The sequence below is a fragment of the Empidonax traillii genome, unplaced genomic scaffold, assembly GCF_003031625.1.
Source record: "Empidonax traillii isolate 1590-97213 ecotype Southwest subspecies unplaced genomic scaffold, ASM303162v1 scaffold637:size711352, whole genome shotgun sequence".
In the NCBI taxonomy this organism is placed as follows: Eukaryota; Metazoa; Chordata; class Aves; order Passeriformes; family Tyrannidae; genus Empidonax; species Empidonax traillii.
In genome coordinates, this window is record NW_020955830.1 from 5801 (window position 1) to 77889 (window position 72089).

Genomic DNA, 72089 nt, shown 5'->3' on the forward strand with positions numbered 1-72089 from the left:
GTGTCCAAATCAGTCCCCAGACATATTACAAGATGGAAGTAAAAAGACTTATTTTAACTGACATTTCACATAAGGTTGATCATTCTGTTTCATCACAGGGAAAAAGCTGTTAAAACATTTACAGATGTTTGCTGAATATTGAGCAACTCTGGAGTCTTAAGGTGTCTGCAGAGATTTGCAATTCGTCATAATCAAGAATTACTAGATATCTTAATTGTGAATACTACTATATCATAATTGCAATGGCACAGTTTTGAGTTGACACAAGTTCATTATGAACTACACATAACTTGACAAAGTATGCTTAATTCTGATTTACTGACATTGGGCAGCTCTATTGCTGGGTTTATTGGTTTGGGGAAGGAAGGTTTGTTTGGATTTTTTCTTCCAGTAGACATCAAGTGGAAAAATTAAGACCCATTGCAAAAAGATTAAATGCTTCATAAGTCTCTGTATGGTGAGCAGTTGAAATCTCTAGTTTCTTTTGCTTTTATGAAGGCAAAAAAAATATATCTGAGAAACAAGTTGAACTCGCCAATTTGTTCCAACAAAATGTTATCAGAGTCTGACACATTTCAATTACCTGTGTAATCAAATCATAAATGAAAATCACACAGCATTCAAAATATCTCTAATGTTCCAAGTCAAAATATATTCTTTATAGAGAGAGGTAACTCACATCGTTATGCTTCAAATTGATTACCACAAACTGTACCTATAATTAGATATAACTAATGCAATTTAAGGAAGAGAAAACTAATATTTGAAGCTAAACACTGAAAGTAATCTTGTTGCCTTCCATTCAGTTACCAAGCAGAAAATGTACTGTCTCACTAATTTATTATTATTAGAAACAGCAGACTTTTAATCTATTCTAAGGACATAACTATGTATTTAAGGTAGTATTTCCCAGCTGTATTTCAAAACAACAAGCTTGATGGATTTTTGCTGAAATAAAAAGCACGTAACTCCTCCACTATTACTATAAACGAATGAACCAGAAAAGGTAGTGTAGGAGCCAGCTGAAGAATGCTGCAGCATATTAACCAACATTATCTTACTTTTAGCTGTTTAAATGCTTAATTCATGATGGAAACATAAAAATAATAATAATAAAAAAAGTTAAAATCTTCCTGAAGGTTCAAGTGACAGGTGCTATAGAACCAAAGCAACATTTGGCATCATTTCAGCTAATAGTCAAATGCTCATTCTCAGGAAGCCCAAATAATTTTTGCACTATGCAGATGACAGAACACAAAAAGGGTCAGGCAATATTCCATGACAATTCCCTCCACCAAGCCTTTGGGGTTCGTCTCTAGCATTCTCAGATGACCATTTATACAATTAGGCCTTTACCCTCACACAGCTTTTCCTTTCACAGCAAGCAGTATGTGTTCCACTAACTTCATGCTGACCTCAAGTTATGGTCTTATTCACTATAAGAATTGACAACAGTACCACATGTTGACTGTTGAGACTCATACCACAGCCTCCCTTGATCCAAATAGCTCCTGGGTGAGCACGTCTCTTCCAGTCTCCCTGTCTGAAATATCAGGCACAGATATTTCCCTGCTCAAGTAGGATGGTGGGCAGAGGTTCCTCACCATTAAGACAACAGTAGCAGCATCATGGTCCTCTCCAATACTAAGTGTGAAGGTTTCCTCCTCATCTTTGTCACCTTGCAAACCCTACAGAATTCTCTCCGTGCATACTTGCCCTTTCTCAGCCATACCGGGAATAATAGCTGAACAAGGAATCTCTGTTCTCTGAGCAGCAGCTCAGCTTACCCCCTGCTGCCTCCCAAGGGCTGCTGTCTGGTGACAAAACACAGCACCTAACCCAAGGAGACGAGGCAAATAGAGCTACCTTAAACTGCAGTTCTCTGAAGCAGCAGTACATGACATTATTTCAGCACAACCTCAAGAAGTGATATGATTCACATACCCAGCACTGCTCAAGCCTATGCCCCAACGCACGATTTAGTTTCAGTCATATAGAAGAGCCTTACTGATGCTTTGTACACGTTAGCAACATGTTTTTTATCTCGCTTACTGCTAGATGATAAGAACATTATGCCCCTTCCCACAGACGAGGAATCATCATCGTCTCTGTCTGGTTGCCCAGAGACAGAGAAAAGTGACATAAATATCTTGTACCACTTGTTACCACGACAAAAACCAGCCTAACAGGGAGGCAGAAGTAGGTTGGTCCTGTACTTCAGACCTGTCCTTGGAAACCTTAAGAAGGATCAGAACTTGATCAGACTAGATTCAGAAGACTCAAAAAACAAGAGTACTCTGTTATCATTGCACAACTAAAGAGTTTTATCATGCTGGCACCATAAGAAGTCTGTTCCCTAGAGCTAAGCTTCTCTAGCTCAGGAACATGGGAAGCCTCCACTACAATCTTCCAGACAACTTGCTGTTATGCTCACTGCTGGCCACGCTCACTGGTGGGCCTGAGGTACTGTGGTTTCCAAGGTGATTTGCGGGCTGAAGGCCCCTCATGTACAAGGAGGCATACCAGTCATTTAAACTTACCTTATTTATCTCTATTTCCAAGGCCTGAAATACAAGCCCACTACGCAACAGCACTTCATATTGAGCATGAGCCACCCACCTATAAGGATATGGTCCAAGATTACTTACTTCTACAAAGGCCACTGAACAGCATCTTCTGGCAAGTAACTCACCATTATGACTAACTGAAACTCTTGACATCATACCTGATGCCTAGTTTCATCACTGCTTATAATAGCAGCAGCACTCTGAGTAGTATCTTCACATTCTTCATTTAATGATCAGTATCACACGCAGAACCCCCTTCTCACACAGTGAGAAGTGGAAGAGGAAATCTTGTTATGAAGATGACTGTCATATGAACAGTACTGAACTCCTGTAAAGACACACAGCTCACTTTAAAAAGCAGTTCTAAGTCACCAAGAGAAAAAGCTATGTTTCTTCCACCCAGATGCCCACATTCTGTAAAATTTAACAGGAAAGAATACTATTGAGTTGATTTTTAAGTTTTTCCTTAAGGCCAAAAGCCCAGAGGAAGACTATTTTAAAGAAGCGATCTGGATTTACAGCAGGACAAACCATTCCTTTACAGTCCTACTGCACCTTTGTGCTCTGATCCAGCATTCAGGAGAAGGTGTTTTCTGAAGGTGGCTAATGTTCCATTTTTACTTCGCAAGAGCAAAAACTTGATTATTCAAAAAGGAAAACAACTGCGGTGCAGCAGCAACTCTGCAACCTTTACTGTGAGTTGGGCTTCAGCCATTTTCCTCAACTGACTCAAAATTTCACAGTGCCATCAGAAGCTCTGAGTAAACACTATTGTCTGCTGTCAGGCCCAAAACTAAAACCTACCAATTCAGGGAATCACAGAATCACACAGTTTGGAGAAGATGTCTAAGATCATTGAGTCAAACCTTTGACTGATCACTGCCTTGTCAGCTAGACCACGGCACTAGGTGCCACATGCAGTTGCTGCTTGAACACCTCCAGGGATGGTGACTCTACCACCTCCCTGGTAGTCTGTTCCAATGCTTGGCAACCTTTCCATGAAGAAATTCTCCCTGAATTTAAGTGTGAGCCTGTGTTATGCAGAGCTTTAAGACCGGAGAATCTGACAAACAAGAGCGTGTGCATTTGTGTTCACATGTGCATTCGTGCACACATTTGAAAAACACAGGTGAGACATACAGATAGCATTGGGCAAAGTGCATGTGAATGTCACACGTGAAAATCAATTAGAAAGACCAAAAATATATCTTTAGCCCTCACCTGCTTCAAGGCATCTAAAGGTTGCACATTTAGTGTAAGTTCTTGTTTTTGCAAATATAATAAGAATCTTCAAAAGAGGAGAATACAAGAACATCTGTAAAACGTCTGACTAAAACTGAGCATGCGCCAGGACCATTAACCATCTCAAAACAACAGGCAATTCCACTGATTCTCTGTGTCCCTGTGGCAGGAAGTCACACTCATTGCTGACAGGTCTAAGAAGCTACTGAGGAAGTACTCAGCATCCGTCAAAAGTTTTTCTGCTGAACTGGATTCAATCCCATGGGCAGCAAGGTAAGAAATACAAAAACATGTAGGTACAGACACAGACTATGAAAAGAACCCAGAAAATCTCATTTGTCTTCTACCAGAGAAGCAACAAAACAGCACAAAAACACAAAGCAGCACTATGCATGTACATATATCATTGAAGAGATGACCCCAGAGATATGCAAAAGAGTTCATACTAAGAAAAAGCTTCTGCTTCTTAGCATCTGAACCCACTGTGAAAAGACGCTTGCTTACATTGGTGAATATATATGAACCAAGGTCTTTCAAAAATTTTTTGCCCCAGTTTAACTTCCATGTTTTGGGCAAGTGGTGTGTCCTCCCAATATCTCTTCTATTTTACCACCAGAATAATTAGGCCTCACACACTGATATGAGGAATATAATCAGAACACTGTGCAATAGAAAATATATAATTTTCTTACATAGAGGGGTTGCAGAGGAAGAGCCATGGAAGTGTCCTCTGGAGAGAAAAAAAAATAAACCAGCATCAAAGACAGAAAAACTACAGAGGATTGTTGTTGCTCCAGTATTTCATTCTGTGATGTTTATCATTGAAATTCTCAGGAACTGCAACTTGTCAAACTTTAATACACTTTGTCAATCGTGTGAACAGATCGACCTCAATATAACTGAAGGTCACCACACAAAAAAACCCACCCAAAACCGGAGATTTCAATTAGGGATTATATGCAAGAAGAAAAGGCAGATGTAGAGAAATTAGCATTATGCTTCTATAGTTCCCATGTTGATACTCAACAGCTGATGTTGAGTTTTAGAGGACACATCATTGGTTTGTTAATAGCAGCAGTCATAAAAGCCCTAATGAAGCCCCCTGAGCACTCTGACCACACCAAACTAAAATCTTGTATTCTTGTTTCAGCACCTTGGAAAAATCACATTTTTCCTCTGTGCTCAGCTTTTTAATTGTTATTTTGCTGTGGGGGTTGGTTTCCTATTCTGTTTGCTTCTTCCTGTCACTACCTTTCACTTGCAGTATTCTGACATCTTGAACTGTCAAGAGTCAATGTGTAAAAGCTCTCAAACTTGATTGCCAAAATACTGAAACAATTTTCTTGTGTTTATCTTCTTTGCTCTCTGAGTATTTGCAATAAGCCTGCTTCCAGATTCAATGTTTGTGTTTAAGAGGCTGTAGTATTAGCTAGAAAGGCTCAGAGTGCAGTCCCAGTGATATTACAAACTATGAAGCAAGCACAAAAGAAATACAAAGCTTTTTATAGCCAAGTTTTCACCATGTAACTTAGGAACAAACATATTTTTTTTCTCACTCTCTGAGACAGTTCATTGAAAAAGCATCAAAAATTGCATGCTTTTTTTGTGATGGATTTTGTGCGCATGAGAAGAGACAGATAATGCTGGTAGTTGCTGTTTAGTCTCTGGGATATTAGTCTGCCCAAGAAGCCATTCCAATTCCCAGTTCACCAGTCAGGTTTATAAACTGGGCAATGGCAAGACATGTTAAATGGAAACAATCTCAACACGGGACAGACTAGTTCACAGTCATGATAGCTGGGTGACTTTCATACACTGTATGATTTATGTTAATTGCAGCAGAGCTTCAGTGGTATCATGCCCTAAACAGCAGCATGGGGTTGCAAAATGCACTTAAGATGTTGCTGCTTCCTGAAGAAATCTAATAATTGAATCAGGTAATGCTTATATATTAGTGTGGAGGGAGAATAGTGTTTGCATGGACCTTCTCTCCTGGCTCATCAAATCCAGTCTTCTACCACTATAAATACAGAGGTATTAAGTGATTTAGCTCCATTGAAAAGTGGTTTAGCAAACCCATTGTCCCCATTGCATGCACACATACTGACTGGGAATCTGTTCCAGAAGCTCACTCCTCTGCCTCTGCTATACCAAAATTTCCATCAGTTTCCAGTCCAAGCTAAATTTGTTGGCAGTAGTGGCCTTTTCCCCTGCTACCAGGTGCTATCATAGGACTCGAGTAGTTAATTTCTTTCCCCAACATTTAACTTTATCCATTTAGATCTATTTTATCTCCATATCACAATATTGTTGGTTAGAAGGTCACCCCTTTCTACTTCCCTAGAATGAGACTGATTTTCTTTGCAGCCTCTGCCATGATTCTGGAATACACCTTCCTTGATCAAGAGACCAGAATAGTGCAGGTGCACATACTCCCCACACCACCCCTTACTCTCATGGTTCTTCTAGTAATCATATCATTTATTGAAGGACAAAATTGTATACTGTGGAAAAAAAAATAGTCTTCAATTGTGGAGCACACTGTACAATTCCTAATGATCACTGATAATCTTTTTCCCCATCAATCCCTCCAATACATGCTTTTATTAGGGTAAAGTACCTCAGGCTTATCATTTTGAGACAAAATGTGATTTTGATGACTTGGGTAAGGCTTTTGGATTCAAAGAGAGGAAAGGGCTGGGAGTGACTTCCTGAAAGAGAACAAAATTTCCTGTAGAAGCATTTTGAAAAGTCTCCTCTGAAATCACCTGCATGTGGAAGCTTCCAGTGAATCTTGTTCTAGAGCTGTCCCTGCACAAACAGGGCAGTGTACACGTGGGCTCAGATCCACTCAAGAGTACAACTGCAGTGCCTTTTCTTTGCATAGCAAAACTGAAGTCAAGTAATGAGTAAGCACATTCAGCTTGGGTTAGAACCAGAAAGACAAATCAGAGCGTGGATAAGTGCAAGTTACCTAACCTGTGTAATTTATGATCTCTCTATTAGAAAACTATAATATCTGCTGCTGACTTCTCAGGAAGCTAGGCCCCCAGCACAGGGTACAAATGTTAGCTGCTCCAACCCATATCTGAGAAAACCATGTAAGAAGGTCTGACTTTTTTTTTTTTCACCTATCAAAATTAGAGAGGAAATGTGAAATGTCCTTTCTTCTCCCTGAGAGCACTTTAACAATCAAATGCAAGAATACTCATTTATCCATTGACACCACAGAAAAATTCTGAGCTGGTGTCTCACAGAGACTAGAAACTGCATCCTACTTACACTGTACAGACACGTGTTCATGAGCCCTGCACTTTGTCTTTCAAGTAAGCACTCCATTTATCCAGAACTATGGAGTGTGCAGCTTCACACATCTATCAGCCAGTCTATAGTCTGAAGTGTAATGCTGTGTTTTCTGAGATAGGATCATTTTGATGAACACAGTACGAGTGACTAGCAGGATCGCCTAGGTGTCCAAACAGGATGTATAACGCTCCAACTCACATCTCATCCAACTCATACCTCATCCATAAGGGGAATCACAGAGCTGGAAGGGAACCCAGCAATTCACTGCTCCCACCTCCTACAAGGCAAACAGTACAAGTGCTTAATATGATAAAGACTTTATGTCTTTTTTCAGTACTATGTGCTGTGTCTAATGTGCCATTTTAGAAAAGAAGGGACTGTTCCTTCCATGAGGGTGACTGAGAATGCTCTGCAGAGAGAGGGTGATGAGTGACCAAAAGATCAAATGGAGAGAAAGCTTGACTGTGGTATGCAGTACAATTTAATTCAAGTCCTGGAAATGATGAAAGGCAAAATGATTTTATAAGAGATACAGAGGGGACTGTTTGGATTGTGTGCACCCTGGACCAACTGAAATCTGCTAAATTAAAGCAGGATGGAAAGAAACTCACTGCATGGTGTGGGAGTTTGCTTTGCTAGAAGGACAGAGCAGCACACTGAGATAAGGTAAACTGCTAAAGAAGGAATGCTTAGCTCTGCTGAGTGAGCACCCTTTAAATTGGAATATTAAAACAAAGTCATACTGACCAGAAGTCTTAACTTATACCACCCTTGCTAAAAAAACAGTCAAGCAGAGAAGTGCAGGGTCTGACCAACCCAGAGACATGATAAAATAAAGTAGGCTCTGTCCCTGTTTTTTTGTAGGGTACTCAACTCTTCTACCAGCATTCCACTACTTTGTAGACAACATAGTTTCAGAGTTTAAGGCTAAGTTTTTCCTAGTATCAAGCTAAGATTTCTATTGTTTTCAATGATATTAATTACTTCTTGGCTTAATCTCAAAGACAGGTTCTTTGTTTGTTGTTCATTGCCCTTCTCTTGTGAGTACTTTATACACTGGAAGAGGTCTCTTTTTTAGAGTGAACAAGTAGTTTATTTTTTCAAAGGTAACATTCAGTAACATTTACAGCTTATAACTCTTGGTAAAAATGGTAAGAAGTTACCATATGACTCTAAAGATAAATGTACACCTTCCTGCAGTGCCCTCAGGAGGGTCTAAACTAGTAATCTAACCAGGTTCACACTTTTGTCAAATAGAGTAGAATAACTACCTCTCCCACCTAATAGAATTCACTCCTATAAACACATCCCAGACTATTAGCAACTGCATTTCCTGCAGTGGCATCACCTTGTTGCCTTTGGTACATATTCAAATACACCAAAGAGATTGTTCTCACTCTGTATCCCAAACAGTTTTGAAGCTGCCTGAGATTTCAGGGGATCACATGAGTCTGAACAGAAACCAAATGGCTAAATGCCTTTAGGTTCTGTCCCTCTCTGTGGCTTCAGGCAACTGTTTTGTACCACTCACTAGTTTTCAAAGGCAAAAAAAAAAAAAAAAAAAACAAACAACCAAGGGCAGAGAGAACTAGAAAAATTCATGGCAAAAACTGATGGTGTGGTTGGAGGCAACTTTTAGCAAGGAGTCCTGTAATAATTACTGCAATGTCGCTCATAGCTGACCACTCCTTACTACTTGTCAGCTCCAGTCTCAGTCAGACAGGATCCAGAGCTACCAGACAAGTTCACTTGACCATTTCTTACATCTACCATATTTCTACAGACTGCATGTAAGCAGATGTCAGGAAGTGTGTTCACTAATAAGTAAATTGGTTCTCTAAACACAGTTCACTTACCTTTCTGAGATGAAAATAGGGCTTCACAACCGCTATGTTTACAAATAAGTTAGCTGCCTGCACCTTCAGTCCCTTCTCCCATCTTGCAGTGATTCTCTGTGGGCTCAGTTTAGAGAGCAGTGGAGGTAGCTGTGTGAAACAGCCAGCAGTCAAGCTAGAGACAGGCTAGTTCCATTTATTCTGCTGTGAACAGGTAAATTGGCTGGGAAAGTGTCTGAAGTTGAAAAACCATTCACAACAGTTTGTCCTTATTTTGAAGAATGCATTACTCATTTGATCTAGGTTTTTTCAACCAATGAGATTTTTAAAAATATTAGCAATATGCACATTATTTAGACATAAGACATATAAACCAAGTATTTGAGTAAAACATTACCAGCTCTCAGTGACAAACTAGATTTAGTAATCTGGAAGTCTCTGCCCTGTCACCCTTTAGAGCTAGGTGAAATGCTGGAAAACAGCCCTACCCCAGTTCCAGTCCAACCTTGCATTACCACACTCAAAATTTAGCAACTGGAGCCTTCTCAGAGCAGAGACCACAGTACTCTCAGTTTCACTGCAGTTCAAAAGGCAGGATGTTCTGGAAGCAGGGGTTGTTACAGACAAAGAGATGACCTTTTTCCAGTCATAACCTTTAAAGGTTCCCCACCTTAACAGCAGAAACACTACAGAAAGCTCAAATCCAACTCTACAGCAAACCTTGGCCAGGATTCTGAGAGGCTGAGCAACATCCCCTGCCCAAACTCTCTTATTTGCTATACCAGGGAAGATATATACTCCCACTTGACCCCCACAGGCAATAGCTTTTTGAGCGTCTATCCTTGTGACACTCCTGTGAAAAACTGAGAACTACCAGCCCTTGTTAATATGGGGGTAATGAGAGAAAAAAACCCAAACAACAAAGGACTTGTCCATATGGTAAGACCATGCAGGTATGGAAACTTAATAGCATGACCAATACCTTTAAAAGCCTTTGTGGAAAGGCAGGTGACATAAAAAGCAAATGTTTTCATATGCTGTATCTTTTCTGCAAGATAATTAACACTGTTCTTCATTTGGCTAGTCATGCATCACTCACTGGCAATTTCCCACACAAAGTTCAATCAATGCACCTGCAAGCCATAAGAAATCTGTGACAAAGCAAGGACAAATGCCAATATCCCAAAGAAAGGCCATAACTGCTATGTCATCTTTCAGTGCAGCTCAAGTGTATGCCAACAGTATGAGGAACGTTTGCAGTCTGGAAGTCTATCTGTAAATCAATTCCAAGAGCAATGTTGCCTCTTGACCAGGATATTCTCTGTGCTGCTCCAAGTAGGTGAGTATAGCTCAAGTGACAGCAGTTTCGTGTCCCAAAGCCTCTTATTTCCACTGCAAATAAAATTCACAGATAAAAGGCTTGTAGTTATAGCTTGATTTACGAGGCTTGATTTATACTGATGACACTAGAAAAATCAGACTGCAGGTGTTGTGCAAACTCCTCAAAAGGGAAAGGTAAATCGAGGATTAAATTTGAAGAGCTAGCTGTAGAGCAGATTTGGACACATTTTCCCTCTTTAACTGAAAAATGTTCATGTCAAAAGTTAAGCAGTGCATCATTAAAATCAGAATTTCAATCTGGCCTCCTAACCACCACTGATAAAATAAAAAAGGCAAGAAACACTATAATGAACTTTGACTCCTCCTTATTATAATGCAGAACATTTAAAGGCTTAATTGTCTGAAAGTACCACAAAGGTAAGACCCCATCATAAACACAGCAGGGGTCACTGAGGTGTGAAGCATCTATCTGATCTGTCCCAAGGAGCAGAACAGGGAACACACGGACAGTATCCAAAAGACTATACTTAAAGAAATTTTATGGTGGACTTCAGCCTGCTCATAGTACACCAAGTAGATGGAGGACTATTTCTCTGTGGATTAGACACATGAGATGAGCCAATGATGATCAAGTTCAGTGTGTGGGCTCCAAAGTCTATAACTTGCCAATGACTAGCACTGCTAGCAAGGCTTGAAGAACTGGATCTGAAGGACCAGACACACGAGTCCTTCATGGGTCTGTTTCTGTTACTAATCCATTTATGTGCTCATGCTTTATGTCAGGCAGTGCCTAAACATGAGACAGACTGCCAGCAGATCCATCTCCATATGGAGCAGATCTCATTTCCACTGTGGGATCTAAAATGAGGCAAGTTAGTATTTTAAATGATGACTCAGATCAGCAGACATGGGAACAGGAGTCTAGTTCATTTTACAGCCTTTACACCACTGAACAGCATCTAGCTAAGAATGATTTTTTTTAGATCACTTCAGCCCTGGTTTGGTTTCACCTAAATTAAGACAGAATGGAAAGTATTTCAGATACAGAAATTCACTGCCCAATGCCACTGCCAAGCAGAAGAGAAACTTATCCAGCAAAAGGATAATTATCATCACAAGACATCCTACAGAAGATTTCGCAAGGCATTACCACAGGATAACAAGGTTATAATCACCAACAGTAATAATTACAGCTAATGCAGAACTCCAAAATAAAAGCATGCCTTCCTCTATCCAGCACCATCAGTCGCAGGTCATTATTGCTGACAGGACATGATTAAATGGAAGAGTTAAGATATTTCAATACTGCTTCATCATAACATGCTCGAATTATTTAGTTCAAAACAGTTGCAGAATGTCTATCATTACTTTTACCGTAAGTCTTCTTATTTTTACCAAAAACCTTCCCAAACAGAAGAGATTTGATTGTTGCTTGTTAATACATGAAACAGTTTCCCAGGTAGGAGTGTAGGACACACTGGGTTGAGTCTGTATCCAAGGTATTTCAGCCCATGCTCTCTTATTAGCATGAGCCAATTCTTAGAAAGCATTAACATACTTTCTTCAAGCTCTTAGTTCCCAGAAGTGCGATAACAGAAAGAACCAGCATTTTCTAGTTCTTAGAGAAGGGATGCTGTGGCATGTGTAGGTGAGAGACACAGGGGAGGAGGGGAACATCTTACCAGTGGGAATGCAATCTTGAACATCAACAACTCCTCAAGCAGAGTCATTTATAACCCATCATTCCCAATCACACATTGCCCCTAAGTTACATGGCATACAGCGCACTTGATAACAAATTATCCCCTTCATTTCCTTGCCAGAAGAAAGATGTCTCTAAGTCAGTGTACACTACATTTACTCTAGAAAATACATTTGGTCCCTTAAAAATGAAGCCTCCTTGCCCAAGTTTTGACAAGCTCTGAAAAAATTCTGGCATTCACCTAGCTCAGCTTAAAAAGCAGACAATAAAAAGCACACACTGCAATAACAAAACATTAAAATTTTATGGTGAAAAACTTACATGGTCATTGAAAATATATTGCTAGATTCTAATGGCTCTGTGCCTGATGGAGTAGTATGAATTCCCAAAAGGTACATGCATATCATGCGGGAAGAAAAAAAAAAAAAAAGAAGAGATGAGAGTGAAAAAAAAAACCAAGCCTGTCATTCCCACACTTGATATTAGAACGTCCAGCATTTGGTCTCAAGAACTGGACAAGGGCATAAGAAACACATGCCTTTCTTTCCATTTCCACTGCCTTTGAAATCCTTCTTCTGTTCCTCAGAACAGGTCATTTTCTGGGTGATGCAAGAGACTGCCACTGTACATTGGGAAATAAAAATTTTAATCCTATTGCAGGCTGGACTGGAGGACATCTCCAGCCAGTGGGGATGTCCCACTTTAGGACTCCCTTTAAGACAGGCAGTGGGGGCAAAGGGTCTACCAGCTCTGTGTTTCCAAATCAACAAGTCCAAAGTACTAAATGGACAAGTACAGTCTGGCTGCTCACACTCAGAGAATCCAGAGAGCCCAGAAGCAGTTATCAACTTCTAGAAACTATTATGCTGGCTCATAACCTTAATGGAGGGGGGAAGTACATATTGAATAGCTTTTTACTGCAGAATAAAAGAGAATGGCATCAAGGAAAGCAAAAGCAGAAGCAGAGGTTTCCGGGTCTGAAAGGCCTCCCAAACCTTGGGCCTGAATCAACGTGCTCTTTGTAGGCAGTAAGGGTCAGTTAGAGGATGTTAACATTACGATGCTGGAGAATTCTGATGAGTGAAGGAGACCAGGGGAAAATATCAGTGCACACTCAGCAGACCCTCTGCTTCCAGTAAACCAAGGAACAAAGATATAAATTTTTTAATAAATAGCAGAGCCACACCTTCAGTAATAACTTACTGTAAGGGTCTGCTAATTAAAGTCAAATATTGATTATTGGGACAATGGGAAAAAGAACTTTTCAGCCATTCTGACAACCTATGGAATGTAAAATTGAAGATATTAAACTGACTCATGAATATACTTGTCCCCTTCCATGTGCAAGATGCAAGTTAAATGCTCAAAAAAGCTTCTTTGAAAACCTTTCTACTAGCTATACAGCCCACAGGAAACAGCACATGGAAGGCTCAGATCTGTTTACTAATGGATCAGACCTTGGGAGAACCTGAGAATGACATCCCAGATCCAGTATTGAATATGGTAATCCCTCTGGTATGGGCTTCAGAGAAACCAGGCAAAGCAAAGAATGTGAACTCCACTTAAAGTAGAACTCAAGTCAGGAGCACAACCAGTGAGGGTAAATCAATACCCTATTAGACTGCAAGCATGTAAAGGATTGGAGCCCTTGATAAATACTGTCATGCAGTATGGACTGCTTAGAGAATACCAGTCTGAATTTAATACTCCTATTTTACCTTGTTCTCATGAATACAGACTGGTACAGAATTTAAGAGCAATAAACCAAATAATCATGAATATATATATATGTGCACACCACACCAATTCCTTACACCTTGACAGTCCCAGTTCCAGAAACAAATGCTTATTTTATTTGTGTTTTTATTTAAAAATACCTTTTTTTTATTTTATTTTTAATCCCAGTAGACCAAGACAAGCAATTTTTTTCCCTCAAATCAGAGAATCCCCCAATAGGAAGAAATGTGCAGCTATGCTCAACTGTGCTCCCTCACGGATTTAAAAACAGCTCTACTTTGTCTGGTAATATATAGGCAAAAACATATTCCCATTGGATAATTGCAAGGTAACAATAACAATGTAATTCCGCTGGAATACGCTGGTGAGCAAAGATCAACTGGCAGAAACACCAAAATGGTTAAAAAAAAAAATAAAAAAAGAAGAATTGTGCATAACTCCAAATCAACACATTCTCAGAACTGTTCAAATGAGGAGTCCTTCTCAAGAAGTTACATGAAGAAACTCACACGGGAACAGATGCCAACATAAGCAGTGTTAGGAGATGTGGTATGGGACGAAAAATGCAATTGAATGCAGATGCAATAGTAAAAAGATGCCCAATATGTTATGTAAATAATCCTTAAATACAAAGAAATACCTGCAGGTGATATGTAAAGAGGCCTAACTCCCAGAGAACACTAGCAGATAGGTTTACTCAAGTTGCCATTTATGTAAGCAATATAAATATCTACTTGTTATAGAGGATATCTTTTCAGGATGGCCAGAAGCCTTCCCTTGACATAACAATTAGGCTAGGGAAGTCTTCAAAGTATTGTTAAAAGAAATAATCCTTAGGTTTGGAATCCCTGAGGGATTGTATTCAGACACTGGGCCCTATTTTGTTTCAGAAGTAGTCCAAAAAGCATCAAAGTTTCTCCAGCTTAAATGGGATTAACATACTCTCAAGACACCAAGTCTACCAAAAAGGTGTAAAGCATGATTGAAAGCAAATACAAAAAAAACAACAACAAATTTTTCAAAGTTGTGCCCAGAAACTCTGCGCAAGTTGGTAGATATTTTACCTATGGCCTCTATGAGAGTTAGAATCACTCCATGAGTTGGCGAAAGAGTAAGTCCTTTTGAAATATTGTAGGGGAAGCCACATCCAGCTAAAAGGGTGGGTATTGCAGCAATCAAATGTATGTTGAAGGGGAAGGAATGACAAAAGATTATCTGCTGTCTCTTTTGCACATTTTATCATCTTTACATAGGTACCACAATTAGCAAGCCCCTTTGCCCCTGGACATGTCAGTACACAACCTTCAACATGGAAATGTTATATTCACACTTGTAGAGATGAGCTACTGAAAGAAAAGTGGAAAGAACCTTACATTGTTCTGTTGGCTACATATACAACCATAAAGGAGGAAGGAATCAGTTCCTGCATTCATTATACACCAGTTCCTCCAGAAGAAGCTAAGGTTGAGTGGCCAGCCGAGTCAACAAGGCCCTTAAAGACTATAGTGGCACATCATTGTATCACAAAATCAAAAATTATATATTTATTGTGTTCTTTCAATTTATAGAATTAACTATGTGGAGTTTTGTTGAACTCAGGGTGCAACGTCTGAGAAATCTACTGTAGATGTGTCCATAAATCTCAACAGGGAGAATCTGATGTCAGATGAGATTAAAAATGCACAAAGTTCATAGTGACTATGGGTTGGTCTTGAAACCATGACAACAGCATACTAAAGCAAAGGAAGAGTGAACAGTCCCCAGAAACAGAATATTATAAATCCTTATTTCACTGACAATTAATTGTTCAAATATACTCAAGCAGAAACTGTAATAGAGTATATGATTAAATAATAACTTAGTGTTAGCTGATAGGATGAAAATATAACCTCAAGTTACCCTAGATTATTATAATGCTAAAAATACACATCCAAGAAAATTTGTATATGCAAATGATAGCATAATGAACTGGATCAAGACCACCACATGCATTAAGTATTTTGTTATATAAGCACGAGTGACCAATCACTTGTTTCTGTATCATTCATTCTTTATTTACTTTTTTTATAAAAGATTATGTTTGTTTCCCAGAAAGTGTGCTGGGATTTGTGTTTGATGTGTGATGCCTGGCACTCTATTCTGCTGAATGGTAATAAAATTACATATCTCAATTCAATATGTAGATTGGCTCTTTCACACCTGGTGAAAGAACCCTGCTTTAGGGGACAACAGTATTAACTCGTTACCTGCTGCTCTATTCAGTAGCTCCATCAAACAAACATCACACTTAGACACTAGTTTCAAACCAAAGAAATGCACTGAGAAAAACACTAGTGGCCAGATCAGATTGGTCATATTAAGATGGGAGGTCAGAAATAGATACATTTATTTTTTCAGAAAGCATTATGTGATTTTCTCATTCAACAGGAGCCAGGTTGCTACCTGGAACACTGCATGGTTGTTCCCATTTCAAGAAAAATTTGAAGGATGCACATTTCCTGAGTTGGAGCCTACATTTCTGGGTACCCTACCAGCAACAACTGTTGCAAGAGCTCAGCATATGAAGGACTGGAAGAGAAAGACATCAGATTTAGCCCTAGTCCTCCTCTGGTCACTTCACAGTTAAAAATACAAACCAAATACCAAGTTTTTGTTCAGGCTTTTTCAGGTTTGTTTTGCTTCTGAAAAAAAAATCTGCTAAAATCAAGAAATTACCCCAGATTCTGTTTTTATAGTGAGCTGTTACATATGCTAAATAGTTACAATGAAGCTTTTGCTTTTCCTGGAAAAGTACAGATGCATTCTCATATAATTTCCAAATGGCTTGTAATTCCTGAATTCCTTTCCTCCCACCTATTTCAGAGTTTATTATGTTATAGGCTTTATGCCAAGGTCATCAGTTTGCACACAATGTAGATGTTAGGATATTTTATTGGAGTTTATGAATGGAAATGTCTCTTGACTATTGATTTGTAAACTCTTGAAAAATCTACATTTTCTATCACATTTGAAAAACTAAGGCAATATGGTTGACACATAAACACTTTATGGCGTCAGGTACACACAACTATTATTATTGAGAACTGTGCAAAAGTAGCATTCAATCTAGACGTCATTCAGTACAAATCATCTTGTCTCTACATCCTTCTTATGTTTGACATAACCTGAAACCATTTATTTACGTGCTCGCAGAAAGGGTAACAAAGCCATGAAACACCTCAACAATTACTGTGCCTGACCTCTGGAAAACGGCTCTCCTAAATTAATATCGATTTGAATGAGGACACCTTGTAGAAAAACATCCAGTAGGGATTAAAAATTGCCCAGGATCAGAGACTCAACAAAAGTCTTTGGTAAGTCATGATGTGTTCCATTACCCTGTAGTAGGGTTCTCATTCTGCTTCTCTATTTGAATGTCCTCACACAATCCTTTAAACAGCACCAGTGCTTGGCTTTTCCATTCCAGTTTGCCAAGAGTCACACAGCTTAAGATATGGCTGTGCTGACCATACTTCAGCAAAGCACTGAACAGTCAGACTTCAGATACATGGAGTCACTGCTACACTGACCAATGAAGACAAGAGGTCTCCTCAGGACTCCTATGAAAAACATGAAAGTCATCTTTTAGCTAGAATCATATCCACAATCAAGCAGGGGAGACCTGCCATTCCCTCTTATCATCAGGTTACATGGGCACTTGAACAGTTTCAGAAGCAATGGTTCTTGGTTGGCTGGACAAGGGTAATTATGCATTATCTGAAACATACTGATTTATTGAACTTAGGAAGAGCCTCTTGATTTTCACATATCAAAGAATATCTTTGAGCACATTCACTTCTCTTTCCCAGAGATCTCCAACAGAGGAGCTATACTTCACACACAAGCACAGGAACATGCAGCAGTTGTTGCTTAAGGGCTACTAATTATTATGAATGATGGTCTTGCAGTCACACTACTCCGAGAGACCAATAGTTATAATCTCTACTTAGCCAAACAAACCTTGAGATCTATTTCATGTAGGTGGAGGAGTGCTCCTCACAGGGATGTTTGAAATGAGGTTATGAGTTAAATGTACTATGTATATGTATTAAATGTACCATGTGAATCTCAGAGCAATTGAATGTCCAGCTCTTGAACCTAGTGAAGACCAAAGAATACCAGGACACTCCCAAAAAAATGCATGTTCACCAAGACTCTTAAGTGAAACCTACTGCTTCTCAAAGGCAGCTGGCAATTCTAGAAGATGAGAGATGGTTATGGACTGCTGATCCAGGAGAATAGCCTCATTTACTACCTTCCTTTTCTGAGGAAACTCCTCTTTCATCTCCTTCTTACAGTCCAGCCCTCTTTTCCCCCTTTATATCCTCCTCCTCAAAAAAATTAACCCACCCATTCCAAATCTTACTTTCTATGCTAAAAATCTGTGCTTCAAAACTTATTTTCCTCTGGGGAATATGCTACAAAATAGCTAAGCCTTGGGAGAAGGACAACAAATAAAAGCTCTGGGGGAAAAATATCTCAGTGAAAGAAGTGTAGACAACAACTTCCATTCTAGTCCAGAAGTCTCATCCTCTACAGAGCTGAAAAAAATAAACAAACAAAAAAACAACCAAATAAACAAAAAAACCAAACAGAAAAAACTCACAACAACAACCAAACTACAATTTGTATTGCATTATGCTATGCATTGGAATGAATGAAAACACAGGTGAATGCAATGCCATCATTAACAATAATACCAAGCTAAATGTTTAAAAAGCAGTCGTCCTGAGAAATCGAGAAAACGCAAGGATCTTTGTGAATAAGTGATCCTCTATGACATCCGCAAAAATAAGTAGAACAAATCTCCAGATGTAGCTTCAGGGCACATTGTAGCTGAACAACTTTTCCAAACAGAAAGGGATTCAGTTACCACTCGGATTCAGCTGTGAAACGCCTGTCTGTATCTACAAATTGTCAGAGGCAGCAAATTTCAGTCTCAGGCAACATCCTGATATTTTGGTTGATGCCAGCAGTTAAATAACATGCTCTAAACATAGCATGTGAGCCTAAGGCCTGTAAGTCATCAAACTACGCAGCACCTACGCTGAAGCCTCAACACACTGAATGTTCTTATAATTATGGATGGACTACTATAGCTCCGTGGAAGAGGACTGGATTTAAGCACATGCATTAAACATTTTGTTCAACTTCAGCCTGACCTGCTGAGATGTATAAACAGACAGCTTTTGCTCTGTTTAATCCATTTAAAACATGTCTGACACCTTCAATGCTGTTAACTCTGATCTTCAGTTACATCACTTAGCTCCAGTGGCTGAGCCAATGTTCAGGGTCCACATATATAACCATCTCTGCTAAAAAAGAGGAAGCACAGGAAAGACCTGTTGACCTAGGGATTGGAGCTGAGGGGAGATCTGGGGTCCTAGAAACCAGCTTTTGTCCTAGTGCTATGTGCACACAATTCCACCAGCACCCGGCCCATTACCACACAAAAGCCTTCTATAATGGATTTACTTTATATCCTTCTCTTTTCCTAAGTTTTCTTGTTAAGGAATCTCAGTGCCCTTGTAAAACCAGAGCACAATCTAGTTTCTGTCACAGAAGTCACAGTCCAGAGACGGATTTGTTTTCTGTTGTGTCTATGTTACCTCTTAGACCATAGTTTGTATTCCTTTAAATACTTTAATTGGGCTTATAATAAGACTCTGTCTCCCTACCTTTATATACCTTTTCTCAGCTTCCTTTTCAAAGTGCTAGATCCTAACAATATTAACATTCTCCTCTGGAACCTCTTGAGATCTTAGCAGTAATTTCATGCACCAATAATGTTTTACTGAAAATAAACAGACCTAAAACATTGGTAACCTGGGAATAACCAAGAAGTCACATGTGACCTCTGTAATTACGTCACTCATTAACATATCCCTGGCCAGCTAGCTTTCCTCTGGGTGATAGAAAGCATACTTGCCCGGCTAAGCAGACTGAAAAGGTGTGACCGACAAATCAGTGAAACCTAATGGGATAGAACTCAGGTGCCATAAAGATATAGGCTCACTGGAGTGGTTTTGTAGTAAGGGCAGATGATCAAATTCCAGGTCTGCAGCAGGAAACTGGTATTTCTTCTGGCACAGCTCTAACATTATACATTTTAAAGGATTCAAGGCACCTCTTGCATTCCTACTAATCTCAGGTTAACTTCTGCCAAACCATTCTGGACAGAGGCACGTGAGACTCCACTACGGCCTAATATAAGCAACTATTCCCCTCAAAAGTACTGATGCTCCCATATCCAAACGTTTCTTTCTCCACGGGCAGCAAAGAAACCTTGGTCATGTGCCAAGGAGTGGGCAAATGTCAAAATAATATGTTTAAAACAAAACCAAAACTAAACACCACACACATATGCATGACAACATAGAACACACCATAACTTTAATCCTCCAAACACTGAGATCTATGCAGAAGAATGAGACAGTCTTCTTTATCGGTACGTACACTAAATCTCTTTGCGCCGCAAAACACTTCCAGTAACCTCTCACAGCAGAGATGCCCGGTGGTTCTTCTGGAGATTATAAAACTTGGCACATGTGCGCACAAAAAAAAGAACAACTTGGCTTTTTAGTTTCAAGACCATCTTCCTAATTGTAACTGGAACTTTAAGGAGTCAGAGACCACTGAAACAGGCAAATGGATTACTTCACGGTATATGGAATCTTGGCTATCAGTGGGTTTTTAAGAACTTGCCAAACAAATGTGTTCCAAAAAAATACACAAACATATCCTTTATCAGAAAAGAGGAAAGGAGTACCTGGCCATTGAGATTCATCCTTGAACAATTTTTCTGTGATTTCATGTTATTTCTAGGGGAAAAAAAAAAAACCACCAAGAAACAAACAAACAACAAAAAAAAACCACCCTAGATGTACATTAAGTATTTTCCCCAAAATTATTCTTTGCTTTCCTAAAACTCAAACATGATACATTTCAGTCTTAGGGTTTCACATCCTGGGGATCAACTCTACTCTTCTGTAGTCTAATAGAAAAAGAAATGCAATTCCAAAGTTGGGTTCATTCATGGCCTCCTAAAACATGGAGGTTGAATTAGCCCCTGGCACCGATCTCTGCCCAAAGACTACTGGCAGAGTCTGGTTCACTGGTTTAGACCAAAATCTAACTGTAAGCACAAAGAATCTTTCTGTTGGTCTGACTGAGTCAACAGGCAAATGGAAACAATTTGTAATGTTAAAAGGTAGAGAACAATACAATATGTCTTCAAGCAAATTACCTTATTTATAAAATATTTTAACTCCGTTCTATTTCTTTGGTCTTAAACACAATGAAGTCACTCATCTCCATTTCAGTGAACAGTTACATTTCTGAATTTACTGTAAACTAAAACAGAGTGAGTTTTTTGTTGTCATCAAGGTTTTCTTTTTCCTTTGTCTTTAATGGCATGTTGAAATCCACAGAAGAACAATCATTTGCTCTCATTATGTTTCAGTCTTCGATTACAGCATGGCAGAGGACCAATTTTATTTAAAAATTACTTTTTTAATGGGAATAAGTCAATCTCATAATTTATTGAATTCACAAACTCCAACGGCAAATACTGTACAAAATTTAAATCAAGACAGCAAATTACAGTAAGCAATAGAAAACCACAGAAATGTAATTATACAGTTTCAACAGTTGTTCTTGTCAGGGCAGTGGAAAGCATGCAGATGAATCTGAAATTTACTCTGCGTTTTGTTGAATTCAGCCTAAGAACCACTTCAAATTACAGAGTCAGAGACCTCTGGTCCAGGCTTTGGAATCAAGTTATGACATACAAGTGCTTTAGAAAAAAGTTGTTAAAATAGCCCTCACATCCTACCCTTCACAGATTCATTCTCATTCCCACTGATAGAAACTGGATTTTCTTTCTCTGTCTAGACTTCTCAGATTAAGTACCACCATCTTGAGTATTAAAGACAAACTTCAGTCTGTCAGCATTAAGGACTCCAAAAAGACAAGAACTCAGCTCTACCAGAGACTTTGCTGTAACCCTGAGCAAAGTGTTTATCTTCTTTTGCCTCTCTTTATCACAGCAACTTAGAGGGCAGATTCTTTAGGAAAAAACTGCATCTTAGCAGACAGATAGAGGAAGAGACCCTCAATTTTATTTGATCCTCTAGGCACCAGTGTAATTACAAAACAACAATAATCAGGGGAAATGATCAAATAATTAATGTGAAAAAAAACCAACAGAGATGCATCTTATAAAATATTCAAGTAGCTGCAGTTATTAATAACTTCCTAGATTATTGAAACTAAGCCAACAATAAAAATCAAATTTATTTTTGCTACCACTTCCTTCTGTTACCATCAGCCTGTAAGACAGAAAACTACAATGGCACATTTAACCTAACTGAGGACCCCACCACTGCCAAGTGTTGCCTTTGGACAGAAAGCCTTACAGAGAAATTTTTCCATTGCAATGATTTGCAAAGTCATAATAATATTTCTATGTCCGTATTAAATTTTATAGAGGCTATTTTTTTATTACCAAATATAAATTTGGGGCCTCTATTACCTGCCACACCATCTTAAAACAGTTCCAAGGTTATGCTGTCACCGCATAACTCTGGAAATTTGTAACCCTAATTCAAGCACTGGAAATGTAACACATAATGTAGAGCAAAAGAAACAACGTAGTGCCAAGCACTATTTTCTACTACAATAAACTGGGGAGTGTCTGAGCAGAAAATTCATCTTTCATATTGTACGCATCAGTAGCCCATAAGTGATCGTACTTCTATCAAATGCTCGAATGATAATGTCTCTTGTGAAGCCACTTCTGAAATGTCAAAAGACAACAGCAATAGTTTTCTGAAGTCCTGAAGCTAATTGTTTGGTTATCTGGAAATCAATGTCATGGGGAAACCTGTTTTTTTCTCCCATTACACTCTGTACTCAATGTACCCAGCCTTGGCTCCAGGTCCTCTACGCTCTGCTTTATTTCTGAGATCAAAGTAGCATTCCTTCAAGATGTAACTTTCAATGAGATACAGAATACTTGGAGAAAGCAGCAATAAAGCTATAAATTCCTTAGCTGCCAGATATTAAGAAGACCAGGAAACTTTTTTGCACTTTGCATACCAAGACTGTTAAAAGGCCAGGAACTCCATGCAAAATACTCCACAGACACGTTGTCTGGCAAGCAGCTTGTTAAAGCTCAAGTTTTGCCAGAGCATGACAGACCTTGTGCTGAGCATTTCACAGCCCTGCAATTCAAGTTTCCATACAACAGAGGGGAACAAGGACTCAAGACTTCTGTTGTAAAGCAGCCCACCACACACACTAAGGAAAAGCACCATGCAGGAAGCATTCTCATCACTGTATCATACAGAAATGTAAGTTCATTTAGTGGCAAGACAGCAAGACACGCTAAAGAACCTGCTAGCAAGTACCAGGTTCGGGCAATAACACATAAGCAGGATAGCAATAGACTGCAAAGGTCTAAATAGACTCCTATAAAGCAACAGCTTTATTCAATATACTGATATATGAATGCTACCCATTTTGCACTGTGAAACAGCATGATCTGCATCATGCTAAGAGCTGTGTCTGTGTACAAACGTGAAAGAGATGGTCCATTGATGTATATCCCTCAAAGACAGAAAAACTAAAAAAAAAAAAAAACAAAACAAACAAGCAAACAAAAAACCCCCCCCCACACACACACACAAAAAAACCCACCTAAAAAACCCCATGTGAAAACCTCTGATAACTTGCTATTTTACAGAAATTACTGAACCAAAATTGTTAGCTGCACACTGGGGATGGCTCCACTGTTCTTAGCAGCCTAGGTTTCATGGCTGTCCATAAAACATGCTCAAAATGGACTTCAGAACAGTGTTTCTGCCTCCATCCCGAGGCAGTAGAAGTGCTATTGTTTTTCATTATCATGCAGGAACTCTCACTGCAGGAGCAGAAGGGCTAAACCCTGACCACCCATGAAAATACAGGGAAGTCTCAATAAACAGAACACAGGAAATGAAGCACAGGAAAAAGCTCTGCTCAAGGAGACAGCTGAGCAGAACCTAGTCATGGTAATAAGAGAATCAGCAGCCTTACATCAGAAAGGGCACTCTTTCATGAGTTACACAGGACAAGGCTCAGAGCTATTACTACTGTTTCATATAGTGTTTAAACACCTAACAGAGGGTAGCTAACATTGAAAAAAGCCCACACAGTGAACCCTGGACAGAGACTTCTTAGCAAGTCTTATATTAGTTGTACTGAAAAATAGTAACACAGATGTGGTCCCCATACTTGGCTGCAGTCTTAAAATTTACTTAAATGTGTTGGCTATAAATATCCACCCAAGAAATGGCACGCAGTGGTACTACTCTTTTCCCCTGAACGGCATTTCAGAGCTACAGCTGGCAGGAAGATAAGTCCATTGTGCATGTAACTATCACACATCTACAGGAATGGAAGGGACTTCTTGAAGTTACAGGGCAAACTCACACCTCAAGGCAAGCTCAGTTTTGCCTGTGTCATTCCTGATCAGTATTTATCTGACCAGAAATTACAGATGAGCCACAGAGACTTCAGGTCCTGTGCAGAAAATCTAATCTACTGTCTTTTCTATTGGAATGCTTTTTCTTCACTTTTTCTTCCAGAAATGTAAGCCTACAAATTCCCATGTTATCAGCTACAAATGTATAGTGGGTGGATTTCCTCCTCTCTTTAAAAGGAAGATTATTTCAAATATGTTGATATTTTGATAATCACCACTACCCTTAAAATGGAGAAATATACCTAGCAATGATAATATATCTCTCCAGAATCCCAGTGTAAGATAAAGCAGGCACTGAAATAATAATTTTAGGGGAAAGTCAACTCTATTTACAACTACAATATATTCACTATGGTTAACAAAGAAATTTGCACATCAGGGTTTTGCCTCTTATGATTAGTGCCACTTTTATTTTCTGGTCAGCATAAGATCAGTTATGAAATGTATTTCCATAAGACAAAGATAAATTTACACTAGGAATAAAACAGAGTCATTTTATGTTACAAAAATAATGCAACCAGAAGTTTTTGTTCTGCTTTTAGCAATAAATGCCCGCAAAAGATAAAACATCTTTAGCTATTTGAACAGATCTTTAAATCTCAAAAACAAGGAGGACCAGTCAGCTTCTTCATTTGAAGGAATAAAAAACCCCGAAAAAACCTGAAGGGAAGCAGATGATAAATTAATCCCCCCGCTTGTTTTGCCTTCACTGCATGTCTTCCACACAGGGTTTCAACCACAGCTCCAGGGCTCTCTGCAAATTCTACATGAGCCCTGGGGTCCCTACAATGCGTCCACCTGTCACAGCAGGGGCCAAATTTTATATTCCCTCCCTGCGCTCTGCAGACCCTGTTGGTGACCTTCCCTCTTCCCAGCAGCCTGAAGGCTTCCAGCCTTCTCTCAAAGGAAGATGAGTGTCAACTCTTTTTAAGGGACTAATTCATGCATGCAAGAAATAGTACATTTCTGTATATATTTGTATAAGCAAGCTCTGACTCAAGGTAAGGGAAGCAAGGAGTGGGATTTTCTGTGAGATTTACTGCAGATCTGAATAGAAACAGAGTTAAGCCAGTGATCTCTACATCACAAAATTCAACAGTGTTAATTGTAAAATGTAGCACCACTAAAGCCAAGAAAGCTCAACAAAGATTAAAAAACACAATCTTTTAAAAAAAGATATCCATGTTGTCAGTTCTCCAGAGGATCTAATAAACCTGGAGGCAAACAAGCAGTCCAAATCCTACTCCTCAGGAAAACTAAGTGCAGCAGATTTTGGGAATTTTGTCACATATGTTGTAAAAAGGTTAGCAGTATGTCTCATCTATAAAGAAATGGCAACAGGCCTTTTTAAGCAGAACTTTTGCTCTTGAATCATCACCAAAATTCTCCAGGTCCAACTCAGTGTTCTGGAGCCAGGAACATTCATTGCTTAGATGAGGTCCTTTCTCCAAAAAGCATATGCATGGCTTATTTAGCAGGATCCCCTTCGTCTGAAGAGCAGAACAAAATACCCTTGAACAAAAGTGAGAAGGATAGGGAAAGACAAGCACTTCCATCTTGAAGTAACTCTGCTTGGAAATGCATTTGCATGTGTAGGATGAGCTACAGATATAGCAGATACATAATTATCCTCAAAAAGTAAAAATTCAAGAAGCTTGCTTTTACAAAACAAATGTGGAATAGCACAATCTAGTGTCAAGGACAGCTCTGCTACTGCTAGCCTAGGGCCACAAGGGACAGAGACCCAGCTCCACACTTTCACCATCTCAATTGTCTAAGTCTGCACCCATATTGTATCCACTGCATCTACAGTAAACCTCACTGGGAAAAGAGCACTGAAGTCATACAGGCCCTCAACAGCTTTAGCAATGATATTTCAGCATTTCAAATGACAGAGCGACATTCCAACAGTGCTCAGTATGAGAACTGTAAGCTCTTGTAAAAATCTGTGTTCAGATTCTCAGCGATGGCCCTATCAGCTGATTCCCAAATGGCCAGGCCAAGTCAGCCACTAGGGAAGGGAGCATTCACACAAGAAAGGGCACTACCTGCTAAATAGAAGGGCTTTAACAGTTTACTGGTGCAAGAAATGCAGTACTTAAGTCAAGGGTACTTATTTATAGCCTGCTTGATTTCAAAATAATAGACAATGAAACTTCTGTTTCTTTCCTAACGTGATCTTTGATCAATCTCCCAAGTGCATTTTAAATCGATAGAGCTCTTCTTTCAATTTGATACCAAAATGAGGCTGTGGTAATTTAAGATTATCTTACAGTAAGTGGAAATTCAAGATTAGCTTTCAGTCAAAAATACTGTGGGACTGTGGTTCACAGTTCTACACTCAGCTTGCAAACATACTCTGGAAATACAAGACCCTAAATAACAGATGATATGGCAAAGCTAGTGGATGCCACATGGTGAGATACAAAGCCGTCAAGGAAAGAAAATGTCTTGTAAAAAATAAATAAAAATGAAGTACGAAGAATTGACTATATTTATTTCATACTCCATAGATTTTGGTTCCATTCCCAAATGTTGCTATACCAATAAATCCTCCTTCCCTAGGAAGTTACAAAATCACAAAGGATAGAGGAAATTACACATAAACAATCTGTGCATTGACAAGAAGGCAATTTTGTAATATGTTGTTATTTATGGCCAACACTTAGGCAGATGGAAGATACATCAAAATGAGAGTTTCATTTAGAACATGCAGGTCAGGGAGAAATCTCTGCAGGAGAGTTGCACCATGGGAAATCATGAGGCACTTCACAGCTAGAACTGTCTTACAATATTTGTTTTAACTTAAAAAGAAACATGTGGTAACATACTGGAGATCAGGTGAAGGTGCAATGGAGAGGATCTCTCAAATAAGCAGTGAAAGGAGGAGTCAGAAGTGAAATCTTTCTCAAGGGTGCACATACCCTCAGTAGCCCTCTTGCTTCCTGAAGGAAGCAGCAGATCCCACGACATATATTGGGTCTGGCTGAGATGAACTTCATTTTCCCATAGCAGCCCTCACAGTGCTGTGCTTTGGTAGCTAGAAAGGTGTTGACAACACACCAGTGTTTTGGCTACTGCTGAGCAGAGCTGTCACAGCATCAGCACTGCCTCTCCACATCTTCCCCCCACCATCAAGTGGATGTGGGTGGGCAAGGTCCTGGGAGGGGACACAATTAGGCCAGCTAAACCAAACTAGCCAAAGGGATATCCCATACCATTTGACATCAGCTTAGATATAAAAGCTAAGGAAAGGAGGAGAAGGGGGCAGGTATTCATTACAGTGTTTGCCTTCAGGAGCAACTGCTCCATGTGCTGAAGCCCTGCTTTCCGGGAAGTGGGTGGATACCGCTCACTAATGGGAAGTAGAGAATAAACCTTTTTTTTTTTTTTTTTTTTTTTTTTTTAAATCTCTTTGCTTGTGCAGGTGCAAACTTTTGCTTTTGCTTTTGTTAAGTGCCTTATCTCAGCCTGTGAGTCGTAATCCATCTTATTGTCTCTCCCCTGTACAGCTGAGAAGGGGAGTGGTAGAGCAGCTTGGCGGGCACTCGGCATCCCGCCAGGGTCAACCCACCACAGCACGCCCTGCTGGAAGTCTGCCACTTTACTATTCCTTCCCCCAGTACCGGAGACATCCCTCCCTTTTACAGGCACGGGTTCTAAACTACAGTTGTGATGGCAAAAGCAGGTGCACAACTTGGCCCTCTGTGCACTGAGTAGATTTGCATTCATTACTCTACTGTGCTCGTTAGACTTCCCAGGGGCTGCCTGCCTCCAGCACTGCTGAGAGCACATGGTGATACAGCGCAGGAAAGGAATGGACTGGCTTAACAGGCCAGTGAGCAAATTCCAGCCGTAACTCTCAGAAGCACAGCACGCAGCTCCCAACAAAGGTACTCATGTTAGCTGCTTCGTTTTCCATGGCATTAGCTCATACAAAAAAGGGGAAAATAAATTAACGAGGGAAAAATATTTATGCCTCCTTCTCTTTCCTTGCCCTCCCCCCCCACCATTTTATTTCATTCTAAATCAATTTGGAAGCCCTGCTGGCATCAGGGCCCTGAAGCTCACTGACAACCTCAGGGAGCTTTTACTATCTGAGTCCAACTCTCTATTTTCCTCTCAATTGGCAAGGCCCCTTAGTCATACCATGGGACACAAGAGGGAGCAAGGCAGTTTTAGAACAGCAATCTTTTTCTAATAACTGATTTAACTTCCCAATCAAAGCTGAATTTTAGGAGTTTCCCACCCACTGAGGCATCCCCATGCATGCTAGGATAATAACCTCTGCACCTCACTCCCACACCCGCTGGCAATCCAGCTCCTCATGTCACATGACTGTGTTCTCCACAGATTAGGTCTGCAGTTTAGTTTCCAAACCAGTTAAAAGCTCTGTATGTGTGTGCCTTTTTGCTTCCCTCTGCTGACTCTGAGCTCATTAGCCAATTTCCATTGCCTTTGGCAGGGAGGAAGAGCCCCCAGAAACATTCATGTTTCTTGCAGGAATCGGCAGCAGAGCGAGTGAAGCAGCTGTTTATGACCCTGGCTGGGAGAAGACTGTACCGTGAATGCTCCCCCTGACCAGGCCTCAGCAAACCTACATGAGAGATGCTCCTCAGAAGACAAACACATAGGAAATGAGGGTTCATTAGCGCTGCTTCTCTATGAGCTATTCCATTTTTTCTAGGCTTCCTACAGCTTCCTCCAAGCTCCATGGGGCTGACCACTATCTCAGCCTGCAGTATTTATCAATATTCCATATTCCTGGCAAAATACTTATGTGCAATGTGGGGAGAAATGGGCAGGGAGTGAAGAGCAGATGCAAGGCAGGCTTCTCGCACCCAGCAGCCTCTGGCCTCTACCACCTTGCAGGAAATATCAGACAGCAAATCCACTTAATGAAGCAGTGCCACTGAAGCAAAGGTGCCTGAGGTGTCCTCCCTTCCCAACAACTCGCTCTTGTCCCTGAAACATGTTGATATAAGTACCATGTTTCCTGCTAGGACGCATACAACAGGGGAATGATCCAGCACAAGGATCACAAGGAGCCACATGAACAAAACATGGGGCAAGAGGTAGAGTTTACACCAAGACAGATTCCATCTTGTTGCAAGAAATTTTTTACAGCGAAACAATCAATCACCTCCTCAGGGATGTTGTAGCGTGCCCATCACAGGTCAAGGTGCAATTGGACAGCATGCTAGACAGTCTCATCTAGGCTTCCTTTCCCACAAAGGGATGGACTAGATGATATTTCAAGCTCCCTTCCAAGCTGGGCTGTTCTGTAACACTATGCTTCTAGAAGAAAGGGTCTGTTCATTGCATCGATACCCAGTGCCACATATACACCCACGCACAGCTCATGCCAGAACAGAAACACTCGCCATAAAGAGGCCGAGTAAAAACTCAGGACTAGGGAGAGACTCCTTTTCTTTTGGTGATGCAGATGGATCAAATGTACAGCAAACTTCAGTTTTACAGCATATTTCTGGAGGTCATACCTCAGCTCTGTTCTGCTAATAATTGCTACATAACAGTCTTCATGTGAATACAAAATCAACTAGCAAGAAAAACAAGTCTAAGATGTAGTTCTGGTTTGTCTGAAAGTATCTGCAAGATCAAATTAAATTTAGCTAACAAGCATGGTCAGGTAAAAGTAGAAATGAAAGTGATCAAACAAACCACTTTAAAAATTGAGCATTTTGGTGTTTCTTTTCAAAATGTTTTTCTCTCCTCTGAGAAGTATTTGCTTTTTGGTTTTGGTAAAGTGAGTAATTTTCCCTCTACTTTCACTGAGTGAAACACTGTTTCACCTAATATTTTCTCCAGGTTTTGACAGAGTGAAAGGCTGAACTTTCTGCTTTAAAAGGCAAAAAAAAAGGCAAAAATAAAAATTTCTCCATTCAGACCAGTGAGTGGTTTGGGCTTTTTTAGGAGAACAGAAATCTGTGAGAGTTTCTGTTTCTTCCATACAGCTCTTCACAACTTTGCATAGTTAAACTGCAAATTAGGCTTGGAAGAGTTATGACTTTTGCTTTGTAAAAGTGCAAGTAGGGCATTTTTAGGTCTGAAGCCTCAGCAGGCTTAGCATCATTTACTAGAGTTAGCTCATTGTCAGTACTGAGACTGCAAGGATACAGCCTAAATGCTCGACTTACAATAACTGAGCTAAATGAAAAACTTACAATGTTATGTTAACAGCTAGAGTGGAAAATACAGACATCACAGCTTGTTAAACTGGGTTAGTTAGAGAGCTTGCCAGAGCTGTTTTGGCAGGGAACACACTGATAAGCACCCACAAGGTGAATTACAGCCAGAGGGCCGCAGCAATGCTGCTGATGTCAGAGGGATGTTTTGTACAACAGCCTCCTGGGAGAGCACTGCCTGATGGGGGAGCAGGGCACCTCACCTGGGCTGTTTGTAAAGACAGCAGCAAGACAAAAACACTGAAGAGGTTTGCATAGAATAGATAAACAAGCAAGATTAGGGTTGGGGTTTGTGGTTTTGCCTTTTTTTTTTCTTTTTTTTTTTTAGAAGTCCCTTTTTCTCTGGGGATGATTACTAAAAGCCTTACTTTGCTAATTATAAAGGTTAACCTAATTTTAAACCCATGAAAATTAAAATGGATTAGATTTTGTAAACTACTTTGTTTTGTTACTATCTACATCTTGATAGGGCTGACTGTTTTGGCTTCTGCAAGGGCAAAGAACCAAACCCAAGCACCACGATCCCAACGCCCCAGTTTCAGCCAGCCCATAACCCCACAGAAAGCCCGCCCACAAAACTCGCTTCTTCCATGGTTTTCCTGCAACACCCCCAGAGATGCCTTCTTGCAGGAAGCAGGTTAAAACCACCTGGCAACTACCCCTTGTCCAAGAAAAGGTCCCTCCTTGTTCTGTGCCCAGCCCTGAGCAGAAACAGTGGCAGCTGGTGATCCAACCAGCTGGGCTCCCACAAGGTGGTGGGTATACAGACCAGAGTGGCCATAGGGTCCTCAGGAAGTGTCCCAAAGCAACAGCAGTCAGAAAGCCTCATTTCCCAACCCCCAGCCCCTAGAAAACCCTCCACAGAATAAATACATTAAATAGTTAAATCCTCACACACCTCCCCCCTAAAATCACTCTTTTTACACTTCTCACCATCTCTGTACAACCATGTCCGTGATTTCTCATAGTTGCACTTCCCTACCCTGGGAAATCTTAAGCACTGAGATGAGGATGGGGAAACCATCACCATCAAAAAATGCTCCAAAGCATGTCTGAATCCAAAACATCTGCTTAGTTGTCTTACACTGAACCTTCAGGCATTGCGGTGGCTTCCATATATGTAAAGCAGCACAAGGGGATACTTATCAACATGTTTAAAAAAAAAAAAAAAAAAAAGAAAACAAAAAACCAAAAACCTTCTGCCAACTAGACAGCCAGAAAAGCAGACAAACCAAAATATTTTGATGCAAACAGGAATTTAGCTGGTTTTGCTATTTTCACTTCAGAGATTTAAAACATGCCCTGCCTCCCAAGAGCACATCCTTCTCACAATGTAACTAATAGTCAGAATACTATAAAAAAGTTAATCAAAGCTTTCCAGATGTAAATTCAGAGGGGAGAGGAGAGATTATCTCTTGGCCTGCCCATGCACTCAGCATCTCTTCTTGCATCAGGCAGTGAGCTAGGTTGCCTCCTCCCCATCCCCTCTCTGTTTCTCATTATGCCTGCTGTCCCAATTTTTCATGTTTAAAACGCACATGGCAATATTTTGAGGCTGAAACCAAGGGCCAGGGTGTAGTGAAAGCAAGCTGGTGTAAATCCAGAAGTGTCATGGAGTCCTGGTGATTTACACATGCTGTGCCAACGGCTCGTTTTGCCTCCTCCGAAGTACAGCACTACTTGCGTGACCATAAAACAATAAATAACAATAATAAAAATGCTCTGCACGCATTCTAACTTGAATAATTGCTTTCTGTCTCCTTCCATTCCCCTCAAAGTGTCAGCAGGACACAGCTACTCCCATTACTTGCTTTGCTAACCCAAAGAAAACCAAGCTCTTAAAGTGATACATCCCAAAAGACATTAGGAATGTGTTTACACAGCAAAGCAGAGGCATCTTTACAGCAAATGCCAACATCTTTGTGCTGCCTTGAGAGACACAGGAGGGACACAATGGCAGCAAAGTAGGCTTTGGCACATTAGCTGGGTACGAATTTACGAGAGAAAGGATTTCAGCACTTGCTTTAAATCTCCACCTCTTCCTTCTTCACCTCCCGAGCAGAATCAGTTTGTTGTCTCAGACACCAGTAAGTGCCTTGCTGGCTAGTCACACCAGGCCAGCCATCTTAGTCACCAGCAATAGCTATCCAGCTCACTGAAAGCATTTGTACCTTGGCTGATAGCATCCCTGCTGGTGCACCCTCACTGACTACCTCACCTATGTCAACACTACTAGTTTGATCAGTCTTGCTGTAGTCACACTTATTTTGTTACAAAGAGCCAAAACAAAATTGCCTAAAGGATCCAATATAATTGGCAGCCCTGTCACACACCAAGTACTTCATTACACGGTGACACATGGTGACAGAGAAGTCTGCTGGTTCAATGACCTCTAGCTGCTTGCTCAAGACAATATAGGATCAGGAGGACAGAATTGGTACCTGCAGCTCTAGAGGTCTAGGTTTGGCCTAGGACTTCATAATTTCTCTAATCCTTCCTATTCTTCTTCTGACATAGGCTGTGCTTCCTGACCTGTCCTCTCCTGTAAAAGTATACATGAACATAATGAAAGGAAAAAATCAGTGAAAAGCCCTGGGAACCAGAAGAGAAAAGAAAGTCGAAGGGCTAGAGATTCATAGAGATAAACATTGCAGAGGAAAAGGAGACTGGTAAGAAATGGTGCAAGGAGGAAAAAACAAAAGGGAAAGCCACATGCAGTTTTATACTGGAACGAAGTTGGGAGATACAAGGTAGACTGTTGAAAGCTCTGTGCACTGATCTGGCTTTTCTGTTTATCTAAGTGATAACACTCTTACCAAAAATCAACCCTTAGGTCACTGCTGCAGAGTTTAGGTGCTCCCCAGAAGGAATGTGCAACATGGATTTAAATGAGAGTGAAGAACTGGAGGAAGAAGGGTTGGAGAAAAGATAAGAGGAAAACCAGAAACCTGCTGTTTCAATAGGCATGTGTCCCTGTGTGCTTCTACCTGCTCAGTGACATGCTGTTAAGTTTCCTCTCTGTCTTCCAGAATGGGAAAGTCCATACCTATGCAACCATGACAACAGCACTCAAATACAATTATCTGCACAGTAAAATATGTACCATAAGAGACCAATGAAAGCGAAAAATTGCCTTGCAAGGTTTACAGAATAAGTCTCTTCAGTCACTGGATCACCAGTATGAAGCTGACCACCACTGTATGTTTGAAAATATTTCAGAGCTTCATTCAATTTTTTGGGGAACGACTGACCATTTTTGGTATGTCTAAAACAAGTAAACAGAAAAAAACGTGCAGTAATACTAAGCTATCATTTCTCTCTAAACCTGGAAATCTAACTTTTTTGAATTGTCATTGTAGCTTCAGACTGGCATAGGTGTTAACATCTGGAATGACTGCATTTATCCATTCACCATCACCTGCTGTCAGAAAAAATTACAAATTATACACTAATGGCACTCAGCTTCATTTGAATACTGTTGGAAAAACGAAAACCACCTTTCTTGGGGTGGGAAACACCGCAACAACTCAGCGCAGTTTTCCCTCTGGCTATAGAGGGGCATCTGTCAGTCTTGGTTTTAAGGGCCCAGACTGATTTACTGATTGCTCAAGTCTGCCAGAAACAGGTACGAAAGCACAGCTCTGCATTAGGCTAAAGTATGTAGAGCCAGTCAAATATATCTCACAGAGAATCCCTGCCAGGACTCTTTGCGGGAAAGCTTTGCTACTCTGTCTGTTGTGAGTTATTCTTACTAACCTTTGTATTGGTTTAGCAATCTAGAAACTCTGAGCAAGATCAGGGCCCCAGTAAATTTTTGCACAGCACTCTCAAACGGAATCCCTGCTGCAAACCTCACCGGCTGAAAGCCTGGCACATTTCAGTGGAGCCAAGACACAATCCTGAGCCAAGCAGAGAGCAGAAAGCCACACAACACTGTAAGCCTCTAGGGGAGCTTGACAAGGAGTGCAGGACTCCGGATTTGCACCCTGATGCAGTGTCTGGCAGACTACCTTCCTCCACAAGACCTACCTGGTATGCCAGTGTGCTGACCCTGTGATAGCAGTTTTGCAGAAGGGCAGCACTGGGCAATACAGGCAATTCTCATGTGCACAGAAACATGAAGTCAGGCATCAAATACCATCTGCCCTTGACAGCCTTTCACATCAGAGGTGGTTCCCAGTGGGGCAGCTCTGATACCACCACACATCCTCCATTACCTCAGATTCTCTGAAAGCTGACAGAGCTAACATCCCACTCAAAAGCCTTGACTAAAAGGCCCTTAGAGCTCAGAAACTGATGCAATTTGCAGGCCATCAGCTGCAGGTCAACAGTGAGAGACTGACCAAAGCCTCCTGCTTCTCCCGTCCTGGGATAGTTGCTTTAGAGGCTGTTGTCCCCATTCAAGGTGGAGTGATAGGCAATATGTAGAGGCTGATACATCCGTTTGTGTAACAGAACAAATCTTTTAGCTGCTGAACCTGTAGCTTTTACAGCCTAGCTTTTACAAACACTCTAGATTCGAGCCCTGTTGTCAAGAAGCCAACACAAGGTGCTTTACATTATAGTATTTCTGTACAGTAAGAGCTACCACAGCTTCCAGGATCCTATATTGCTGCTTTTAAATATCACCATGTCAACTAAAACTCTACAAGGGGTTGCTGTGTTTCTCAAGAGGCTAGGAAGTCCATACTTTATGGCACTTATTATGTCTTTATTCCTGCCATTGGTACACAGTGAAACGCAAATTAGAAATGGCACCATGCACAAAATTGCACTTTTGGGTTTTCAAGTCACTGATTATTTCTCAAGCCTTGTCATCCTTCCAGATAAACAATGTGACATCCTCCCCTTTAAAGTTTAGCTAGCATATAGTGATCATTTTTGACTACACAAAGGGCAGATTGTTGTTCCTATAACAATGCAGTGAAAAAACTAAAGGGTGACTTCCAAGTCCATGTAAGCCTTTCTTGTTTATCCCCATATCACTTCACATTTGAGGCACAAGCTTACTAAAAATGTTCCCTTCTTTTAATGCAAGACAGGAGCTTAAAGAATGTATAGGCTTTACTTGCAAGACCAGGAGATTAAAGCTTGGGAACTCAAGGAAGGATTTTCAAAGCAGCTCAGCTTTGGCACAACTCTGCTTTTAACACAGCAGTGATAAGACTCCCATTGTCTACAAAGTGGGAAGTGCTCCTATTTCACTTGGAGAAAGAGGATTGGCAGCATGCGATTTAAAAATGCCCAGCAGTTTTGAAGCCTCTGGTACCAGGAAAACAGGTTTTACCACTTCTTACACAGCCAGCAGGTTGGGAAGTGTGGATGTGGGAGAGCTGCCTTGTTTTAAGTATGAAAGCTCATAGCCTCAGTGAAACACCTGCCTTAAGAAGATGGAACAGTGAGCTAACCTTCAACTACTGAGATATCATAAAATCCTGAAAGCCAGCAACTCTAACAGGGGACTGTGGCAGTTCACAGCATCTTGTCCTCTTTTTTTATCAGTCTTCTCTAGGCTAATTCCTATTGCTATGCTTCAGGAGAAAAAAACCTCTGTATGAGAACAGAGGATGACATTATGTTTTGTCCCTTACATTCTTCTTGGGTAGAGACTCACTAAATGAAAAGACTGGAAACAAATGTCCTTATCCTCTGTGTCCTTAGGGGATAAAGTTTTGCCTCTTGTTTTCCAGCCCAGCAACTTCCTGGGCTGAACCAACTCTACCCATTGCTGAGTGTCTAGGAAAAAAAAAGATGCGGAAAAACTGAGAAAGAACAGCAGAGCACTGTGAGCAGCAAGTGACTTTATACTGTAGCCAACTGCAGGAGTGGTGGAAGTCTTTCAGTGGCAGTGTGGTGAAGAGAAGATCAAATAAAAATTGGTAGGAACAATATTCTTCTATTCCCAGCTCTGCATCCTATTACAAAAGATGGGAGACCTCGATCAGCATAAAAAGATGTAATAATTGAAGGAGCTTCTGCTCCTGGAAAAGCTCCAAGTTAACTGACTTGGGGGGAAAAGATAATAAAAGAAGCCTATTTGTTTTGATATGTTAATTATTCTATCCAGTTTCTGTTGAAGATCAAAGACAAAATTCTGGTGCAGAAAGACTACTGGACAAGAAAGCTCATCACAGCACAGGAATATAAGACAGAAACAATTCTTTTAAACCACAAATTTGGAGAGTGTAGCGGGGGAGCAGACCAAACACTAAGATCAGTTTGCACTTGGACAAGATTCACTTTTTTCCCACTACCACAGGTCCAGCTCTACCTTCTGCATTTGCAAGGATGCAGAGCACAGGATGCAAGCACACAGGAAGGAGAAATACAGGAAGATGGTAAAGCTTTACAGAGGCCCTCCAAGGAGTCCACCAGATGCACATGCTTCCCTCTGACCTCAAAAATGCCAGAGAGACTGTATCTGCTGGTTCGGTACCAGTGATGGGAGATCAGTTCACAGCTACAATTAGGGATGTTCTGGCAGATGCAAATGACTCTGTGGAGCTTTATGTACGCCTTCCTTCTTCAGAATAGATGAACATAGGCAGCCACGAACTGCCCTAACAGATGCAACAGAGATTCTTTACAGGCACCCAGGTCCACCCATACCAATAAATTAGAAAGAGTAGACAGCTCTGGTTAACATACTCTGCACCATCAGAAACATGGAGGCCACCACAGAAGGTGGTCCATAAGCTTGGGTCAAATATTATCCATGCCTTCTTGTTTCCACATAGTAACTTCAGGGTACCTCAGATTCCTGAATGAAAGTTTGGCTTTCTTCTCTGTGCTGTTTTCCCTGTGCCATGTCCAACCACCTGATCAACCCTTACAGTTTTTTATTTGTTTCTTTAAAATGAAATGAGCCTAAGGCTGTGCTTGGTTTCTGCATATTTCATTTGATCATGCTGTACTGCAAGTATGACATCCCTTCAGTGACATCGGGCCTCAGCAGCTCTGCTGGAGCTCTAGCACACAGAAAGGACAGATACACCACCTCTTGTATTTTCAAAGGAATTTTTCCTCTCCTTTCACTGAGAATTATGCAGGAAGCTCAGCAGAACCTTCATATATACTGCAGAGACCTTCAATTGTAAGTTTCTAGTAGGTATCCTGTTACTATATCATATCACCCAAAGACAAAGTAAGAGAACTTGATGACCCTTTGTCCTGCTGCTTATACAAAATCACTTTGAGTGCTTTAATTAACATTGTATGTCTGCCCTTGAAGGAATGCTCCATATTTAACCTTGAGTTGTGTGCATTCCCAGTCTTGTCTGTACAAGCCTCTTGTTCTCACCCTAAGCACAGCCCTGCTTAGCTTTCCCCATTAAATTAAATAGGTATCCTGTCCATGTGATATGGGATTTTTTTAGCTTGTCCTCAATGGGAAGTAAAAGAAGTCTACTGTACCTAATATTGCATGGGGTTAGAGACTAAATTTTTGCTTTGATTCATTACCATTAGGAAATCAAGACCATTCCAGCATGAGATTAGTGTGAATTCATTAAGACTAAATCTAGATCTTACCCTGCAGGGCATATGGGCAAAAAGAAAACAGCAAATGGAGTGGCCTTTGCTTTGGCAGGTGTCAGCAACAGGTCTGACTGGCAATACCACAACTTCAACCTTGCACACAACTTCTGGTAGCAAGATGAAAGTCCGTATACTTAGAGAAGGTGACTGTGGAGAAGGAAGCTGTTGAGCATGACAGCAGCAGGACCTGCAGGTTCAAGGGGATCAGGTGGGAAGGGTCTCATCGCCTCTTGCTACCTAAACAGCCCTCTGAACAAAAAGCATATGATCTAGAGGGTGGCAAACAGAACGTACTCAGTGTTACTATCCTAGACACTACTGCTACACAGTAAAGACTGGCTTTGTGAAACATGTCACTCAGAAATATGACTTTAGCCTACATTAGCTAGGCTAGCATAAGTCCTCATATGAGTCCAACTGTGCTGATACAGACACTTTTATATTGCTATGTTTGTGTTTGCCTAAGGTATGCAGATTGGAAATATAGTCAAATTAGCTAGGCCAGTTTAGGAAATACCTCGGATATTGTCAAAATTTTCCTGTGACAAACCAAGAGTTAAAAACATAAGATGAAAGAGAAGCAAAGTGACATGCCTGAGGTTATTGAGCAGTTCAGTGACAGAAGCAAGAATAAGCTTGAATTCTCAAGTTTCATGACTGTCTCCCCGTCACTGGCAGAGTCCAATATCTCCGATTTTTAATTTTTTTTTTCCTCTGAGACTAGACTCTTTTAGATAGTCCACACATGGAAGATGTAATTTTTCATTTCAAATGTACTTGTTTGAATATAGTTGATATAGCATGAGACTTCTGATTTAGTGAAATAATACAAAATGTACTGAAAACATAATACAAGTGCACATTACCCTTAGTAAAATATTGCGTTTGTAATACACAGCCCAGTCACAATACCCACTACAATCTCTGTGAAATGCCAACTGTCATGACACCAGGCATCCCCAGTCACCAGGAAGGAATACATGGGTTGAAGCCAGCTCAAACCCATTCAGCTCTTCCAAACTGTTTTTCTAGTTGTTTACTATATGTTGGGCTGATTCACTCCTCCCCACTCCCCCCTGGGCCTCTCACTGTGCTGGTCCCCTACCGGGAGACAGTCCCTCTCAAGGAGGTTAGGGAGAAACATTTACACCACCTGTTGATCCACTCAGCTGTTGATAGTTATTTAACTAAACCAAAGGCCACCTTTTGGTGGCTTTTGTGTTGACATGCAGCCAGCTTTCTTGCCAACAGTTGCTGTCAGTCACACCCTGCATTGGTCTCTGAGCTTCATAGGCATGTTGGCCTTGACCAGCTCCACTGAGCCTTCATCTGTTGTAGGGGTTTACTGATAAGACACAATCAGGTTGCCATCTCATTGTTAAGGATCTGGCCTAGAAGTGGATGAACATTGTCCTGGTCTTCAGAACTTTCCCAGTATGATGTGCTGGACAAGGTGGGATTCTGAAAGGGCAGAGATCAGGAACACTTTCCTTCGCTTCAGGCAGCATGGGCAGTTCAGATAGGCCTTATAGACTGAATTATCACAATACCAGATCACGAAAAACATGTTCTGGATGAAGTTAATCTCAGGCTATGGGTACATTTATCCTCCTTTTGAACCCAACATCCCCTACCTCTCTCTCCACAAAACAGACAAAGCTAAAGCCTATGGCAGTTACCTTCACTTAATCACTAACTCATAGAGCTTGTGAAGAGGAATGAGACAACCAGTCACAGACATTGACAAGGCTAAGAAAAAGAAATAGTTTTAAATGTCAAAGCGGACTGGTAGCTGGGGTGAAGAAAGATGAAATTCTGGGAGAACATACAGACAATAACTGCAGCTTTCAAGCAAAGTGATGGGGAAGTCAGAGTACAATGAAAAATAAGCAAAGACATCAAGAATAACTTTGGGGGAGACAGAGGTCTAGGCAAAAAGAAAACAAACAGAAAATCTGTCTCTCATCTTTTCCAATTTCCAGCCCCAGCAAGAAACTGCCTCTGCCTTGAAGGCAGCAACAGTCACTTTAACAGCAAATAGCAGAAGGGTTAACATTATAGAACTTCAGGTTAAAACAAACCTTCAGGAGCTCTTTGCAAGGGTGTAGAACTACAGTAGTACTGTAGCTCACACATACTAATCAGAGATCTTCAAATAATTTGTGTAGGACAAAGGGTTTAGCTTAAGAGAGAGCAAAGAGCAAGAAACTATAGTAGAGACCTTAAAAAAACCCCCAATAAATCACACTGCAGGATGCAGAAAACATTAAAATCCAAAGTGCTACTATCAGCAACCAAAGCTAATTGCTAAGAGTACTGCTACCTAACTTTCTTCTAGAGCAGACTTGATTCATATGCTAGATTTGGATTTATTGAGTTAATTCAGACATTACCTCATTTGCATCAAATAGTATCAAAGTGTATTTCACTTTACCTGGTGGTGCCAGAGAAGGAGCAACAATCTTAGATTAGTCCAATCATCTGGAAGTCCACAGGAGACACAGAGCTGGTTAGGAAGCAATCGTGTTTTAGAGACCAAGGAGCTTTTTCCTTATGAGACCCTTGTTCTCAGCATTAGTACAGACCTTATAATGTGTTATGCACTTGTGTGAGAGCTATTCAGTATTTTCTCCTGCCGCTGGGATCACCAGCTGATCATCAGTATGTTCAGGTGAAGCAATCAGCAGGGGCAATGCCTTAGCTGAATCAAGGCCTTTGAGAGATCTGGAGGGAAGCTAATTTAACTTATTTATAATGCAGGACAGCCTGAGAGAAGATTAAAAAAAAAAAAATCACAGGAAATAAGATTTCATCAATTCTACTTCTCACAATTTACACATCCACAAATAAGAACATCAGTGGAAGGTCTGATGAGCCTTGCTATGTGGATAACCTCTAGACAAAAGAGCTCTGCTAGAAGCACCCAGATCCTTATGGGCTCCATTTGTTTGCTTTTGAGTTGAAATGACCTGAAATTAATTTCCTTTTTACATTATTGTAAAACTTCATTCTGTAATCCAAGAAGAAATATTGCTAGTTTGGGAATGAGACTGCATCTTCCAGGCATAACAACAGGATGAGTTGTAGCCTTTGGGAACTGAGCATGTGTAAAAGCAACATTCCCAGCCTCCCAGTCCATCCACACCCATTTTGCTCACAGCTCCATGGGAAAGGTTCAGACATGCTCAAAAACTCATAAAAGAAATGTTTTACTCCTATTTTCTACTTTTAATGGATTAGTTTCATTTGACTAACTTTGTTTCATTTGACTAATTTTATTTCATGTTGTTTATTCATTTCATTCCTGCTACTCATTGTTAGGTGAATTTCTTCCAAAAGTTAAGCATTAGCAGTATTTCTTCAGGAAGGGGAAATTTTGTCTGCTATTGCAGCAATTCCCAGGCCCTACTGCTCAAAATCAAGCAGCAGTATTTTTATTAATAAAAACACAGCTTAATCCGAAAGTTAGCCATTCCATTAAGAGAAATTAGAACATGATTTTGGCATTACTAGAACAGAACTAAAGGTAAAAATCTTATCTGGATAAAGAGCAATAAATTATGGAGTTACATCACTGCCATCACAGAGTTGAATTTCACACTGTGTTGGCTGGTGTATCCAGAGATTAACTATTTTCTCATTTCATGTGTTTTACAGAGACTCAAGCTACACCTCTTAGGGGTTTTACAAGGAAACAGAAGAAACTTTTATTTCCAGTTAATTAGAAAATGTGAATAAATGTAGTTATAATAATAAGTGCGACTAGGAATAATATCAGTTGCTGAGAGCTGGACGTGACTAAAATTCTTGATCAAGAATTAGAACCTAAATTGAGCTAGACCTAAGTTGCAGAATGTGAAAAGCATATGTAAAACCATGTTGAAGAAAGTAAAAGGAAAATGACCATGAGATGAAAGGGAGAACAAAACCAGTATCCTAGTAGCAGGTGACATTCACAAACAGTACATCACCCACTCTTTTCCTTCAAGCTGTCCCAATAACACACACAAAAAAACTACAACAGAAACTCAAGATTAGAAACACACGTCCCATTGCCTTCCTCACTTTGAACACTGCAATATACAGAGATCACAGCATAAATGTTTTTCCCTGCCCTCTTGTTATAGAGTCTGCATTGAAGTGTTTTCTTCTGTGGACTCGGTACATGGCACTGCTGCATTGACCAGCACAATACCCTGTAGGTTAATGCACAAGAACTCCCAGGTTAAGCCCTCCCTGTTTCAGTTCCTGATGTCAGTGTACAACAGAACCATTTCATTCCATCTAAAGTTGAGTTGTTCCACGGGTGGATGAACAACATAAAGCCCCGAGCTGGGTCTGAACTAAGCCTCACACTTTTGAAATTCTTTGGAGCTTCCAAAACTCTCTGACGGATTTAGATCTTTAACGTTCCTGAAAGGCTTCAATAATAGCCACACAGAGACTGAAGTCCAATTCTAATGCAGCCTACTTTATGTGAGGGCAAACATTTAAAGCAACTTTTTTTGTCTGGTTGATTGTAGTTTTCAACACTATAGAGGCTTGCCACACCTCAGTGCATTTGCCAGTTCTACTTCCGTGTACGTAGCTCAGAGATGATGAGTTAAAACATCATCAGTGGGGAAATAATCATTACTTAGATATTAAGATTGAATGGTTTTGACATCAGAAAGAAAAATACAGCTACAATACAAAATCTGGTTTCAAATGCTGCAATATGACTACAATTTCTGAGATCACAATGGCCCTTCCCACAATAATTACTTTCTGCCCTCATCTGGAGGGAAAAGTAATTGATTTATGGCACAAGATAAAGAGGGTTCTAGCATATATGGTATTTTATATTGTGAGTACTTAGCATACCTATATGGCAACTTTGTGCTCAGCAGTACAACTATTTCTGTACATCCATGCAAAATAACACAATTATCTTTGGAGGCAAAAGCAAACTGTCAGGTAAAGCAAGGGAAACAAGGGAGCTGCTTTCAATTTTTATGATAAGACAGCACTTCTCTCCACCAATATATTTGATTGTTCAATTCAGATTGGAAATTCCTCCTTGGAAACCGCTGCTGCCAGTAATCCTTTTAATTAATAGTATCCAGAATTTCTTTTTTCCATAATTTCTTTTTTCCATACCTTCAATCAACTGAACACTTATGTATTGTGTTTCTTTCACAGCATATTAACTTTCCAGACTGGTGCTTCAAAAGCATTCACACATGATGAGCACTACCCTAAGAAAAGCAACTGATCATGCTTTAAGGTCACTCTTCACGCCACAGTGTGGAATGAACTTGGCATCCACTGGATGCCAATGGAGGTCTGTATTTTATTTGTATCTGGGATGTGTGTTATTTTAAAACTAGATCTCATTACTGATTTTATTGGGATAATTTTGCAGGTTTTTTAAGGGAGATGGTCCTTTTCTCAGTTTTACTATTATTCAGTGCCTTCTGATAGCTGATAGAGGGAGCTGTTATCACAAAGTGTCAAATGTCAATAATGTAGAGACAATGTCCATTATCTCTCTCACTTCCACTGCAGGACAGAGGTGGATTCAACAAGTTTTGTGCTCAGTCAGGACTGGGAAGTGTGAGAAATACTGAAGGTAGTTGCAGGGAAGGCAGCAGTGAGATTGGAATGATGAGAGAGACATTTTGCAGTGAAGTGTAACAGGCTGAAGTGATGCTTGGAAACCATAAGAAATATCATGTCTAATTAGCATGGCTGTGAAAATGATGTAATGAGGCATTTGAGAATGAAATTGAATAGCAGTTGGATAAAAGATTAATAAACATCACGTCTGTCATCTACCAAAGGCCCAAGAGACAGCTGCATAAGACATTTATGTTGTCATATGCATCAGAAATGTCCAGATATGGAAATACACACTGACATAGGATGCTGGAGTAGCCAGTTGTAGGGAATATCTGAGCAGCAGCAAAGTGGAAAGCTGAGAATGGGACAGGGCCCCATAACACCTAGAGATCCAGTAGTCCCTGAGACAACAGTAGTTACCATCTGTGGACAGCAACAGCCTATGATGGTAAATTAAACCACGAGACAACTTAGCCATTTAGGGGTACAGCTGAATCAGCAAGGATTACATAAAGTTCCTATATCTGCATTTCACGTTGGACCACACTGCTGGGGGCTTGGAAATCCAGCTGCCACTTTGGTGTCAGCTTACAGCATGGCTGGTATCCAGCTTTATTTCCACTGTCTTAAGTATATTCTCTTACTAGCCCAGATTACTGTTTTCATCGCAGGTACTAAAGATCAGAAACTGCCTCATCTCCTCCTTCTCCTCCTCCAGTATATCCTCCTTGTTTTATTACTAAAATTGCAAAGGACTATTTCCACTTTAAGATTTTGTTTCAGGTTGTCTGGAATCTTGGGAAGAAATAATTTGCTTATTTATATGCTGATTTTTTTAAGGCTTCCAGCACAGACATGAGATCTGTAGCTCCTCAAAGTTGAACAGAAATAGCAGTGTAATCCCATGACTCCACAAGCTGGAGCTATATACATCAAACTTGAGCCTCACCCTCGGGATATAAGCATGGCTCAGGATTCAAGTTTTCACAAAGTGTCTTATAGCAAATGCGCAATTAAAGAAAGCGAGGGATAACGGATGAGGTTTGCACAGAAGTAGCTCTGCAGAAATTTCAAAGTGGTAAGGGTGTCATCATTCATTCACTAGCTAAAAGCAATGACCAAAAGCTGACAAACAGCATCATCCTATTGCTCTGCTAGGTCTGCAAGTCAAAACAGGTAGTGAGTTATTTGGTGAGGAAGAGAATATCATTATTAATATTAAATAAATTACACTAACACCTCTGTTAGAATTCAGCCGATGGGCAATGACCAGACCTAGCTGCAGTGATTAAAAGACCTCATTCATATCTAATGATCACACACAGTAATAATCTCATTGTAAAAGGCAATCAGACACTTGTTCACTCTTCTTATCTCTTCTCCACATTTGTAGTTACTAAGAAAGGATCCGCCTTTGATCATCTTTTCCTGTGCTGCTCTTTAAGTCATTTCATTAAAGGGACAGAGTTTCCTGGATTAATGGCCATTTGTCATTTCCCCAAATCAGTCTTGCCTTGAGTCTACCGAGACCTTACAAACATTTCCTCAAGCGTTTTCTTCAGAATTACAGAAGTTACAATGCAGTGCTCAGATGAAAAGCTTTTATTAAAAAAAAAAATTATTTAAAAATAAAAACAGCCAGAGAAGCTGTTGTTTTTCTTTAAATCTATGGAAATGTTAATTTATTATTTCCATTTTTATTTCAAAAGAAGAAATATATATATTGACTGACTCAATTTATTTCTGCATGTCCAAGTGGTCTTAATTCATTCAACTTTCCAATCAGATAATTATTATTTCTCTTGCATTGCTTCTGGAGCATGGGCTCAGCCCATCTGTTACTCTTGAGCTCTTTACTATCCTATTTCATTTATGTCTAGCACATCTGCTTTTCGGACTCAAGCCTGACCTGTAGACTTTTTTGAAAGTACTTTAATAAAATCAGTGCCATGCTAAAACCTCTTTCTTCGTGGGGAAGACTGCCACCTCTGCTGTCTCAGGGAAGCACAGCCATTCTGATTCAGTCCTTCATACCACTGGAGAGCTAAAGTTCAGTGGCAGGGCTTCTCTTCAGCTTTCAGATTTACCTGGGGGCTGGTACTACTGCCAACCTAATAATGAGAGTCAATTCCAATATTTAGCAGGGATATGGACTTTGAATTGTTTCGTTTTTGTTTCTTTTCCAGACAGAAAAAACTTTCCAGTCCTTCCTTGGTACAAGATGGTGGGAAGCAGGGAGGAAGTTGGTCAATCTCCATCCTACACCAAGATTTTTTTTCCCTTGCAACTCCTGCACATTTGCTAAGAGGTATAACAAATTAAACACAAACCACACAGAAATCTCTTACCCTTTTCAAACAAGCCATGCATTCTTATCCAGCAGGTGTAGTTTCCTCCATATTTCATTTAGGTATGAGGATGAAAAGGTTCACTAAAGATTCACTAATTGCTTCTTAGCTCTTGCATATATACCACAAGACATATGTCACTGGATTTTCACAGTGCTTTTTAGGCAGGCAATTGCTTTTCAAATGGATTTGCAGAGCTGCTAATGTGTTAGTTATTAGGGTAACACTAGAGGCCTGACTGAGGATCTCTAAATGTTAATTCCAGAGCTACTAGACTGTGATGGCATCAGCTAAGAGCCTTAGCAGGCCTTCTTCCTAAGCAATTGAGGTCTAGGCAGAAACATATGCTGGGCCATCCACCATCCTTGGCCATTCACCATCCAGCTGAAGCTCCTGCAAGTGAAAGGTATTTCTCATCTCTCTAGATCAAGCTTGCTGTGTAGTTTGTACAGGGTGAAGAGGTAGCCTCGGTTTGAAGTTTCAGACCATGACAGATTATTCCTGTCCCTAACTGGGGCAAGCAGTAGCAGGACATCAAAACCTGACTTATTCCCAGCAGCCCTCTTTGGTAAACCTGTGCCAGAGTGGAACCCATACAGCCATCTCACGTTCAGCGTAAACTGATCTTGCTGAAAAGTGGGGCTGTCGGGGTTTGCTCGTGCTCAGCCTCAGCACTGTGCTAGCCACAACACTACCTTCTGGTTGTCTAATTAGATACCTCCATCAAATACAACTGCAATTTGTAAATGTGATTGCATTACTTTGATTTCTACTGTTTTAAGAGTAATTCACCTAAGTGACTCCCATTCAATTGAGAGGTGTATACAGGTCACGCTTCATTCAACTGGGGTGGTTCAATTCGATCAGCATTCAATTCTCTTGGAGGAAACCTTCCAGAATTAGGCTGGCCAGAACAGGCAAGATGAAATTGTGATAACAAACGACTGTCTTTTTGAAAAAGCTCTGAAATGCTGGACTGGCAAGGCAGAAGGCAGCAGAGAGCTGAGGAATCAAACCTCATAACAGCCCTTCTTAAATCCACAGAGATTTAGCTACCATGCGTCTTAATGAAACAATAAAAGCTATTTCATATGGATCCAGAAAAACAAGGGATCCAAGGAAATGTTTCTCCCAGCTGAGTGGGCATTTCCCAGGACTTGTTGGTTTTATTACCTCATCTGTGCCCTTAGCTGTCAGCAAAGTAGTGCTGAAAGCTCCCCATTTAAAGCAGGCCATAGAAAACAGAGATTTACCATCTATCCAAAGCTTGTATAAATTTACTGTGGGCACAAGCTCAACAAAAGCTTATAAAAGAGGTACCTGTGGCTTCCAAATTAAACCCATTTTCTCTAATTAGCCTCCTTCTTCACAATTTTCCTTTTTCCTTCACTCTTAAAACAGAAAAAAAAGAAGCAACAGCAATACCGTGAAGGCCATAAAATCCATGTGCTTATATAGAACAGGCACTTAACACATTAAAATTTTGCTGGAAAAAAAGCACAAACTTCTACTTCAGCTGCAAAATGGACAAGGGAAACCAAGCATTCTGGCTGACTTGGATGTGGTTGTGAGAAACCTTATACATTTGCCTGGCACTAATTTCCATCTGGTTATATTCTGAAAGAGTTTGTCCTCTCCTTGGAAGTTAATTCCCAGCATAATTGTTCATTGTTTACAAGCCAGTTTCTTTTACCTCCTGCTGGCAGAGCAAAACCTCATTTCATCTTTTAATCTGATAGAAGTCTTACTGAAAGCAACCAACACAGAATTAGTTTATGACAAATGCTGTCCTTGCTGTTAGATTATCACTGCAAAGAGCAGGGAAAGGTAATTTGTTTGTTAATGTTAAGCAACTGCAAATAAAAGACTTCTCCTAGGACTACTCTGTAACAGAGGAGCTCTAAGATAATTTTAATAAGTATCTTAGGAGGAGTGAATGGCTCTAGTAATTAGCAATGGGCTACAGAGCAAAGAATGTGGCTCGTGTGCCCTGTGCTGGGCTCAGTTCATCTAGCCCAGCTTTAAGCTCTCTCTACAGCACTAGAAGAGCTGCACTGAGAGTGCAAGGTAAAAATCTTCAGCTAACTTTGGCGCTCCAGTGGGATTCATAAGGCCAAAGAGCATTTCAGCTCTCCCATCCCCTGTCACACAGTCAAAGGATACCTGCAGCAACTTCCCTTGGGAGCGTAAGTTGGGCAGAAAGCCACAGCCTGTGCCAAGCAGCAGAAGTATCTCATTCTTCATTTCCAGCAACTTAAAATTTCAACCAGTTCTCCTGGAAGACAGCGATATTTTGGGGTAAGAAAGCTAGTGGGTGGGGAGAAGCAATTATCCTTCATAAGAGGTGGACCAGGCTAAGGAGTCTGTAATTTCTAAATGGGCAGCCACATTTTCAGATCCAAACTAAAGGGCCTAATAACAAGTGCTTCAGATCTAAACAATGGCCCAAGCACTGCCCTGGAATTACCCCTGTATTTTATTTGGCTGAGCAGGAGGAAAACTCCTCTGGAGACAGTAGGCCAATGCCTTAGACAGATCCTGCTGCTAGGTAAGGATTTGATAGGGAAAGCTTCCCTTTGTCCTCCTGGCTGGTAGTTTTGTGTATTCCTATATGAAAAATTGCCTCGTATTGGGCATTGCCTCAAAAGAAGGGTGGGCAGGGTCATAGCACTGGGACCTGTTTGCACATCAGTTCTTGGCAGAAGCTCTGCTGTCTGGAAAGGTTACAGCCGTTCACCTACACACCTTCTCCCCCCTGGGGCAGCCACTGCTGCTCCCTGCTGTGGATTACCCACCTCCAGACCTGGCAACAGAGATGAGATGAGTATTCCCTGGGCAGCCTCAGAAAAGACAATACTGCAAATCAGCACAGTTTGAGTAGCCACCATATTTCTATGCTAACCATATTTCTCTTGGTTGAAGCAGGGCAGAAGATATAGTGATGTCCAGGGGGGAGAAGGCATTGAATAGGGCAGTCTGTGATCTCTGTACAGCACCTGCAGCCCGAGGAGCCTACCCAAAAACACTCTCAATCAACCTGCATGCATCTGTCTCCATAAATCAGTGAAAAAGTGTTGTGCTTTCAGATAGTCCTGTATCCTGACTTAATTGCAAGAGGTGGAAAAATAACTCCAGCCAGAAGGATAGGTATCTGAATCACTCACAACTTACAGCCTGCAGGGATGAGCCTGGATAACCAGGGAGGCTCTTTCTGTTCCTAATGCATATTGATCTATTCACTGCATGCTGAAAATCTTCAGGCTTTTATTCTGTACCAACAAACAGTGAACTCATTTAGGTTGTACCAGATATTTACCCCCTCCCTGTCTCTCCTTAGAGTCATGAATAGTGTTATGAATGCAAAGAAAATATCTGTGAAAAAACCAAAAGATCTCACAATCAGTGAAACCCAAACTGAGCTGAACTTAATAGAGCAAGCCTGGAAAATCTTCAGTAACCAGTTCTCCATAAAAGTATCACGCAGAGGCAACATGCATGTAATACAGTATTTGAGTTGGCTTGTTTTTTTGTTTTAGCAAAGAGAGTTATTATCAAATTACTTTGAAATGTTTACACTAAAGATGAAGTTTCTCTCTATTTATTTGTTGTTTGCAAAATATGGTCATTTTTTATCTTCACACAAAGATCTTGATTTTTACCTGGATCCAAAGCTAACAATGTTAACACAAAAAAAATTCAGTGAAGGTGACAATAGCAATCAATTCCTTCAAAATACCTGGAGAAATTAAGGACTATTAAGACATGGAAATGATGGATCAGATAGGGTTTAAGTGATCATCTAGGAGCTGCTAAGCCTAATTTAAATACAGGAAGAATATCACGTTTCATCAGCTTCCATCTTCAGATTTAAGAGCTTCTCAAGTCCTCATTTATACCTGAAGTGTCACTGGCACATACATTAAAACTGACAAAATCCATTTACTGCAGCAAGCTGTTCAAGTTCTTCTCTGTATTTTCTCCAATCATGCTAATTTTCCTTCAGTGTTCTTTGTTTATAAAAAAGAAACAAACAAGCACTTTGTGTTTATTAGTCTGAAGTTCTTCTACAAATATTTATGTGCATTTAGAAACTGCACTTGTGATCACTGCTGGCATTCAGTCCAACTGTTCTTTAAAATCCCCAGCATATCTCATCCTCTAGACATTTCTCCTCCCTATCTCACAAAAAACCCCAAACAAGCAACCTTGTAAAGCAACCTGTCCTTAATAAACACATTTCTTCAAGAGATGCTAAAAAGCACCTGAAAGCTGTGGCCATCTGAAGTGTAAACAAAAAAATAAATGAGAGCTCTTTCTGAGGCTCCTAGGCATTACTGTTCAAGGAAAGTCATGCATCCTTTCTCACTCTCCCTCAGACATGGGAAAAAACTCTGGGGAAAAGGACCCACACTTTTTCCAGCATTCTCCTTTTAATCCTGATTTTTTTCCCTTAGAAAAGCAGGTCTTCCTCTGCTCCTGTCTGGGAAGAAGAGACTTGATTCTTTGGTATCTAACAAGCCACTTGCTCCAAAGAAAGCTCAGCACTGGTCTCCTGACTCTACTTGGGCCCCACATCTCATGAAACCACTATCCTAAGGCATCTACCACCTCACTTATGTGTGTCTGAATTTGACCAGTTTGGATCAGGGGAGTCAGCCAGGGAAACCAGTCAACCAGACAGCAGGGAGTCAACCATAGAAAGCAATTTCATAGCTGCCTCATATCCTCAACACACAGGATTTTAAAAAAAAGTCTTTTTCAGAGTCTTTCTCTAGAGGGAAAGATTATTTTCCCCTCCGCATAGGCAGAGCCCCTCAAAGCCATTTACTTTTCAGAGGGTCTGTCAGAGAGGTCAGACCAGCCCATCCCAGCAAGCATATGAAGAAAAGCAAGGAAACTTTCGAAATAATATCAATTCATTACCACGTCTCAACCCCCTGACTAGAACAACCACAGCACCTTACAACAGCTGAAATGCTGGTCTGTGTCCCTCACTGTTGTTAATTAGTTGCCCTCCTTTGATTTATGCTTGCTGTCGTCTGCTCCAGTCTAGCCATATTTTCAGTGCTGCTAAGAACACACTCCTGATAAAAAGTTTCAGAAATTCCCTGTGGTAACACAACCCCTTTTTCATTCAGCTATCATATCTGTAGGTATAAGTCCCAATGTTTCTGCACCAGCACCCCACAGCCATTCCTGGCATTCCAGCACCACCTCAGTCCCTTTGCAAGAGTCTGCTTTCTTTGTACTTTTCCTTTCTCCCTGTACCCCCACCACTGCCCGACCTCACCTGTTTCTTGCAGGGAGACCTGCTCATCTCTTCTCTGTCTTTCTTTGCCTTTTCTTCCTTAAGAGGAGGGGCAGTTGGAAAGTCAACAATCAGATGGACTTGAAAATGGCTAATTGTTGGAATTTTTCACCCTCAAAGATCTGTAAAGTACTTTAAATATTTTCTTCTAATTTACCTCCTGATGCTTGTATTTCTGTGAATGAAAGCCTACATGGGACCTAAATAGTGGGCATCTATACCACCCATATGTCATACTGTGCATTGCTTTGAGCATAGACCTAACTCTGAAGCCCTACAGTCCATTCTGTAGCCTGTTATGTGTTCCAGTCAATACCTATTGCACACAGCAGTGGTGAATTCCCATCTTCTCTATCACCTCCAGGCTCTGTCTCCTTCATCATAGATCGTGGTTCTCCAAAATGTTAATTTCCATCTCAAACCTGAGCTTGCCCTTTCCCCTCACATCACAAGCCTTGGTGGGGGCTCTCACACTTTCAGACTTCATATGGACCTCTGGGCTCCATCAGTCACGTGTGTGGGCTTACAGCAGCATACAGGGGCATACCTCCACAGTTCCATGCTGATGGGTTGCTTTGGTCTTCTGGATGACTTCCAAGCAAGTGGGAGAACACCAAGGACACAGTTTGCTTACATCTCATTCATGGGGAGGGGGGAAACATGAAACAAACTGAAATAAAAACCACAATACAAAGGGATCTTTTTGCCCCTTAATTCTTTCTCTTCCCCCCCCACCCCCACCTGCCAATTTCCTTTTCTTTTTTTGGGGGGAGTCGTTTTTTTTGGGGGGGGGGTTGGTTTTTTGTTTCTTGTTATTTGGGGGTTTTTTTGTCCCTCTGCCTCCATGCAGGGCTCTTCTCTTCCCACTGTCTCAGGAACCAAAGCCCAATATGTGCAGTAGATCTATCTACATGTCTGAAGATAAGCACCAACAGAACCACTCATAAACCCAGCACCCTGATGAGATGAGATCATTTCACACGTGTTGTTTGTTTCCTGTTGTACTGAGGAATTTACAGTGGCTGCTGGCCATTATAAATACTGAACCAGCAAGACAGCTTTCTCATATATTTCACTGCAATAGTCATTGCTGCATTTTTTATCCTAAGAGTAATTCGATTTGTTGTAAGTGATTTGGTTGGGTTTTCATTCCTAATTAACTGTTCTTATGATGGAATGATGCAATCCTTGTTCACAAACCAGAGCCCAGAAGTGAAATTCAGAACAGGGTAATAGCAGGAGGATGGAGGAGAGCCTTACCTACCAGGAGGGATAAGCAGTGGGCGGGGAAGCCAATTAGCCACGGTGTTGATTGTTGCTGCTTACGTTAGTGGTGTGAGTGGACGTGTCCAGTCTTCTCAAGCTTCTGGTCAGCACCCTGCAAAATTCATTTCTTTGTAAGACTTAGGAAAAAGGACATACATCAATAAGAGCCCCCTAGTAGTGTTTTGGCAGACTCTGCCCTTTGCTAACGGTTGGCCAAATCTGCCCATCGCTAGGTCTAGTAGTAGAAGGCTGAGGCCACGGAGCTTTACAAACACACATGCACTGCCATCTCTGCAAAACCCTCCACTTGCAGTCAAAACCTCCAACTGCTCATGGAAACGTGCTAGGCAGAAGGAAAGACAGGGCTATTGGAGAGAAAGAACATCCCAGCTGCCCCTCAGGCAGTCTTGATTTACTTTTGGATGCTTAAGGCCAGGAGCAAACACTGAAACACAGGCTAGAAGTGAGGTCATCTCTCACCATCAGTCTGTCAGTCAGGCCAATGCATTTACTTTTGTTACTTGGAATTTATACTGTTATTTCTCTGCTTGCCTTTTTTATTATTTTTTTTTTTTCTTCATGAGACCATTGAGAATGGTTAAAATGTCTTAGCTGGAATCCTTTTCAATTGTTAACCTTGATTTTGGGAACGGACTGAAAGTAGGAGTCACACGAATTCTTCCAGAAAATATGAATCATGAGTCTTATTTCAGAGGTGCCTTTTGAAAAACTTGTTGTACAAGTCAGAAGGTTCTGTAAGCCCAGACCTGAGATGAAAAGACTTTATTGGCAGCACTCTAAAACTCTCCTCTGCTTTTGCAATTCTGTTGCAGCTGCTACTGCACTGATACAAGGCATGTTCTGTTGGTCCTTTCCTGGTATTTCTACTTCAATCAGATAATAATAAATGCAAAAACACCTATGTGTACCACTTGAGAAACTAAAGTAGGTATTATTGATCACAAACAGTACCTAGTTCCCCTGAATTTTTCTTCTGTTTTTTTTCCCCATGAGGAAACCAGTCAGAGAAAACTATATGTTCTAATCAAGACAGAAAATGTGTGTATTTAGCAATGATTTTGACACCCCATGGTTCAAATTCTGTGGGTTGTCATTCTTTTCTGCCAAAAAAGCTCTGAGCTAGTTTTTATGATGCACTAAGGTCAGGATGTTCATTATGCCACTGACATCTCCCCACCACCCAGGAGTTATCAAGGGTGGCTACATAGTTTGAGCCAGGTAATCTGTGTGTCTGAGCTTTCCTATTTAGCCCAGAATTGCAATTTCCAAAAGGCAAAAGAGAAGTATTTAAAAATTAATTTCTTTACAGATTTAAGCCAAAATAGTTTTGTTTTCCACTGAAACATTCTAATACACAGTTTTCCTCGGGGGTGAGGGGAATAATCTATGCTGAAAAAAAATGAAAACCCCTTTACAATCAATTCTAATAACTAGCTCTGGGCACAGTCTTCCTTTACATAGAATGAATGATATTATGGAAGATCTTTTCCCTTTAGTTTAAAACCGATAAGCTGAGCTGAGTTAAGATAATGGTAAGTTTTCTTCAAATAACAGCCTCCAGGATGTTATCAATTTTTTTTTCCTTCTACGGAGTTGTCCAGGTGAGGAATAGGCAGTTGTCTTTATCTGAAATACTAATGGAGTTACAAGGAAGAAGTAGTAACATTAATAAACTGTTCAAACCACGTAGTAAGGAGCCTAAATGATGCTTTTTTCTTGACAAAGTGTCTCTTCTGATCTTGAGTTTCAAAATGTGGTGTGATTGTGAAGGAGGTACAGAATAAATAAATGCAGACACACTTGCTCTGTTTTGGACCTGAAAAAATGCTGCTCAGTTAAATAAGAGGAAACCCTTTGATCTCCAGTGAGAAGCTGATCCTCTCTCTCTTGTATTTGCTCTTACGTCCTTTAGCCCTTCCAATTCCTTAATAACAGATGGCCACACAGGTGTTAAAAATATTCCCAGCATGTCCTGAGGCAATACTGAGGAGATCTATATGCTGCTATTAGCATTAATTGGCAACATCGCCCCGATGGACAAGCTATTATCTTCCTAAGCTTTAGTTGTCTCCATCTGAATACTTATCTTTATCCAACTGGTAAAGTCGAGGTTCCATTCTATTGTTCTCTTCCACAGAGAGTGATTTATTGGATAACACGGTTTCAAAGACAATCTCTTCCTAAATTATCCTATCCATTCCATTATTTCTTTTCTATTATCTTGGAAGTCCAAAAGACTAGGTAAAAAAATTAGATGCCAAATTCACTGTAAGTTTAGAAACTGAGACTGACATCTCTAAATCCCTTTGATGAGATTTTGTGATGTCATTCTGTCTTTCCAATTAACTTGGAGTGGTGTAGTGGTGATAAAAAGATTTGGTCAGTATTTGTCTTCCAGGTATTGTGTAAATACAAGTCCCTCTATTTCATCTACACTTATTTTTTGTTGCAGAAGCAATGAATATTTTTTGTTTGATAAAGGTCATGCTTACTTCCTTTCCATGCAACAAAGACACATTCTGTATGTGTGGAAAATGTCATAACTGAAGAAAAAATAAAATAGTCTGGAACAGGTACTAGTCAAAGATGCTCTTGGGGAAAGCAGTTACATTTATATTATCAGGACAGGCAAGTCTTTAATGCTGTGATACTGTCATAGCAATTCAAAGCTAAGCTACTTTATAAATATTAAAGTCCTAAGGAAATGGAAATTCACTGTGTGCTAGTTTCGGAATGTTACTTCCACCTGTCACTTAGATCCTGAACGTACGGTCTCTGAACAGCAAAGGACTTTTCCAGTATGAAGATGTAGGTGTCAGGATTTTCCTTGTAGCTATGTATAAGAAGATCAATTTGTTGTTGCTCTGGTTTTCTCCTAAAGGATATATAAACTGCTTTCCTCTCAGCATCATCCTCTGCTCACGAGCGTGTATCTTAATTACATCTAATACCCAAGTATAAAAATAAGCAAGAAACATTTCCTGATTATCCAAAGAACATCTATTTGAAGCCAGCTCTCTTTGCTGACCAACACTCAAGGCCAAAAAGCAAACCAATGTTGTCTGGATAGCGTAAAAGTGAGCAGGCTGGAATGCGGATCCTACAATACTGCACCCCTCGCCCTGTTCACTAGACTTTGCTCAAGACAAGCCATTACAGAACGGGCATTCAGGCTGGCATAATGGCAGATCTCTGCAAAAATACCTATGGTACCATCCCAGAGACAGAATCCTACAGAAATGTCCTTTAGTCATCACATGCCTAGATTTATTCGTAAAGGGACTTCTGACTTGCCTGACCAGCATGTGAGCACCTGCCTGAAGGTGCCCTTAAAAGCCACACAGCATGTGCATTTTTCACTAATGCAGCCTGCAGGAGTAGTTGGTTTTTTCCTTCCATAAACTCACCCTGAAGGACCGAGTCTATTTAACTACATAGTGCTGAGTGAAACTCTTTCTTTTTTACTGCCTTAAAAGTTGTGAAATACTGCCTCACCATTTCTTCTTCTGAGAGGTGAGAGCCCTTCTCCACTTTCAGACAACATCTTGCAGACAGCCAAGAAGAGATCTGTGTGCTCAACATCTTGTAATAATAACCTGAAATCTTTGCTTCGAACTCGCAGCTTTCTCAAGAGCAGGGTCATTGTACTGAACTAGAAGAGAGCAAAGCTCCAAGCTATCAAGCAGAGTACAAGCAGATTAGGAAGAAATGAAATTCATCAATACCGTGCCCTCTTGGTCAAAAGTTCACTAAGAGAGAAGGGAGCTGTACAATTCACCCATCTCCATTTAATTGGCTTGAAGCTGCTTCCTACCATGCTCAAGCAGATGTGGTGTCAGTGGAAGCCATGCAAAAGCAGAAACTTTTAATTATTTTAAAACAGCCTGCTTCATCTTGGGGAGCTGTGGTTAGGACTTGACAGAGAGAGAGATAAAAAAGAAAAAGTGAGAACAGGCTAATATTTGCTAGAATAAATCCCTGAATTTGCCTCCAAAACTTTTGTTTCCAGTGTTTGCTAAGGCAAAGGTAAGTTTTTCAGCAGGACACAAAAAGAAATAAAATTGCTGTGAACATTTTTACAACCATGCAAATTTGTGGCTGAATCATTGTGTGATTACTTGGGATTAATTTACATCCTTTTCTTAACTCAAAAAATTGCATCTGTAGAGAGGGAAGAAAACAGGCACCATAAAACTGATCACAAACCACAAAACAACTAGATGTATATTGGATATTTAAACCATTAGTTATAAGGCAGAAGTTAGACCAAAATACATGTCATGTGTCCGAAAACTATTAGTTCTTGAGCAGACATAATGTCTCCTAAATGATGAACAAACAAACAGCAGCTAAGGCAATTAAACCTCTGTCTCAACATGAGTAGGTCTGCAATGGATAATATCGGTCAGAATCATTTTCATTACCCTCAATCTTCCAAAATCTGATACGGGAATTGGAGAGGGACACACCCTTTTGCTGAGACACAGTTGGTGTTCTCTGAGCCTTCCCTTCACTCTGAAAAGGGCTGTGCCTGGCAAGGGGTTGCTATCATAAGGCAAAGAGGTATTGGCAAGCTGAGTCTTGGGTGGCAGGGAGAGTCCAGAAGGCACTGAAGTGACAGAAAGAAAAAAAAAATATTTGAAGACACAGAAAGGGACTCTGGTTCTTTTTGTAAGCAGAAAACAATAAAAAGCTGCTGGCCAGAAGGGAAACACTATGCAAGAACACTCTATACAGGGCAGAAATATTTTTATAAACCTTGTTTATTGTTCTCTTTTAAAATGGCACAGTTGTAGCTCCACATCCAACAAAGCCTAGATGCTGAGAGTAAAAGCCCTAAGATGTGTCTGGAATCTGCTTCTTTAAACCTGTGGTTCAGGAAGACCCATCTTAGAGATGAGACCATTGTGGAACTGATCACAGGCCCATGATACATTTGTGTGGAAAGTATGAAACTTTTCTACAGCTGCCTCATGTAATGATGAACGTCTGTAGGTCTTAGCAAGGACTATAACATGTGATAAATGTATAAACAATTACTGTGAAAAGCCAAAACCAACTTTCACTCTACCATCCTGTTAAAAGTGCTTGCCAGTGCTGATTCGGTATTTTTCTCAAACATTTTATCAACTCAACATTCCTGCCACTGTGAAATTAAGCCACAACTGATACCCTCTAAGAAAACAGAGCTCCAAGTCCTACATTTTCCTAGTACCTATAACCAACAAGCTGTAAAAACTGTTTACTGTTGGCATAACTCACCTCCCACTGGTGCTACAGGGCACTTTATCCTTGAGTCCAAAAAAGAGATTGAGACTAGCACAGTGAGCTTTGACAAATCCCATCCTACCTTCCTTTTTGGTCTTATGAAGCAGGAGGAAGATCACAGGGAATGTTTATTGCTAATAAAATATTGATATATTACAATAAAAAAACTGGCCAATTATGACTATCTGCCTGTAGTCTTTTTCCAGGGCTCCTCCTGGTACCTGTGCCTGCTGGGATTTAGTTTAGCACATCAAAGTGTCTGTCAGGATCAGCATTTCTTCATAGTGCTAACAGGATCAGTTGAACCATAACTCCCCTTCAGCACACATGTGTAGGGTATCCTAGCAAAATGTTTCTCATGGGAAAAAAAAAAAAAGAAAAAAAGAAAAAAAAGACAAATTTGTGCTGGAAAGTGAAAACAAAATAAGAAAAAAAGTCATTTATGGCTAGAACCCAACTGACAGAATTAATGAACACTTGCTATGAAGTCTCTCAAGATTCTTTCTTATGACAAATACCCTTTTTTTAGAGCTCGGAAGTTACCTGCAATGTTTCACTTTTTGGCAGCATAATGTAGCCCTGTACCTTCTCAGCTAAGTCTCATCTCTGCGAATGTCCCCACACAGACACCTTCAGGCAAGTCCTTCTGCAGTCCACAGACCATCTTGTCCATCCAGACTGCGTAGAAGGTGCTCTCCTCCCTGCAGACTCACCACCCTGACAACATATGAAGTTGCCAGCTGTGCTGAGGCACCCAGATGGGTCTTAGAGGATCTTGAGGTACATCCAGCTCGATGCCTGAGCCCAGACTCGTAGCTCACACATCTGTTCTGAGCTTAAGTGTCCTTTCAAAGCCAACCCTAATGCCATGCTGAGGACTGGGCCAAGAGCACCCCTTGCCTAAAGTGTCAAGTGCAGGACGTCCTTAAGCGCTTACAGAATTAGGACACTGTTTGCTACAAAACATACTTAAAACCATCCTGAAAGCTTAACTACTTGATACTATAAATAACATTTCCTTTTCCCACTGTGACTGTTACTGCATTTCCTTAAGCTTCTCAGTTTAAAATAAGCACAGACAAAAACAATGCGTTAGAAGGTGCCAAACTGTACATAAGGGAAAGGCATGTGCAAGAGTGCAAGCTATTCCTGAAAGTCTGACAAACTCACACAATGTTTTCCTTAGTTTAATAATAAATAATCATAGCATTCAAAGCACACGGATTGCATTAACAAGGACAGGATGACACACACACACAAAAAGATGCTCAGTTTTTTGGCTGCTGAGACTTAGTTACACAAACTATTTGCCAGAACTGACAGCTAGAAAGAAGATGGGATGCATCTTCTTGGATCATGTGGGCCTTTTATCTAATTCCTAACTACTGCATGTGCCCCTCTTCTTTTCTCTTCTCTTGTTTTGACCCATTTTAGCTGACATGGCTTCTGGAGTTTCGCAGTAAGGATCACTGTCAGGTAGGTGTAGTGAGAAAAGTACAATGATCACAGCTGAGTGAGGACTTTCTAACCCTGAAGAGAAACCTATACCTTGACCACGATGCAGTTGAGGTCAGAAATCTGAGCAACAAAGATGGCCTGAGGTAATCCAATGGTCAGGGACACTCAAAGACCATAAAGCAAGGAGCAAGGCAAGCACACAATCAAATGCAAGTCTCAGTGAAAAGAAACTCTGGAGATTACAATATAACTGAGGCCAAAATAACAGACAGGTAAACAAGTCATGAGGCAGAAAAAGCCTTCAGCAGCAGAAGGCAAGAATAAAATGGAATCTACAGAAATGCAGCTACAACCAAGTAGGGGGTTGAGCAGCTAAGAGAAATTGCTCTTGGCTCTCGACAGGGGAAGTTATATCAGACTTTCAACAGACAAGAGAGACCACATTTTAGGCTCCCAAGTTCTTTGTTCTTAAGTCTTGATCTTTGTAGAGCAGGGCATAACCAGAAGGCTTCTGGTCACTTCAGGCTGTTATTTGTGATGGCAAAAGGACTGACACATCAGGACCAGGCTGTGTCACTGCTTGAATTTCAACCCACAGAATTACGCTGCTGCTCCTGAGTTTTCACTGAAGGCAAACACACCACAGTTCACTTGTCTCACATCTTCCCACGGCCTTTCCAGTCTCAAAGATCTTGGCAGCATCCAGTAGTTGCTACTCCCAACTCGCCTTCCTTTCTTTTTCCTGTTGGTTTATCTTCCAGCTCTGGAAATCAGTGCGGCCATTTTCTTTCGCTCCACACATATGGCTTTGCAGTTTGTTGGGCAGAAAACCATGCTGGCACTCATGCTGAGTTTCTTTTATTCAGCTGTTTTCCACTCCCATATGTACAAAAGCTGTTTTTAACTCTCACCTCACATGCTGATACTTATATATGCCTCTGCTTTTCTGAGATATACTTGCTTTATGACCTGCTGCTCAGTCGGAAAGCTGTCAGGTGTTTGCTGCATTCATATGAGGAATATTTCTCTTATCTTCAGCAAAACTGCCCTAGAGATTTCTGTCTGGATCGCACCTATGAAAGTATTGTCACTTTTGAAGGAAAAGGGAGGATTTTCACTGATGCTAGACTCCTTTTTGGGTCTGGATTTCTCAGTTGGTTTGAGAAGCTAATGAGCAATGAAAGGTACTTGCCTCAAACAACAGAGACCATAAGGTGTGGAGAAGAATGCTTCAGAGAGGGAGTGAAGGAGACAGGAATAGTTTTGCCTTCAGAGGTGAATGCTGAGAGGGATATCATACTCTGACACTGTGCTGGCCACAGCTGGAAAACGTTCTGTTGCTTTTTAAATGTGAAAGTCATTGTATAGCTGTATTTCATAATCATGCACACCTTACAGTTTTAACATTGCCGGGAAGACTGTTTGAGTATCGTAGTGCAGAGGGAGTGTTTGCAATAATCCTGTCTCCTGAAGAGACATAGCCCACAAAGCTCAGGACAGTCTTTGGTGCCAACTGTCCTTTTAGCAAATGAATTCCCATCTGTGGGGGGTGAGGGCTGTGCTAGAGGAATTTCATAGATGGATAAGAAAGTATTTCTCCACTGGAATACAGCTAGATAAAAATTTGGTGCAAACTCAGTCTGTCTGACTTCAAAAATACCAGCTCCTCAGTAGTGCTAACCAGTTTGTCACAATTATCATAGTTAAACATACACGCACGTGTATACACACAGAGTGTTTTGCATATTTTTTTAAACATTTTAAATTGCTGAGAGCAGAAATAGTACATTAAAGTTTAGCTTTTGCAATCAGAGCCTCTAACAGTAATGCTTCCCTGCTGATTTAATACCATTTATGCTCATGTGTACCTTCCAGGTTTTTATAAAAGAATGGATGAGCACTATTGTTCATTAGATTTAGATAACTCTTTGAATACAAAACTGACCAGACAACAAGCCTGTGCACATTTCATGGTAGGTCTGAAAATCTTGAGCCATAGCATAGAGCATGACCAAACCTCACTGGAAAATTTTTGCAAAAATGGAATCCCATAGTTTTGGGCTCCCCCTTGTTCCTCCCAAACAAAATTTAAGCTTTTCCTGCATGCAGCCTTATGGCTACAGAGCTCATCTAAGCTGTACAGTGTCTTCTTTCTATTCTTTAGTCTGAATCAGGGCAATTTTTCATTCTGGATGACTGCAACTTGAAGGGCAACGGTCTTTTTTTTTTTTTTTTCCATCCAAGGCTGGTGTGCTAAACCCCGTGAGTTTAAGAAAACAGAAATATGTAGAAACGTCATGAAAAGCAATATATAGCTCAAAAAAGTTATGATGTGACATGACATCATATTCTCACAGTGACTAACTCAGAAATGTTCCTGCTGGTCCCTATATGGTTCAGCTGAAGGCACCTCCTGTAAACATCAAAGGTGGTAATTGAATTGCAGACCATGAAATAATTTCTTGGATAGAGTGCAGGTGCCAGCTTCTCAACTGCAGTAAATCAGGATATCTCCATGCAATTCTATAGAATGTTTATCTAACCCAACGTGTCCCTCTGTTTCTATTGCTTATTAGGCGAGAGGATAAAATGCAGATATTTTGAGGATGGATGCACACCCTATATTAAGTAAGAGTAGCCCACAAATGCTTGCTTGCATCCCTTGTGTATTCACCTAAAGGTAGATTTGTAGTGTCCATTTGGAGCTGGCCCAACTTTCAGAAATTTGTCTGGCCATGACTCTCAGCTGGGTTCAGCGTTTCACTCAAAAGCATTCTAAAAGCTGTCAAAGTTTTTTGGGAAAAAGACTCCACATTCTGCCTTAAAATAAGTTACACAGATGGAAAAATACAGCTCAGGTCTTTCATCATTTGTTCACATTGTACAGACAAAAGTCCTTAGCATGCTGGAACAGAGCTTGGAGTACCACAGTTTTACAAAGTCAGAGTAAATTAGAAAGAAAATGGATAAAATCCCCTCATAGTTCACTGTTAAAGAATAATCATACGGCATCTGCCTTCATGTCTATAGCTGCATTACAATGAAGGACACAATCAGTCTCTCAAACATATATTGCTGGCATGGCTTATCATTTCCTACCTCTCAAACTGATCCTTCTGCCTCTGTTAAGTAGTTTTCCATTGACATTTTCTGTTCTTTTTCAATACTCTAGGAGCTTTTGATGACATTGGCTGTTACAGGACTTTCAGAACTTGATCTTGTTTAATATGAGGACAATCTGACTTTCTGATATCTTTTCTTTTGCATTTGTCCTTAAATGGTGCAGGCTTTTTGAAAGGACTGAGGCCCCTTAAATGGATTTCTCTGGAGTTCCAGTCTGGTCCTGTTAAGCCCAGAAAGCATAAGCTGAGAGGAAGGTGTTGCTGAATATGATCCATTTCTGAAATTTACCCTCTCATGTGGTGAAGAAGTGAGGTTAGCTGATACTGCTGAAATATTTTTAAAATTGCAGGGATTCAAAACTTTGCATTTAATGACATTTTTTAAAGGGACTTAGTGTCTGTGAATCACTAGTAACCTGTCCTCCTAAATTAACCCTCATTTTACCTAATTTATTTCTTTATTTATTTTATCTATCTGGTTCCTTTTTAACATGACCTATTATGAGGAAGGTTGTTAACCTGTTACAGATAAATTGGATCATTATATCCACCCCCACCTGCTCTTAGTAATATTGCAACTCTGAAATTGGTGGTAAGTCATTAGAGACTTTTTTCCCAGATATTTTCTTTTGTTATGATGCTGTTACAGAACTGCCTGGCAGCTTTCAAGCAGTCAAGATTTATATGTTGGATCAGAAAAACAAAATTAAGAGTTTCTGTAAGAACATCCTGCAGCTTCTAAATGTGACCAAGCCTAGGCTGAAGGATGCCGAAGGTAATGCCTCCCTACCAAATTTGATTTTGTCCAAACCAGCAGACTCATCTTTTCATGCTCCTCTTGTTTGCATGACACCAAAGCATGCTTGCTCATTCACAGCATGTGAACGGGCACGGGATCTGGCAAATACAGGTATGTGTGCATCTATCAAAATCCAACCCAGTCCTCTTCAAGTTCATAATCGTGCCGAAAGAAAAAATATACAGGGATTTTCCAAGGCCTTAGTTCTTCATCCCCATGCATACTGCTCACAAGCGCAGAGTCCTGTGCTCCCGGTGAGCAGAGGTGGTGTTAGCAGCGAGGGTCACCTGGCACTTGGGAAGGACAAGTGGGGCCTGCAGCTTGAGTGCTGTGTTCATCTGAAGGGCTGCAGCTCAACACACTCAGGTCATGGCATTTGCTCCAATCTGAAATGCTGTCCCACACACCCTGCTTTAAGGTCGCTATCAACAGAAAGCAGGAACCACAAACTCCATTAGCCAGCCATGATTCCCTCTTCGTGCCCTGGTTAGCTTGGTAGTAAACCTCTGCGCTGGATTTTGATGAATTTTGACTTAAAGCTGCTGTCTACTTCTTTGCCAGTTCTGTGTGGCATTACCAACACCATTTGGAGAGTGTTACAGAATAGGATACAGCATGGTCAGGAACACTTCAAAGCCTTTTTCCTATTAGCCATCACAAAAATTCTGATGGACTGAGAACTGCCTGAATGGTAGACCTCAGGGATTTGTGATTGGTGGCAGAGTCCAGTCGGAGCCTTGTCACTAGTGGTGTCCTCCAAGGTTCAATACTGGGCCCAGTATCATTTAACTTACCATCAATGACTTGGATGAAGGGGCAGATGCTTCCTCAGCAAGTTCACTGATGACACAAAGCTGGGGGGAGTGACTGATACCCCAGAGGGCTGTGCAGCCCTTCAGAAGGATCTTGGCAGGTTGGAGAAATGGGCAGAGAAGAACTGTCTGAAGTTCAGCAAAGGCAAATGCAGGTCCTACACCTGGGGAGGAACAATCCCACACACCTGTACAGGCTGGGGGCTGACCTGCAAGAAAACAGGTCTGAAGAGAATGACCTAGGGGTCCTGGTGGACAACAAGCTGTCCATGAGCCAGCTGTGTGCCCTGCTGGGCAAGAAGGCCAATGGTATCCTGGGGTGCATTAGGAAGAGCATTGCCAGCAGGTCGAAGGAGGCTGCCCCTCAGCCCTGGTAAGGCCTCACCCAGAGTGCTGTGTCCAGTTCTGGGCTCCTCATGGCAAGAGAGACATGGAGCTCCTGGAGCTGGTCCAGTGGAGGGCTAAAAAGATAAGGGGACTGGAGCACACCTCTTAAGAGGAAAAGCTGAGGGAGCAGGGCCTGTTCAGCCTGGAGAAGAAAATAATGAAGGATCTTATCAATGAATATGATTATCTGAAAGGAGGGTATCAAGAGGATGGAGCCAGGCTCTTCTTTGTGTTGCCAAGCTGTAGGGCAAGAAGCATAAACTGATGCACAGGAAATTTCACCTGAACACGAGGAAGAACTTTTTTAATGTCTGAGTGACAGAGCACTGGAGTAGACTGTCCAGAGAGGTTGTGGACTCTCCCTCACTGGAGATATTCAAGAACAGTCTGGACACAATCCAGCGCACAGTCCAGTGTTCTAGGAAAACCTGCTCAGGCAGGGAGGTTGGACTAGGTGACCTCAGCAGTCCCTTCGAACCTTACCCATTCTGTGACCCAGTGATTTAAAGTGCTGACAAGCAGGAATCAATCGTTTGATTCAGAAACGTGGGGCAACCATTAAGAACATGCTTAAATATAGGTATATGTTTAAATGCCCTTCTGAAGCTGTGCCTAAATATTTGCAGATTGCATCTGAGCTGATTACTACCAACAACTACATAGATTTCTACTGAGCCCATAATAAGCTCCTCCTTAATACTGTGGCAAGGGAATAGAGTACACCCACTTCTTATTCAAACACTTATGAAATAATTTTGATTCCAGAACTAATTAACTGGACTGTATCTTAATCATTCCTACTAGTATCATACAGACGTAAGCAAACTATCTTATGATTCCCTACCAGCCTGATATATTTCAATTTCAACGTAACTTAATAATTGCAGTACCAATTAGTTAAAACGTAAGTAGGAAAAAACATTGGATGGAGACATCTTAATTTAAATATAATCCATTAAGTAAAAACTGCTATTCTAATTAGTGATAATGTAGCACAATTAGGAAATAAAATTTGATTGGTACATTGGAATTTAAACTTAATTAGTAACTGCTATCCTAATTAGTAAATGCAATACATTTCATGCAGTGTTTTGTCGGGGAGAAGTGCATGTACAGTAGAGATGATGGTGAGGAAATAGGCAACAGGGGGGCTGAGGTGGGTAGTGTGCAGCAGAGGAGTTCAGCCAGTGTCAAGTCCCACATCCTGCTTCTGAACCAACAGTGACCCCACAGCAGAGAGGTTCAATCTCACTCAAAGAATTTGACATGAAGGATGATTCACTGTCACCTACAGGCAATCTCTTCCCATGGTTAATTACTTCCAGTGCCCAGATGAAGTGTTTCACTTTGACATCTACAGTTTTCTATTCTCAGATCTGGATCAGGAAATTTTGATAAACTAAGGAAAATAGTTGTGGAAGTCAGCTAAATGGAAGAGCTCAGCATTTTGGATCAGGAAAATGCACAGTTGTCCTAGACAAAAAGGCATTATAATACCCCAGGTCCGTACTCTTATGAAGGAAAGGATGCTGGAGGAAGGGACTTGAGACCTAGTCTACTTAAAAAGATAACATTTCTATTAATGGGAGAAGAGAGGTGGAAAAGGCATTGGCTGTTGTTTTCTTTGAACTAACCATAATAATTTCTTCATCTTTTTCTGGAAAAGAGTTCACCTAAGCCCCTTATTAGGTACACATACTTAGCACCATTCCCTGTTGTATTAGTTTGCATTTATTGACACTGATTTCTGTCTGCTATTTTTTCAGCCAGTCACTTGATATCTTCAACACTTCAATGGCAATTTTAGATTTGCGTTTCTGGACTAGCGTGAAAATACCAGGCAGTTTTATTGCTTCCCAATCACTCCTTTTGCAATCACCTGTGATCATGCAGAGCATACCAGGTTCATCACTACCGTATGTCCGTTGTACGGACTGCCCTTTATTCGTCACTCATTACTTATCTTTCAACAGAGGAAAAAAAACTGTATTGAGAATAAATTAATTACAGATACTTAATACTTAGGAAAAAGGTATACAAATTAATTAACCTTTCCTCTTATCCCATGATAGCTTTAAAAGGCTTTGGTCAAAGAGTCTTTGCCGAAAGATTAAAAAAATCCAGTATTTTGCATTGGTTGATTCTCCTTATAAATAAATATATTGCTACAGACAGCTTCAATAGATTTGTATGGTAATGACTTTTATAAAAACTACATAGTTGGTTATTTTCCCCACTGGATCATATTTATCCAAACGTCTACTCACTCCATTCTTAATTATAGTTTGCACCAGATGCTTCCAAACTTCACTTCAAAAAACATTTGTTATATTTACCACCTTCCATTCTCCTGGTACCAAGAACTATTTAAGGAGTACATGAAAACAACACAGCTGGTATGTCAGTACTTTCATTCCTTGACACCTCTTGTGTGAATATTAGTTCGCTTTTGCAATTGGTTTCTATTCTTCCTGCTAATTTATTTGGAAACCTTTTCTATCACTAACTTAATTAGAGTTATATTGTCAGAAAAACACCCCAGAAAGAGATGTTGCAATATGTGAAAGCTCTCTCAGTTTCATCAAAATGAATTTTTTTAATGCCTTTTTATTACATAGTCTGATCTTCTCTGGGTGCCCCTGACTGTGCCTCAGTCATTTATTATCGCTACAGAATAGACAGCAACATCCCTATTCCTGATATATGTAGGAGGTGAAAAGTGCATTTAGCAAGCTCAGCTCCACCCTTCCACACCTCCCTTTTTTTTCCCAGCATCTCTTCTTTTTAGGGTTTAGCATTTAACTTTCCAGAATTTAGGCATGTCTTTTTGGGTGTGTACATGAGTGTTGAAACATCATTTATAGCTTTCCTTAGTGTATTCCTTTATTACACTGTTTGACTGTAATTCCTTGATTATTTTTCTCTCATGGGTAACACATTTACTGTGAGCTTCTACTTAAAAAGCATTTATGCTATAATCCAAAAAATTGACCCCTTTGACTGCTCTTTTTATGTATTTATTCCTTTCTGGTTTGCCTAGATGGCTAGAGAGTAAGCTTTTTCATTTTTCCACATTCTTTTTTAATTCTCCCCTTTGAAGTTAAAAAACAAAGCAGCACATTTTCTGTTCCTGAATGCAAAGCTGGGGAAGCAAAACACCAGCATGCATCTGCTGAATGCAGTGTGGATGTTTCCACTGCTCAATGTCTTCATAAATGGGTTACACAAATACCGATCAGGAATTTTATCAAGATGACTGGGTTGGATTTGAAGTGAGGGTAAGGAATACTTAATCATGAATTGTTCCCTGCAATGCTGTATTGCTACAATTTTACAAAATATATGAGGGAAATAAATACAGGGGAGAAAAAAAAGCCTCTCATGTTGAGGGTTAAGGCTGGTACAAGAATAAATACATTTAACTAAGTCACAAATAAATTAGGACTGGTAATTAGAAGATGGTTAATGTCTGTCAATGACAGATTTCCAACCAGCACAATAGGTTAGGAAAATGTTAACTAGTTTTAATAGGCAGATCCCTAAATATATGGAAACGATCATCTTTCTGTGAGAGCAAGGACTTAATCTGTTAAGTGCAAAAGATCTTTCATATGTAGTTCAGGATGTTTTTGTGCCCTTTTTTGTTAGAGGATCCTCCCCTCTGAAAAACTTTTGTTCTTGCTCCCCAGCCTGAAAGGCAATTCAAGATCTGATTCCATTTTGGCAATGACCTCGGCAGCATAAATCACCACTGTGAGAAAAAAACCCAAAGGCTTCCTTTGTTTGTACTGAATCTGCTACTCAATAATTTCATTTGATGTTCCTGACTCCAAAATTATAAGACCACTGCACTTCCCCCTCTCCACCAAACTTGTATTTCTATAGTTTTTCCACATATCTTTCCCTCGCAGACACCTTTCTTTTTTTTTTTTTTCCCCCCACACATCAAAAAGCCTTAGGCCATTTAATCACCCCTTAGAGAAAGCTGTTCCATACTACTGATAATCCTTATTGCCTGGCTTTGGAAGTTCACCAGCTCTGTTAGATCATTTTTGAGCTAGACAAACGAATTGCACGCAGTGCTCAAGATGTAAAAACACCATGCATTTAAACGGCAGCCTGAGGGTATTTTCTGTTCACTTTTCCTATTAATTTTTAGCATAACTACTAACAAGGACCGAGCAGATGTTGAAGCTCTAAGACCCCTTTTCTTACTGGCAGCAGTCACATTAGAACACAAAACTACAAGTGTAAAGATTTGAAGGGTTTTTTAAACCTATGCAGGGCTGTTGATTCCAATGTGTTTTCCACATCCTGCAGAAAAAAGAGGCTTTCAGTCACCCTAACTGGCAAATTGTCATCTGCAGGATATACATCCCTCACTGATACATACCAGAATCCATTCACAGACAGCTGCAATCAGCCAGTGCTCCAGAAACCTTATCAACCTGGATTTGGGATATTTTACTGTTGCAATACCCTCTCAGGTTTCCATTCAAGGAAGTCACGTAAGCATCTGTTTAATACCACTCTTGTTAGCTAAATATTTAAGGGCAAAGCTACCATTACACACCTAAAAAACCCTTTTATATTCAGCAGGATTTGGGCATTTGCTTGAATTAAACTGTAAACTTTGGTATTTTTTTGAGTGGGGATGCCTTCTTGAATGAATTAATCAAACAAACACAGATTTCCTAAATGCTAGGCTTTCACCTACTGGAAATGGGTGGATGTGTGCATGGCTTAAGAAATTAACAGAAGTTGAATTTGTCCATCAGAATTATTTTATGCCAGCAAACACAAACTCTGCCTTGCTTGTCCTACGGTTGAATTGTATTATTTGTGCCTCACCTGAGTCAAACTTCACTGAACAAGAGATCCAGGCCAAGGGGAGGTCTTGGAGAGAAGGGCAGCAGTAGTAGACCACCAGACACACACATTGTAATTAACAAATTTGAGTCAAGATAAAACATTGGCATGCCTCTTGAAAAAGTCTCTCTGACCTTGGCTTAATGCCACGGGAGTCCCTTGAGGTGCGTGCATATCTGATGAATCCCACTTATGGTTTTAAAAAAATGTAATTATTGAGCTTTAGATTTCCTCTGATAAGTCAGTATTAAAGTCTGAATGCTGCCCTGCAGCTCTGCCTGCCCTTTGGCTGGGAGAAGCAAGAGCCATTTTATCTGACCATTTATGTTTTACCAGGGGACTATTTCCTTCTAGTCTAATTGTACTGCCCAGGACATGGAAAACTGCACTCTGCTTTGGGACCTGCTGCAGTCTGGAGCAGGGAGAGGATCTTCCTGCAGGATTTCTGAGTGCTGGCACCACAGTACAGTGGCAGCAGGCATAGAGAACACAAAAATCTTACCAAGGGGGAAGGTGTTGCTGTGACTGGCAGCTGGAAGCCTGCACTGGGTTACACATGTGTATACCTGAACAAACCTGTCTTACCAGCTTTGCACAGTGTTGTTATTTACAAAATCCTCTCCAAACTCCTTTTTAACTGTATTTTTTTACAGCCTCCAGTACAATGGGTTTTGAGCCCCTGACCTCAGCTCTTAGGTAAAAATCATTATTCAAAGACCTAATAAGTAATCAACAGGTCCCTGACTGGGAAAGCAGGGGCACAGGTAAGCAGGAATAAGTGACTTGCTTAGAGTCACATTGTGAATTATTGTCTGAGGGAAGAACATTAGCTGCCTATTGTGGGCTATACAAATTGCATTTCTCCTCCGTCTGCATGAGCTGAAATTACAGTTTGCCTCATACAATGGATCTGAAATAAGCAGTGTTCATAGTGAAGGGCTTGTACCATTAGGCCCAAGTGGATAAGTAGTATTTGTTCCTAGAAAATAATGGTCGTGCCCTCTAAATGCCCTTTACTTTGATACATTTTGATTAAGCATCCTGAAGAGTCCCCAGATGAAGAGCCTGCCCTCATGCCACACTAAACACTTGCAGAACAGCTCAGCTAATTTCAGCTGTCAGAAAATTAACTACCTAGACACAGCAGTCACTGGGGTGTGCCGCACTCAGGAGAGATCCAAGGCTTAGGCAGACTTCATTTCCCTCAGAGCTACCTGCCTCTCTGCAGGAGGGGGTGATTCATCCTATCCTAAAATAGGTATGTAAACCAGGGTTTTGCATCACACTCCAGTAACGCTCTTCTTTCCTCCTCAGCTTCTGATGACTCTCAAGGGAGCCCAGATATTCCGCACTGACCAGCCCTGGGGCCAATTGACTAAAATAATTTAAGATAAATCCAAAGCAGTAAGTTTTTTCCCACCCTAAGTAGCCAACTGTCTAAAACGGGTAGATCTTCAGAAGAAAGATGTGCAGCTGTCAGCTTGTGCAAGACAAGTGCCATACTTACAGGCAGGGCTTGCAAGTAACTGCATTTCAGACTAGATTTTCTACCCTCGTATCTCCTGAGCCATACAGGGACGTTCTCATTCCAAAATACAATGGAGTGTGGCTTTGGCATGTTCTGTGTGGAGTACATTTGACATTTTAATTGATGCCATTTGTTAATTAAGAAGGCTAAATTATGACAGGGAGAGAGGAGGAGATCTTATAAAGAATGAATAATAACCTTGTTCAAAAGCAGGTAATGAGATACTGGGTTAAAAATATGTAAAGCGCTTGCAAAAACATCTAAATGTTTTTCAGAAATCAGGTGCTGCCCGTCCTTTTCTTATCTCAGAAATGTCAGGGAACGAAATTCAACAGCTACTTACAACACGTGCTTTTTATTCAAAGTTTTCCTAGCAGAAAAGGCCATGTATCCCTGAGTTAAGCAACTGCCAGTCTTCTGCCACGGCATGAACTGGGGCTCACCATTCCCTTTGTCTCCTTGCCATCACCACAGCTACTATCAAGGCAGAGGCCACACCATTGCCAGGCTCAGACTACCCACACTGGGCTGGCCCCTGACTTTGCACAGGAAGATGCCAGATGCCTCAGCAGTGAGGAAGAAAGAGGTGGAGTTGGTGGGTGATGCTCAACACTTATACCCTTTCCAGATGCACCAGCAGCTGTGTTTGGGGCTTGTTTTCCCTAAATGCTGCCTGTGTGTTATGCAAAACGCCTTAATAGAGAACAGAGTCTGTTAGCCAAGAGGGTGGCTCTACAGAAAAGCAGATCCAAAAAACCCTTGGGTCTAGCGCTTTTCTGTGCACAATTAAGCAGAGACAAAAGGAAACACCAAGAAGAGGCTAGAGAGGAGAGGAAAAAAAAACAATTTTCATCAGCTGACATAGGGAGTGGGGAGAAAGGCAGCCACAAATGTCCAGTGCCAGTCCCAACCTTTGTGTTTTGGGCCAAGAAGAACTTTTAACATCAAGCAAGAGGCAGGCAGGCTGCCCTTCCTTCAGAGCTCCATCTAGACCTTTCCTGTCAAATTTGAAACAGCACTTCTCTCTCTCCCACTCTCCTTCACAGGGCCAGGTTTGACCCAGGGATGTTCCCACTGTCACATTGCATTGCTCAGACTCACTTTCAACTTTCTGATCTCACTTGCACTCTCCTGCTCCTCTGCACACCCCAGGAGAAGCACTGATACCTGTGTGTCTGCATCTGTGCAGAGCGTAGCATAAGTCCTTCTATCTGGTACACACTAGGAAAACTGTACAGGTGTGGGAGCTATTTACTAAGATCTATA